The sequence below is a fragment of the Lathyrus oleraceus genome, chromosome 1 (assembly GCF_024323335.1).
Source record: "Lathyrus oleraceus cultivar Zhongwan6 chromosome 1, CAAS_Psat_ZW6_1.0, whole genome shotgun sequence".
NCBI classification, from domain to species: domain Eukaryota; kingdom Viridiplantae; phylum Streptophyta; class Magnoliopsida; order Fabales; family Fabaceae; genus Lathyrus; species Lathyrus oleraceus.
The window spans coordinates 262,322,614-262,394,702 of record NC_066579.1 but is presented as its reverse complement, the minus strand read 5'-3'; the positions used below and the strand labels follow the sequence as shown (position 1 = coordinate 262,394,702).

At 40.2% G+C, this 72,089-nt stretch overlaps 1 pseudogene; it reads left to right on the top strand.

Moving 5' to 3' along the window:
* Nucleotides 1–21,533: 21,533 nt before the first annotated feature.
* On the top strand, nt 21,534–25,158 carry LOC127102470 (uncharacterized; annotated as a pseudogene).
* Nucleotides 25,159–72,089: the final 46,931 nt, after the last annotated feature.

Genomic DNA, 72,089 nt, shown 5'->3' with positions numbered 1-72,089 from the left:
AAGCGTTGGCATCGACCTCACTGAAGAACTGAAAATGTAAGGGTGGGAAAATTACTTTCAACGCCTCTATGGCCCTGTGCACACGAATCTGGTGAAGGAGTTCTGGCATTTCGCAGACTCAGATGATAACTACATTGTCTCCTATTTTCTAGGAGTCAAGATAGTCATCACTGACAAATCTATTGCCTCTCTTTTGAACATGGGGAAGACAGGAGGAAGAGGCATCTACAACATAAACCCTAGGGCAAAGTACTTGTCCCAGGAAATAAACCATACCTTCTTCCAATAAAGTGCTGAAGGCAAGCATTCCAAGAACAAGGAACTACATCAGAACCTCCGGGTCTGGCTGAAGATCATCTTAGGCACCATCCATCATCGTCCTGCTTCAAACTCTTCTGACTATATCAACACAGATCAGAAGTGCATCTTGTACTGCATTCATAAGGGTCTGAAACTCTGTCTACCTGCACTCCTCTTCAAGTACCTCGGAGATTCAGTTAAAGACACCAGAAACAACATGAAGGCAAGGAACTACATCCCTCTAGAAGACTGATATCTGATGTATTGATCGAGAGTGGCCTCATGGACCATCTGATTCAGCTCAGACTCATGGAAGATGTCACTATTGACACTGGAAGACGTATGAGTTCTCGGAATCTGAAGAGCATGGGTATCATTTATCAAGTCAGAGCCAAACCAACACTTGATACCTCCTGGGAAGCACTCAAAGATCAGAGGGAGATTCCCAACGGACTCTACCTGTTCTCCAAGATTGACCCTCCAGAGGTAATTTCCTACTATCTAGAGGACCTTGCCAAGCAAGGGGTGGATATCTCTGAATTCTCAGTGGACTGGCTACCTGAGCATCCACCAAACTTCATGAAGAGGATACGAGAGCCCTCTAAGAAGTCCAAGAAGGAGAAGAAAGTTAAGCTGGGAGAATCCTCTGGATTAAGACCCCCAGTTCCTCTGGTTGGCTCTCCAGGTAAGTCTATATCTCTCGCTCCCTCTGTCAAAATTAAACCAATTACTTCTTCTCTTCCCCAAACAACCCCCATATACACCTCTCCTGAAACTCTTGCCTCAACCACCAAATCTTCTAACCCACCATCTCTGAAATTCAACCTCGCCACCATAACATTACCTGTTTCAGAAGCAGAAATGTTGAATAAAACCACCTCACCATCATCATCACCGTCTCCTTAATCCCCCACCTTACTACGAACTCTCCTCTGATACTGAACCATCTGACCCTCAATCCCCCACTCTAGCTCAGCTCCAATCTCGTGCTCTGGCCTCTCAAAATCCATCACATCTTGAACCTGAAACTGAAGTCACTTCCCCACCTCCGGAACATCCAAATCCAACCACATCTGAACCACAACCATCTGAACCAACCCACTCTGAACCACATCCATCTGAACCAACCCACTATGCATCACAACCATCTGAACCATCCCACTCTGACATACCACCACCCATCACTTTCGCTGACCCAACAACTCCCACACTTAATCTAAATGCCCTCATCTCACCCTCCTCACCCTCCCCAGCCTCTGCCACTGAACCATAAACTACCCTTTCTACCCTTGAAGAAGCAATCAAGTCTTTTGCAGAGTCTTAAGTTGAGAAGGTCAAGTCTCTGACCATCAACTCTGGTATCAGTGATGATCCCTCTACTGTAAGGATCCACTGGAACAAAGTGATAAGTTGGATGACCTCTGAAGCCTTCAAGCTGAAAGGCCTCTCTGAACAAGTCCACGACGACTTCATCAGAGACGTTGGGATTAGACTCCAAGAGCGCCTAGCCAGAGAAACTGAGGAACGGGTAAGGAAGGAAGCTGAAGAGATAGCGCGTCAAAAAAAACTTCAGAGAATCAGAGAAGCTAAAGCAAAGGTTATTGATGATGTTGCTGCTGCTGAGGCTGAGACAATAGTTAAAGCCGACGCTGAAGAAGCTGTTACCAAAGCCAAAGTTGATGAACTGACTCAGGGGGAGCACTCCAACTCTGGGTTCGTCCCTCTGGTCTTGAAGACTCTCGAAGAACTGTAGAAAGAACAACAGATAGTTTGACCCAGAGTAGATCAACAGGACTCTATCAATGTTAACATTCAGAACATGTTGTCCGAGTGTAAGACCCCAATTTTAACCCTAAGATCCCTCATGCAATTTCATCATAAACATGAGCATTGGGATCATACCTTGGCATCCTCCTTACCCCTCTTCATTGGGTCTGTTTTGGGGGAGATCACCAAGCACTTTGTGATTATATCATACTTGTATTTTGTCATTTTACTAACTAAAATACCAAAAATATGTCTTTGTATTTGCCTAACTCTTTTGTAGGAAGGGCATGATCTCATTGATTCATCAAGATCACATATAGGGTTTGAGACCCTCACGAACAAAGAGTACAACCAAGAATTGATTCAAGAATGGTTAGGAGCATCATATATGAGTCCTAATGATCTCTACATGATATATTGATCAAGTTTGCTTCAAGAGTTTGAAGGTCATTTGCCTTGGAAACCCTAGTTTGACTAGATATCTTGAGTAACTTCTCCAACAAGCTATCTCAACAATTGATCAAATTTCTCAAGGGGAACTTCAAATTTCATCATCTTATGCATATATGATCTACCATGAGCCAATAAAGTCAAAATAAGTGGAAGTTAGCAAGTTGGTTGATGGTGGTTGGCCAGATGAATTCATCTGATCAAAACTGGGTCTCCCTAGACCCTATATCCTACAATTTTCACCATATGAAAATGATTCCAAGAGAAACATTACTCTAAATTACATTCCAACAACTTTTATGTTGAGACCTAGAGCTAGTTTTGCTTGAAAAATCATTTTCTATGTTGACACATTATAGGTCATTTTATCTAAACCCTAATTTGAAAATCAACTTCCCAATGCCATAACTTGCTCAATTTTTATGAGATGAAAGATTTCCAAGTTACACAATCAAATTCAATGTGTCTACTTAAACTTTGATGTTTGGAGTGGGAGCTAATTCAACTTTTTTTAGCATGTGATATGAGGCTACATTATAGGTCACTTTTGACCTATACCATTGATCAAGTGATTTTTCCAAACTTCTAAAATGCATAACTCTATCATTTCAAATCCAAATAATATGAAATTGCTGACCATTTTTTAATGTCTTTGAGAGAGATACAACTTTGATGAAGACATGTTCTAATTTGAAGCACCTATAAAAAGTTAAGCAAGGTGGAATATTGATACATATGACTTAACACTTAGAAAAATTTTGATATGTCAAAGTTTTCCAAACTTCCACCTCAAATTTCTCCAAGTTCCAAACTCCAAAAGAAAAAGTGTTCAACATAAAACTTGTTCCTCTTGACCTCACCTTTCCAAAGAGCCCAAATTCATTCATTTTGGATGAGAAATGCATAGGCTGCGCATGGCTTAAACAGGCTAATATCATTTGGCATGGATCCAACACCGAGCATCATTGTTCGATTGCCTTGCATTCCAAGCTTGCTTCAACACATCTGAACTTAAAATTTGGACTTTCAGCTATCATTTCACGGGCCTATGCGCGCCCATGCACCATGCTATCATCATTTGCCAAATTTGGAAGGTTGAAGTGAGTGTGCAAATATCACTTGATTCACCTATAAATACAACTGCATTTGCTTAGAATTAACACACACATGGCGCCAACTTTGAATCTCCATTGAAAACCCTTCACTCTCATAGGATAACCCTGATAAATTCATTTGAATTTGAGCTTGAATCTCCACTATTTTGGAATTTAATTCTCCAAGAGTCCATTGCTTCTAAACCTTTCCATTCCTCTCCTGCAAGCAATTGAAGTGAAGCCAAGCACAATTCAGATCAAGATCCATCGTGTTCAGACCTCCATTGAAGGTAATTTGCAGAAATTTTAAACTCTTCGATTCTCTTAAATTGTTGCTCAATTCCATTGATTCTTTGGTTGTCTGAAGTCCTACCAATGTAGGCAAGAAGATTGAGTTGCTTTGAGGTCAAATCGAAGCAACTCAGATCATGTACCTCATTTTTCAATTCCACGTATCTCTTAATATATTTGGAATTGGAGGAATTGAAGGTCATATTCGTGCTCAATGATGTTTTTTCTATAAGATCATGACCCTGTTTTGTATTTTGGTGATGGTTCATCTTGACCAGTCCGGTGGAGCTCACCGGGGAAGATGACCGGAGCTCTGGCTCTGGCGATGATGTGTCTTACATCTAAACCGAAGGATCCTCAAGCCACGTTTTAATCTGAAACGTTTCTTTTAATTACCAACGGTACCATGCAGTTGACTCAGGTGTACATGGAACGCGTGTTTTGGATCATCAGATCTGCCACCTCAATTAATGAGGGAGATCTGATGGTCCACATAATTTAGCATTTTCTGAATTTTATTTTAATTGCATTTTCTTCAATAATCCATATTAAATTTAATATTGATCCAAAAAATATGGGACTTTAACCAAAAATTCTCAAATATTTTTTTCTTCCATATTCTGAATTAAAATTATTTTTTGGATCATTATTAATATTTTTCATGAATTAATTGATTTTTCATTTGTTTTTAATTGTTTAAAAATATTTTTAAATGTCCAAAAATTATGAAATTTTTTCTCCAAGGTCCTTTGACCTTGTTTGACCTATGATAAATCTCATGGCTATTTCTTTGGTGTTTTGATAAGATTTTAGGAATTGGACAAAACATATTTAAATTTAATGCATTATTTTACTATTTTTAATTGAATAAATGCCATTTTAATTGTGTTGACCACTTGTATTGACTTAATTGAGTTTCTTATTTGATTATAGGGCCTTGGTCAAGGTTGATTTAATTTTGTCAAGTTAATATCATTGGATTTAGGGGATTGATGGAATGTACATTCCATCTCCCAAAATGAATGAATGATATTAATTTGGTAAAAGTCCTCCTTTGACCAATTTTTGATCTCATTCATCCCTTTCCCCTTCATCTAATTCCCCTTCTTCATTCATTCCTTTCCAATTGGCCAATGACATCTCAAAGTCCTAATGCTAGTTGATTGAAAGATTAACATGAGTATGGATGAGATTAGGCCACACCTTTTTGCATATTTTTTGTGTGAGGTGTGTTTAATAAGCATAGTTCATAATACTATGCCTCTAACATGCATTAACACCAAAAGTCTATTGCCCGGCCTCAAATAGTTGTGACTTCTACATAAGTCCAATTACGATTGCTTAACATAGCGCTAAAATTGTGACATTAAAGGCATAAGCATTCTAGTTAGTGAGATTGTAAGTCTCCCCTCTTCCATGGTATTGTGTGGAAACTTGGCCTTCTTTCCTTCCTTTGGAAGATGTTTTGGTTCAAGGATCCATGCTTGTGGCAAGTGGGTTGAGTGTTATCCAAAGAATGTCTTAAAATCAAAAGCAAAACAAAACTAACTACTAACTTACTAACCATTGACTTTTAATTTCAAGCTTTTACTTTTAATGCAATTCCTTTTTAGCACTTTATACCATTTGCCATTATACATATCATTCTAATTGTTTATGCTAATGTAATTTTCACTTTGTCCACTTGGACCATATTGTGTGATATGTTTTGTTTGTATATACTTTGCTTGTTTGTGTGGTCTTTGACCATTAATGTACATAATAATAACAAAAACCCTAAAAGACTTTTGAGTGGACTGTTGGTTTGATCTTGCCCAATTGGACTTAGAACTTAGGCAACATTCCTTTGCTAATGGACTTGGCCAATGCCAATTTGTTGAAGAACCAAGTGCTTGCAATTTGAAATTCATCTGATACATCATTCAAGATCTCTCCAGTTCATCTGCAACATTGATCATTGTTAAGTTGTTATGTTGAACCTGTGACTTATGGAATTCATCTGCTACATGGGCTATTTTGAAGAAGATCATGAAGTGGATAAGCTTGGATGAGGCCATCTTTATTTGATGCCTTTGCTCTTCAAGATAATATAATTATGTATTTGTGTGTTGTTTGATTCTAAAACGTCCAAGGGAATTCAGGGTTTCTATTGACATACTTGTCTATTGGATTGCTACCCATTTGGTCAGATCTTTTCAACTCTAAACTTTTAAACTTTTGTGCATAGTATAGTCTCTTCATCTTCTCCCCATTTCTTTAACTTCAAAATCTCTCCCTCCATTTTCAAAAACTTCTTTGTGTGAAATACTTTTGTCCTAAACTTTGACCACTTTTGCAAAAGATAGAAACTTTGGCCTTATGCCATTGCATTTTCAAACTTATTTTCTAAATCAAACTTGTAAACAAACTTAACTATACTTGACATAAACTTTCAAAAAGCCAAAAAGCACTAACTCATTCAAACCATTTTCAGGCCTTTATGCCTTTCAAACTTAAATTTTGTTAAAACCAACATACCCATTTTGAAATTTATAGCATGAACTACGAGGTTTTGATCCCTCATTTTTATTTTGGTACGTAGGCACAAGACCGAAGGCCTTGTCAAACACAAAAAATATAACTAATGAATTCTTCTCTCATCCCCTCATTCTATTTGTTTGTAAACATCACTTTGTACAAAATACATATGCACACAAAAAGGGCTCCCTAGAAGTACCTAGGACACTTTGGGTGCTAACACCTTCCCTTTGTGTAACCAACCCCCTTACCTGTGATATCTGACTTTTATTAGTTTTTATTTGAAAACTTCTTATTATTTGGGTTTTGTTCGTACTTTTTCCCTTATCCTTTGGAAACAATAAAAGCGCGGTGGCGACTCTTGTTAATTGATCTCTAGCTTGTCAATAGCTTGATGATCATGAATTTCCCGCTAGAGAAATTAAGTGGTGACTCTGCTAGGGAGTAGTCTCCAGTGGGTTTAGCCTACTTTTTGTGTGAATATATTTGTATATATGTGATTTTTGTATATATGTATGTGTGATATAATTTACTTGTTGTGCATGGTGATCTCTGAGTGGTGAGATAAGTTCTATCCCGAGCTTGAGTGCAATTAAGATAGGAGGATGGTATAGTCATGTTCGACTTGTGTGGAGTAGTCCTTAATAAGTTGGCTTGAGACCCATCTGCTCAGTGGAGACTCCTTTGGATTTGGAAATGTCACACAAGTATTTATGGTTAGGAATTACTATTTCTAATTGGGTCTGAGAAGTTGAGGACCTTAGAACACCTAACCCATCTTGGCCTATTTACGACGTAGTGTAGAAACTGTTCAAGTATAGACTTGATAACAGTTGTTACGCGATACTACACTCAGACGAGTTTCTCTTGAGAATATTATGGGTCGATGAGTCAGTCATCTTAACCTGTAATATCCGATAGATAGAATTAAGACTCTGGGAACTTTTTAGAACATGATCTACAGGTTTTTATCCTTAGTTCACTCCTTTGGGATGGTTCTTACCTAGACTCCATGCTCGTGACCTGCAACAAACCCTTGATTCTTGGTTGATCCAATCAAGTCTTGTCAATATCAATGGAACTTGGGTGTTGATAATGTGTAAACCATAATCCACCAAAATGGATGATTGATCTTGACAAAGACTTGATTCATCCCTTGACCTTTGTTTTCCTTGTGTGTGATCCCTTACAAGTGATTGTTGCATTCATGCATTTTATGCACATCATAACATTCATCACACGAAAATTTCAAGGAACTAAGGTATCATTTGCAAATATTTTCAGACCATGGATTGTGGACAAAGGAACACTAAGAAGTACAATTTCAGATGTTCCAACTTGAAAGAGTTAAGAAAGCTAGCATCTTTTATATTAGATCCCTTGGACTTCAAACAACGTCATGGGAAGCTTCTGTCCATTTTGTCTGCTGATGTGGTTGAAGGACTCTTGAGTGTATTGGTGCAGTTCTATGATCCTCTCTACCGTTGTTTCACTTTCCCAAATTTTCAGCTTGTGCCTACCTTGGGGGAGTATTCTCATCTTTTGGGGTACCTGTTTCTAGTAGAGTGCCTTTTAGTGGATTGGAGGAAATTCCCCGATCTAGTATTATTGCTGAAGCTCTTCACTTGAAGAAGTCTGAGATAGAGGCTCGTTGGGTGAAGAAAGGAGGATTGTTCGGGTTGCCATCTATTTTCCTCATCAAGGAAGCTACCACTTTTGCTCAAGCTGGTACTGTGGATGATTTTGAAGATATCTTTGTGTTGCTCATCTATGGATTAGCTTTGTTCCCTAACATTGACGGTTTTATTGATGTTAACTCCATTTGACTTTTCTTGATTAGGAATCTTGTGCCTACTTTGTCGGGTGATATGTATTTCTCTTTGCATCTAAGGAATTCTAAGGGTGGTGGAACTATTGTCTGTGGCATTCCGCTTTTGTAAAAGTGGTTTATTTCACACTTGCCTCAGACACCTGCTTTTGTGGAGAACAAACAATGTCTAAGGTGGTCTCAGAGACTTATGTGTCTCACTAATGATGATATAGTTTGGTATTATCCATCCTTAAGCAGTTTGGATATTATTGATAGTTTTGGTGAATTTTCTTATGTGCCCCTTATTGGTACACAAGGAGGAATTAACTACAACCCTGTTTTGGCTCGTCGTCAACTTGGGTTCCCCTTGAGAGATAAACCTAATAACATATTATTAGAAGGTCTTTTCTATCAAGAGGGTAAAGATCCCCAACATTTGAAGCAGAAGATTATGCATGCTTGGCATAATGTGCATAGCAGGAAGATTCGAGCTTGGTCCGCACAATTGTGTAGCTTTGGAAGCTTACACTCTTTGGCTGAAGAAGAGAGCTTTGGAATTGAAGATGCCTTATCCATTTGAAAGACCTATGTGTATGGTTATGGTTGAGCCATTAACTCTCCCTAACCAATATGTAGAGGGGTTGGAAGACGCACTCATCAAGATGAAGCAAGAGAAGGATATGTGGGAAGAGTGTTTCCATGCTTTGAGCAAGAAGCATGAAGAGTTGCAGTTGGAGTCTAAGGACAAAGATGCACTGATTGAGCTAGTTGAAGACCGAGTAACAAAGAGACAGAGAGCCAGAGGTTTCATCTTCTAGCATGCCTCAGCCTTCCGTTCTTTGGAAGAAGATTATTGACCAGCTTTTTCTCGAGAAGACTCGGATGAAGGCTTCTTTTGAGACCGAGATCCGTCGCATTCGCAGGAAGTACACGCCTACAGCCAGATCTTCTGACATTGTTGTTAGGGATCCTTAGGATGATTAGTCTCCTTTTCTCTTATATCTTTTATTTTGGTTTCTGAAAATATACTCAGTGTAATCCTTCCAATTTATTTAAATAAAAAGATATTTTTGGTCATATCAAATTGTTGCAATTTCCATTTAAATATTATACATTTGCAAATGATATAGTAAGTTACTTGGAAATAAAAATAATCAAGCATTGCATTTCATGCATCATTTGCATAAGCAGGTTTTTGTCAGGTGTCTGATTGGTGTTCTTCTGTGCTTTAGCCAAGCTGACTCACTGGTACAACATCAGAGCCAATCACTAGAGAATCATGGAACACCTTGAACAAGAGAACCGAGATTTGAAAGAGGAGATTGCCCGACTGGCTGCCATGATGGAGTCAGTTCTTGCTGCTCAAAGCCAAGCTTCTCCAGCGCCTACAACTCCTCCCGCGAGGACAGTTATTTCTGAAGTGGTCACCTCTACTGTGCCTGCTGCCACCTCCCACTTTGCACCGAACTTTCCTGCTCGATTCCCGTAGGGAATGCCTCCCAATTTTGTGCCAGAAGGTTTCACTCCTACTTTTGCTTCCATGCCGGCATCAAGCCCGGTCATGTCTATGCCACCTCCAATTGTGCACACTTTGCCTCGCGTAGAGGACACCATCTATCATTCTGAGCCATCTGAGGCCTGGACGTTTATGAGAAAATGGACGAGATGAAGAACCAATTTCTTGAGCTGCGCAAGGAATTGAAAATGCTGAGAGGCAAAGATCTGTTTGGGAAGAGTGTCGTTGAACTGTGCTTAGTGCCCAATGTGAAAATCCCAGTGAAATTCAAAGTGCCTGACTTTGAGAAGTATAAGGGGAACTCTTGTCCACTCAGTCATCTTGTGATGTATGCCCGTAATATGTCAACCCAAATAGATAATGACCAATAGTTGATTCATTATTTCTAGGATAGCCTGACAGGTGTTGTGCTCCGTTGGTATATGGGTTTAGATAGTGCAAGCATCCGCACTTTCAATGACCTAGGGGAGGCTTTTATGAAGCAGTACAAATACAATATGGATATGGCACTGGATAGGGACCAACTGAGGTCCATGTCTCAGAAAGATAAAGAGACATTCAAGGAGTATGCCCAACGTTGGAGGGAGTTGGCTGCCCTAGATCACTCCTCCTTTGGAGGAAAAGGAGATGACAAAAATCTTTCTGAAAACCCTGAGTTCATTTTACTATGAACGTATGATCACCAGTGCCCCCAGTGATTTTACCGAAATGGTAAATATGGGAATGAGACTTGAAGAGGGGTTTCGTGAAGGACGATTGTCAAAAGATGAGGCATCGACAAGCAAGAAGTATGGGAGTAGATTCAGTAAGAGGAAGGATAACGAGACCAACACAATTTCCAGTAGGAGGCAGAGGAGGCCTCAGATCAGAAGAAATGCACCACCCCGTCAACATCATCATCATCATCAAGTATCTTCCGTCATTCCGGTATTCTCTAATAAGCAAACAACACTAATTCAACAACAACAACAACCTCAGTATCAAAATCAACATCAACAACAACAACCGCAACAAAGAACAAACACCTACAACAACAACAATTCCAACAACAATCATCAACAACAACAAAACTTCGAGAGGAAGAAGGTCTCTTTTGACCCAATTCCTATGTCCTATGCAGAACTGTACCCATCCCTGGTCCTCAAAAACTTGATTCAACCAAGGAACCCACCGCAGATCCCAGAACCACTTCCTTGGTGGTATAAACCTGAGCTTCGTTGTGCTTTTCATCAGGGTGCACCTGGGCACGATATTGAGAATTGTTATCCGCTAAAGTATGAGGTGCAAAAGCTTATGAAGAGTGGCATGGTGTCTTTTGAAGACCGCGCATCTAATGTGAAAGCTAACCCCTTTCCCGGTCATGGGAATTCTTCAGTTAATATGTTTGACGGTTGTCCTGGTGAGTAGAAAGTTTTTGATGTGCGTTTTATCCGTGGATCATTGGTGCAGATACACAAGGACATCTGTATGGTGAGTTACTGTGAACATGACCATGATGGTTGTGTTGTTTGTAGCGTGAGCCCAAGGGGGTGTGTTGTTGTGAAAAGGGACATCCAGCGTCTGATGGATGAAGGCATGATTCAGATTTGTCAATCCCATCATGAAGATGATGATGTTAATGTCATAGTGTCTGTTTTTAAACAACAAGAGAGATTGGTGATTTAGTATGATAGCAGCAATAACAAGAACGTCAGCAATAGATCAGTTTCTCTGTTGGTAATATGGTTAGTGGGCCCAGTCCCATATGCATCTGACAAGGTTGTACCGTATCAATACAATGCTACAATGATGGAGAATGGTCAAGAGGTCTCGTTACCTACGACCAGTTCAGTGGTGAGCATTGCAGATGTTACAAAACTAACCCGCAGTGGTCGAGTTTTTGGACCGGTGTTCCCGGAGAATAGAGAAGAAACATTAGTTGGTAAGAAGACGGAGGTGCCTATTGTAGATCTTGTTTGTTTAACAAAGGATAAGTCTGGTGAATCCGGCAATTTGAAAGCCAATGATGATGATGAGATACTCTAACTGATCAAGAGGAGCGAATTTAATGTGGTTGAGCAGTTGCTCTAGACTCCCTCGAAGATTTCCGTGTTGTCTGTACTTTTGAATTCTGAAGCGCACAGAGAAGCACTCCAGAGAGTTCTTGAAGAGGCATATGTGGAGCAAGATGTTACTGTGGATCAGTTTGATCACATTTTGGCTAACATCACTTCATTCAATAATTTGAGTTTTTGCGATGAAGAACTCCCTAAGGAGGGAAGAAATCACAATCTGGCTTTGCATATTTCGATGAATTGCAAGGAAGATGCTATGTCAAACATGCTAGTTGACACTAAGTCGTCACTCAATGTGCTTTGGAAGTCAACATTGTCAAAGTTATCTTACCAAGGAGTTCCCATGAGGTACAGTGGGGTGATTGTCAAAGCCGTCGATGGCTCGCGCAAGACAATCATTAGTGAAGTGGACCTTCCAGTTAAGATAGGTCCGAGTGGTTTTCAGATTACTTTCCAAGTAATGGATATTCACCCAGCCTACAGTTGTTTATTGGGAAGGCCATGGATTCATGAGGCAGGGGTTGTTACCTCCACTCTGCACCAGAAGCTCAAATTTGTCAAGAATGGAAAGCTAGTGATTATGGGAGGAGAGAAAGCGATGTTGGTTAGCCATCTGTCATCTTTCTCACATGTGGAAGCTGAGGATGAGGTTGGAACTCCGTTCTAAGCTTTATCTATTGCTGCTGATAAGAGAGTTGGGGCACTTATGTCCTCTCTGAAAGATGCTCAGAAGATTGTTGGAGAAGGTTTTGTTGATCAGTGGGGGCGCGTGGTAGAGGCCTCCGATAACAAGGGAAAAACTGGTTTGGGGTTCCAGAAGGGCTCGTCAACTACTAGATCTGAAGAGATGCAACTCAGCTTCCGTAGTGGAGGGTTCATTCATGGGAATGAACAACACTTAGTTGTTGTGCTAGAGGATAATGAAGAGGAAGACTGCACCAACTTTGTGACGCATGGAAAGACATGCAACAATTGGGTTGCTGTTGATATTCCTGTTATTTTGCATCGATCTAAGTAATTGTTTTTATATTTTAAAATCCTTCTCCTATTCCTAAGGGAGAACTGAACATTGTTTGGGCATTTTAAATTGATCATCAATAAAATTAATTCTATTCATCCACATCGTTGATGTTTATTTTTACATTTTGCTTTATTTTGAAAATGGTAATCACAAAAAACATAAGTAAACAATATAATTATCCATCTGCATAATATTTGGTCATAAATTCACTTCTCTAAAATCAAAATATCAAATCATTATGCAGGTTGGTTCCTAACCCCATTGAATACAATGATCTTTCTCCTTCTGCAAATTTTGAATTCCCTGTGTTTGAGGGCGAGGAGGAAAGTGATGTAGAAGTGAGTGAGGAATTGTCTCGTCTTTATGAGCAAGATGAGAAGATTATTTAGCCGTTTGAAGAGCAGATTGAGCTAGTTAACTTGGGTTCCGAAGATGATATTAAGGAAGTCAAGATTGGGTCTCGATTGTGTCCAGATGCCAAGAAGGGGTTGATTGATCTTCTTCGAGAGTATTCAGATGTGTTTGCTTGGTCCTATCAAGACATGCCTGGGTTGGATTCTGATATTGTGGAGCATAGATTTCCGTTGAAGCCAGAATGCCCACCAGTCAAGCAGAAGTTAAGAAGAACGCATCTTGATATGGCTGTAAAGATCAAAGAGGAAGTTCAGAAGCAGATTGACGGCGATTTCCTTGTGACTGTTGAATATCCGCAATGAGTGGATAATATTGTGCCTGTGACGAAGAAAGATGGAAAAGTACGCATGTGTGTTGATTATAGAGATTTGAATAAAGCCAATCCGAAAGATGATTTCCCTCTACCACACATTGATATGTTGGTAGACAATACTGCTAAATTCAAAGTCTTTTCGTTTATGGATGGATTTTATGGATATAATTAGATTAAGATGGCACCCGAAGATATGGAGAAGACCACATTCATTACACCCTGGGGACCATTCTGTTATAGAGTGATGCCTTTCGGTCTAAAGAATGTTGGTGCAACTTACTAGAGAGCAATGAATACTCTTTTTCATGATATGATGCATAAAGAGATTGAAGTATATGTCGATGACATGATTGCTAAATCAATTGATGAAGAGGAACATGTTGAGCATTTGTTGAAGTTATTCCAGCGTTTGAGGAAGTATAAACTCCGCTTGAATCCCAATAAGTGTACTTTTGGTGTTCAGTCTGGTAAGTTGTTAGGCTTTATTGTTAGTGAGAAGTGTATTGAAGTTGATCTTGCCAAGGTCAAAGCAATACAAGAAATGCCTGCGCCCAAAATTGAGAAGCAAGTCAGAGGTTTTCTCGGCCGCTTCAATTATATTTCCAAATTAATTTCCCACATGATTGCCACATGTGCGCCTATATTCAAGCTTCTTCGGAAAGATCAATCTTGTGATTGGACTGAAGATTGCCAGAAAGCATTTGATAGTATCAAGGAGTATCTGCTTGAGCCTCTGATTTTGTCTCCACCTGTTGAAGGAAGACCGTTGATCATGTATTCGACTGTGCTAGAAGATAGTATGGGTTGTGTTCTTGGTCAGCAAGATGAGACTGAGAAGAAAGAATTTGCAATTTACTACCTCAGTAAGAAGTTCACCGACTGTGAGACTTGGTATTCTATGCTTGAGAAGACTTGTTGCGCATTGGCTTGGGCTGCTAAGCGTCTACGTCAGTATATGTTGAATCATACCACTTGGTTGATATCCAAAATAGATCCAATCAAGTATATATTTGAGAAGCCTACTTTAACTGGGAGGATTGCCTGTTGGTAGATGTTGTTGTCAGAGTACGATATTGAATACCGATCTCAGAAAGCAATCAAAGGTAGTATCTTGGCTGACCAATTAGCTCACCAACCAATTGAAGATTACCAGTCAGTACAGTATGATTTTCCAGATGAAGAGATTTTGTACTTGAAAATGAAAGATTGTGATGAACCATTTCTTGAAGAAGGGCCAGAACCTGGTTCCCATTGGGGATGGTGTTTGATGGAGTTGTTAATCAATATGGAAATGGAATTGGGGCAGTGATCGTTACTCCTCAAGGAACGCATCTACCATTTACAACTAGATTGACTTTCAAGTGTACAAACAACATGGCAGAATATGAAGCTTGCATTATGGGGCTTGAAGAAGCCATGAATCTCATAATCATGTATTTGGATGTCTTCTGTGACTCGGCTTTGGTGGTGAATCAGATCAAAGGAGAATGGGAGACAAATCAACTCGGTTTGATACCATATAGAGATTATGCGAGGAGGATTTCAACTTTCTTTACAAAGGTTGAGTTTCATCATATCCCTCGAGACGAAAATCGGGTGGCATATGCTCTTGCAACATTGGCGTCAATGATTATGGTGAAATATTAGAATGAAGTTCCCAATTTATCTGTGACGCATCTTGATAGGCCAGCTCATGTGTTTGTTGTTGAAGAGGTCAAAGACGAGAAGCCGTGGTATTACGACATCAAATGTTTCCTCCAAAGTCAGATTTACCCGCCTGGGGCATCTTTGAAAGATAAGAAGACTTTCAGAAGATTAGCCGGTAATTTCTACTTGATTGGTGGTATACTGTACAAGAGAAACTTCGACATGGTTTTGCTCAGATGCGTGGATACACCCAAAGTAGACTTGTTGATGACTGAAGTGCATGAAGGTTCCTTTGGTACTCATTCCAATGGATATGCGATGGAAAAGAAGATGTTGCGAGTAGGTTACTATTGGCTGACAATGGAATCTGACTGTTGCCGCAAGTGTCAAATTTATGCTGATAAGTTTCATGTTCCTCCGACACTATTGAATGTTATCTCTTCCCCATTGCCCTTCTCCATGTGGGGAATTGATATGATTTGGATGATTGAGCCCAAAGCTTCGAATGGACATCGTTTCATTTTAGTGGCAATTGATTACTTCACAAAATGGGTTGAAGCGGCATCGTATGCAAATGTAACCAAGCAAGTCGTTGTAAGGTTTATCAAGAATCAGATCATATGTCGTTATGTTGTGCCAAGCAAGATCATTACTGACAATGGATCAAACTTGAATAACAATATGGTGGAAGCTCTTTGCAAAGACTTCAAGATTGCACATCATAATTCTGCTCCCTATAGACCTAAGATGAATGGGGTTGTTGAAGCTGCAAACAAGAACATCAAGAAGATTATCCAGAAGATGGTTGTCACATATAAGGATTGGCATGAGATGCTCTCATTTTCTTTACATGGGTATCGTACATCCATCCGCACTTCAACAGGGGAAACCCCTTTCTCTCTTGTGTATGGTATAGAAGCAGTGCTCCCCGTAGAGGTTGAGATTCCTTCATTGCGTGTGCTCATGGAAGCCAAGTTGACTGAGGCTGAATGGTGTCAGACCAGGTTTGACCCATTGAATTTGATTGAAGAGAAGAGATTGTTGGTTCTATGTGTTAGCAGCAATTTTGGTAAAACCTAGCGTGTTCACAAGGTGTCACAAGTGTTGTCTTGACATGAGATAACATGTTCCTGCAGGGTGTTTAAAATATGGATGTGCAGGATTTTACTGAGATGTCATACCCGATGTCATGACATATGTATACAGAACATTCAGTCTGAATGTTATGTATTGTGTGATTTCACTTTTTATGCTAATCTATGTGTGATTAATGAGATGATTGAACACACCATTCAATCAGTAATTACAACCAGATTAACTTATTTTCCAACGAGATACAATCAGCTGCCATGAGAAGATATGAATGGAAAATAGTTTTAGGGTTTTATGATGTCCAAGCCCAGCCAAACGTTTCTATAAAAAGGGCATGGAATACCTGGTTTTACACACAAGAAATATTAAGAGAGAGTAAGGGTTTCAGTCTTGTGTCGTGTGTATTGTGAGCCATTCATTCATCCATAGATGATTGAATTGTACTAACTTTTGAGTTGTAATTTGTCCACTCTAAGATTTGAAGCCTGAGTGTGTGTCTACTTGGTTGAAGCTTTTAAGCAAGATCAAGTATGTGTTCTTGAAAAGTGTTTTCTTTCATTGTAATATTTGTTTTTACATCACTGTTGTGATTAAGAGGGAGTGAGTAGGATCTCATATCTAAGAGTTCTTAGATAGAAGTCACACGGGTAGAGATTAGGTGAAAAGACTGTAACTTGAAGTTGTTTACTGAGAGTCTTTGAACTAATTTTGTTTAGTGGATTTCCTTCCTGGCTTGGTAGCCCCCAGACGTATGTGAGTTTGCACCGAACTGGGTTATAAATTGCTTGTGTCACTTGCATTACTGTTCTTTATCTTTTATCCTGTTTATATTGCTCAGATATTAGTGTCGTGACATTACCTTCGACATCTCATATCTGATACCAGAATTTCAATTGGTATCAGAGCAGGCATCCTGCTCTGGTTCTGGGTGAGATCTAGGGATGCTACCTTCTGGTACTATGGATAGAGACAGAGGATCTGTTCACAGACCACCAATTCTTGATGGATCTAACTATGACTACTGGAAACCTCGAATGGTAGTCTTCCTGAAATCTATGGATAATAAGGCTTGGAAGGTTGTTTTAACCGGCTGGGAACATCCAGTTATTACTAAGGAAGGAGAAGTTACAACTGAGAAGAAGGCTGAGGAACAATGGACCAAGGAGGAGGATGAACTAGCCCTTGGAAACTCTAAAGCATTGAATGCTATATTCAATGGGGTTGATAAGAACATCTTCATACTGGTGAACAACTGTGAGGTGGCTAAAGATGCTTGGAATATTCTCAAAACCACTCATGAAGGCACCTCTAGAGTGAAGATGTCTAGATTGCAGCTCCTCACTACCAAGTTTGAAATTTTGAGGATGAAAGAAGATGAAAATATCCATGAATTTCATATGAATATCCTTGAAATTGCTAATGCCTCAGGAGCCCTAGTGAGAAGATGTCAGATGAAAAACTAGTGAGGAAAATACTCAGGCCACTTCCCAAGAGATTTGCAATGAAAATGACAACCATAGAAGAATCTCAAGACATTTGAAATATGAGAGTGGATGAGCTAATTGGATCCCTCCAAACATTTGAGTTGGGAATGTGTGATGGATCTGAAAAGAAAGTCAAAAGCATAGTCTTCATGTCAAACACTGAAGAGAAAGAGGAAGAAAGTGGTCAATAGACTGATGAAGATCTGGAAAATGATGTAGCATTACTGGGGAGATAGTTCAACAAACTTCTGAAAAAGATGGATGTAAGGTCTAAGTATAATGTCAAGACATCTCATCTGACATCAGTAGGTCCAATGATGTTGGAAGAAGAACAAGATCTAATGAAAACTCCAAACAAGGAAAAGGAGTTCAGTGCCATGAATATGATGGGTATGGACACATTAGAGCTGAATGTGGGACCTACCTCAAGAAACAGAAGAAGAGTCTTGCTTCTACTTGGTCTGATGAAAGTGAAAAAGAGGGAGAGTCTGCAAACGTTGTGACTGCCTTGACTGGAAGATGGGGTTCTGATGAAGACTCAAGTGATGATGAAGTAACATTTGATGACTTAGCCTCTACCTACAGAAAGTTGTGTCACAGAAGTGAAGAAGTGTGTCAACAAGTGGAAAGTCAGAAGAAATTGATAACACAGTTGGAGAATGAGAAGGCAGAACACTTGGAAACCATCTCTAAGTTGAAGATTGAAGCAGTGTTCTTGAACTCCAAACTGGATGAGATGACAAAGTATGTCAGAATTCTAAACAATGGATCTGACACCTTAGACAAAATTCTCCACACTGGAAAAATGGCAGGAGACAAGTTTGGCCTTGGGTTCAATGAATCCAAATCTGAGTGTAGTCACACTGGTAGCAAACCAAAGATGCCACAACACGTGTCACAACATCATAAGGAAAGACAACATAAAGGAAAACACCAAAGATGGAAGTCTGGCCTTGGGTTTAGTGAATCCAAATCTGAGTGTAGTCACACTAGTAGCAAACCAAAGATGTCACATCATGTGTCACAACATCATAAGGAAATATAACATAAAGGAAACACCAAAGATGGAGATGTCATTACTGTGGAAAATTTGGCCACATAAAACCATTCTACTTTAAGTTGTATGGCTATCCTAGTCCTTCTCATCATCAACCTAGACCCAAACACCACATCCCTGTCAACAGAAAACAATGGGCTCCTAAGATTGGTGCTACTAACCTGATAGCTCACACTTCCTTCAAAGTTTCAGCCAAAGAAGAGTGGTATTTTGACAGTGGATGCTCCAGACACATGACTGGAAGCCAAAACCTGCTAATTCACCTTCATCCTCATGCCACCAGCTATGTAACCTTTGGTGATGGAGCAAAGGGTGAAATCAAGGGGATTCGAAAGCTAAACTACCATGGAGTCCCTAACCTTGACAATGTGCTACTTGTTAAAGGACTGACTGCAAACCTAATCAGCATCAGTCAACTATGTGACCAAGGTCTAAATGTAAACTTCACAAAAACTGAATGTCTGATTACTAATAAAGAAAATGAAGTGATCATGAATGGAGTCAGGTCTAAGGACAACTGCTATATGTGGAGTTCTCAAGAAATGGGTTATTCATCAATGTGTACTCTAGCCAGAGAAGAAGAAGTGAAGTTATGGCATCAAAAACTGGGCCATCTGCATCTTAAAGGAATGAAGAGGATTATATCTGTTGAAGCTATCAGGAGAATCCCAAACTTAAAGAGTGATGAAGGAATATTCTAGGCTACTCAACAAACAGCAAAGCATTTAGAGTCTTTAATTCCAAAACTAAAGTAATGATGGAATCTATCAATGTTGTGGATGATGATCATCAGACTGATGTCACAAACGATTTTGAGACATCTCTAAATAATGCCCCAGCTGATTTCCCAGACAAAAGTAATGAGAGTGAAATCACCCAAGCTGAACCTGAAGCTGATATAATTAATAAGGGACCCTCTATCAGAATTCAGAAGGATCATCCTAAAGATCTCATTATAGGAGACCCAAATAAAGGGGTCACAATTAGATCAAGGGAAGTGATCTCACATGGCTGTTTTGTGTCCAAGATTGAGCCTAGGAATGTCAAGGAAGCCTTGACTGATGAATTCTGGATCAATGCCATGCAGGAAGAGTTAGGCCAATTCAAGAGAAATGAAGTATGGGAACTGGTTCAAAGACTTGAAGGAATAAATGTTATTGGAACAAAGTGGGTTTACAAGAATAAATTTTATGAAAAAGGGGTGGTTACTAAAAATAAAGCAAGATTAGTAGCACAAGGATACACTCAAATTGAAGGAGTTGACTTTGATGAAACATTTGCCCTTGTAGCTCGCCTTGAGTCCATTAGACTATTGCTTGGAGTGGCATGTATTCTGAAGTTTAAACTGTTCCAAATGGATGTAAAAAGTGCCTTCTTGAATAGTTACTTAAATGAGGAAGTGTATGTTGAACAACCTAAAGGGTTTACAAATCCAAATCTTCCAAAGCATATGTATAAGTTGAGGAAAGCCCTCTATGGTTTGAAACAAGCTCCTAGGGCTTGGTATGATAGACTCATAGTGTTTCTCATTAACAATGGATACAGGAAGGGAGGCATTGACAAGACCTTATTTGTTAAGAATGAAGGAGGAAAACTCATGGTGGCTCATATATATGTGTATGATATTGTGTTTGGTGGGATGTCAGATCAGATGGTTGAACATTTTGTTAAACAAATGCAGTTTGAATTTGAAATTAGCCTTGTTGGAAAGCTGACCTATTTTCTTGTGCTACAAGTCAAGCAGATGGAAGATTATATCTTTCTATCTCAAAGCAAATATGCCAAAAACATTGTTAAGAAGTTTGGCATGGTGTTAGTGTAGATCAAAGTCTCTACAGAAGCATGATAGGGAGTCTGCTATATCTCATAGCAAGCAGACCTGACATTGCTTTTGCTGTAGGTGTTTGTGCTAGATATCAAGCTGAACCAAAGGTCACTCACATAAACCAAGTGAAAAGGATACTGAAATATGTCAATGGCACCAATGACTATGGGATGTTGTACACTCATGGATCTGGATCTATGCTGATTGGATATTGTGATACTGATTGGGCTAGAAGTGCTGATGATAGGAAAAGCACATTAGGAGGATGCTTCTTCTAGGGGAACAACATAATATCATGGTTTAGTAAGAAACAAAATTGTGGTACTTTGTCCACTGCTGAAGCTAAATACATAGCAGCTGGAAGTAGTTGTTCTCAACTGGGTTGGATGAAACAGATGCTGACTGAATACAATGTCACGCAAGATGTCATGACATTGTACTGTGACAACATGAGTGCTATAAATATTTCTAAGAATCCTATTCAACACAACAGGACAAAACATATTGACATTCGTCATTATTTCATTAGAGAACTAGTGGAAGATAAAATCATAGCCCTGGAGCATGTTGCTACTAAAATGCAGTTAGCTGATATATTTACAAAGGCTTTGGATGCTAATCAATTTGAATGTCTAAGAGGGAAATTAGGGATTTGTATCTATGAGAATTTGTAGGAATTAATTTGGAGTGGAAAAGATAATAATAATATTGTCTGCCCACTTAAAATAAAGTGCCCAATTTATGGTAAATCATCACCTAGTATTGGAACTTCCATATATAGCCTTTTCAAATGCAACCTCTACTCAAACATTTCCATCTTCCTTCAACTTCATCAACCTTCTCTGCTAGGGCAACAGAAACCTTTCCACAAGAACAAAAAGATGTCACAACATCCTTCACCATCTGGTTCTAAAACTACCAAACCTGCGCCCAAAGATAGAACGCCCTCTACAGATTTTCTTAATGAAGATATTTTGGACGTGATTCCCCTGTCTGTCATTCCAAGCGAAGCTCCTGGTTCATCCTCCACTGCATGCCCTACTCAAGGTAACAGTTCCAATATCCCCTCCAGCTCTACTTATACTCCTAGTTCTAAGGACGACATGCATCACACTGATCGTGTTATAAGGAACCTTGTCACGAGAATCCTCAATGAAGGACACTTTGTAAAGGGAGTTTCTACTCCTCTATCAAGAAGGGACCCCTCTCCTGAGGTTGGACCTCACAATGAGAAGGAGGATGATTCCTCTAGGTCTGAAAAAGATATAGCTGTTGAAGGATTATGCTCTTTAGTGCAAACTTTGTCTAGTAAGAAATATGGGGCATCACCTACTGCCAATGCTTCACAGTCTAAGAAGCATGATTCTACAAAGAAGGTGATTGACCTAGAAGTTGAGAGTTCGGATGATGAAGATGATAGCTTGCTTCATCACTTGAAGCCTAGTGTGGCTAAGAGGATGAAGACCAGAAAGGGTAGGTCTGTGGCTGAAATGATGACAACCAAAACTGCTAAGAAGGCTACTGCTATAGGCCCCTCAAAGTCTTAGAGCAAAGTGGAGGTGAAGAGGATAAAAGTAGGAGAAAGTTCTGACTCAGATGAAGATGTTGAAGAAGATGTCCCTGACATCTCTCTTGTCAAGAGGACAACTGTTAGGAAATCCCCTGTAAAAGTTGCTGCTGTACACTTGGATAATATTTCCATCTTGAAGATGGAGCAGCAAAATGGAAGTTTGTAATCTAAAGAAGGGTGGCGGTGGAAAGAGAATTGGGCAAAGATGTTGTGGAGGTCAAAGAGGTCATGGACCTTATTAAAAATGCTAGATTAATGAAAACTGTTGTTGGTTAACTCAGTGTTATGAAGGACTGGTGAAAGAATTTATGGTGAACATCCTTGAGGACATTGCAGATAAAAACAGCAAAGAGTTTTGTAAAGTGTTTGTAAGAGGGAAGTGTATCACTTTTTCTCCAACTGTGATTAATAAGTTTCTAGGAAGAGGAACAAAAGGTGCTTGTGAACTAGAAGCCACAGATAATGAGGTCTGTAGGGAAATAACAGTAAGACAGGTCAAGGAGTGGCCTAGGAAGAAGCATCTCCCTGCTGGAGAGCTATCGGTGAAATATGCTATTCTGCACAAGATAGGATCAGCAAATTGGGTATCAACCAATCACATCTCTAAAATCTCAAATGCTCTTGGAAGGTTCATCTTTGTTGTTGGAACCAAGCTAAAGTTTGATTATGGTAGATTCATGTTTAAACAAATTGTCAAACATGCTTCTACAAATGCAGTGAGGCTGCCCATAGCCTTTCCCTCAACAATTTCACTACAACATTTTTATCCTATGACAACGCCTAATTTTTAAGAGGTAAAAATATTGTTCTCTTAGAGAGTAATAGGCAATAACTTTTATATTTCGTTGTGATAGAGTATATAATTTTAGCATTTTTTTGGCAACGGCTCAAAACCGTTCTAATATATAACAAAGAGAACGATTTTGATTAACAACTATTTAAAACTGTTCTAACATAGTTTTAATTATTTTAATAAAAATGTAATTATACAAGACCGTTCTTGTTTATTTGGTTAAAATAATGTTTTTGGTAAAATAAGTTCCATGTTAGAATCGAATTGAGGTCTTTTGATTAAAACAATAAAAGTGAAAATTCCTTAAGCGCTAAAAGTAAAATTTATTCCCTCCCTATAACGAAAAAAAAGTTATTCCCTCCCAAATCCTAAAAATCCTACATTCTTCTCCCAAACCCTCAATCAGAGCTTGCTTCTCTTTCTCCCAAATCCAGTCCCCCTTCTTCCAACCCTCAATCAAAGCTTGTTTATCCTATGTGAAAGATTCTTCCCCTAAACCGTAACCCTTTCCCCCATTATACGTATGATTCTTATCCTGTGTGGTTTTTCACTACTGATTGGATCCGTGCAGGCTCGCTTCATAAAGATGCTTCCTTCTATTACGAGCTCTCCTTCCCCGGACGAGCTTCCTTCAACTTGTAAAAACTCTCCTTCAACTTTATTTTTTCTCTCTGTATGAATCTAACCCTTTCTTTTTCGTAGGTCTTAAACCCTAACTATTAAAGACTTTGTTTGTTCGAAATTTCTCAAACCTCAAAGAATTTTTGAACCTTTCATTACTAGTAAGTTATTTTTTTCCATTCGTTAATGTTATTCCTAACAAAAAATGGTTATTTCTACTCTAGTTTCTTATTTAATAAATTTTTCTTCTTCAATTTTAAATTTTGCTCTACCTTGCTAATTGGTACTACTTTCCCTATTCTTTCCATGATACTTTCGTTTCGAATGCAGGGGATGAAACATAAAATGAGTGTTAAATTGGTTTTAAATTTGGGTGGTTAGAGGTTTTCATTATATAGAATGCCAAGATGAGAAGATTTTGGTATTTCTTATGACATGATACTTCTTCCTTGGTGGTTGAGGTTGTTCACTATTCTGGATATACAGAAACAGTAAAGGATGTGGGTAATGTCGATAAACTAATCTCTAAAGAAACCTTTTCGCATCTCAAAGAGTCTGGATTTGGTCTTCATTTTAACCTTTGTTATATTATCTGTAGATTGTGATACTTTCTGTTTGTGTACTTTCTTGTGACTATGCTAATTTTTTAATTTATTTTACACTGTAGTTTTACTATGTTCTATTTTCTTATGGTGAAGCCTAGTCATGATAACAAACGATTTTTCCTAATCTACTAAGTTACAAGGTAAAATAGGAAGAAATGGTAAAAGGAAAAATATGTTGCAGAGATGGTGTTCTTATATATGACAATTAATCAATAGTTTTAAGTAGTGTCTTGAGAAAGTGCTACCTAGTTGTATGTGGATGGTGGATCAGTGTTGTCAATCGCATACTGCAGAAAATAGTGGTCTGTAAAACTTTTATATGATGTAGAGCTATACCACTACTATAGCGGCTAGTTGATACAAACAACAGATTTGGGGATTTGGATAATTGAAATTATTCATGAAGAAGTTAATTACAGAAGTGGAAAGAGCACGAGTACCAAGCACAATCTTGATTACATTTTGTGTATGTCATTTAAACTGTATACCAGAAAATAGTTGCAATTGCATCTCACATTTGTCTGCAGTTCATCAATCCTGTTTGTGTCGCGACTGTTGGCCTTAAAGGTACATCGCACATACCATTCTCTTCTCCTATTTCCTCTTTGCAGGACGTGATAAATGAGGTTGATGCTGATGGAAATGGTAACATTGATTTCCCTAAAAACCTCAACCCAATAGCCTGTAAGAGTAGGGATACTAATTCCGAGGAAGAGCGTAAGACAGCGTTCTGTGTGTTCGACAAGGATCAAAATGGTTTCATCATTGCAGCTGAGCTCTGTCATGTTATGACAAATCTCAACTAAAAGTTGAAATATGAAGAGGTTGACGAGATGATTCGCGAAGTTGATGTTGACGGTGATGGTCAGATCAACTATGAGGAGTTCGTTAGAGTCATGATGGCTTATTTGTTTTAAAAATAATGTGTTTCAAATATTGTGTATAATTAACTTTTGATTTTTAATGTCAATAACGGCTGAATGCTTGCCCTTGGTCTTATAGGAATAAATAAATTTGGGACTGCTCTAGTTTTATTGTGTAAGTGTCATGCTACTATCACTTCCCTCAACGTGGTTGATACCCATAAGAGGTCTTTGGTACTAAGTACATGGTAGTTCATTTTTTAGATTCTATTTTTTGATCACATGTTCTTGGGTTTACTATTCTATTCTAATTCTGTGTATTTTTATTGTGTTAGTCGGAAGAGTTTAGTTTTGAGTACATGGCAGTGCATGTCCCCAAGAGCAACACTGCAACTTTTCATTTCTTCACAAAGAAATTATGGTACAACAATGATGCTGAGAAGGAGCATGCTTATGTCATAAGGAAGCAACTTAAGGTATATGATCCTATAATCCAATTCACTATTTACTTGATGGTTGGTCACTAGTCTGTAGGGAATGATAATTTGCTTTTCAACTAGCTAAATGCCTTTTGATGCAATGTGTTACTCTTATATGGATGAATGTTCTTAGTATGTATTTGGTAACCGCTATGCCTGTTGTATTGGAAGACATATTCAACTTCAACTCTAGTATATTATTCTACTAGAAAGCTCAAAAGAACTAAGTAAGAAATATCCTATGGTGCTAGTTCTCATATAGATATGTTATAATTTCGTAGGACTTTGTCAAAAAGGCATTTTCATACCTATTAACTTGGTCCACAATTACGTAAGCAGAACTTGAAAAATAATGTTCCACAATTCTCTTTTTATATTTATTTAGTTTCACTTTTGTGAAAAAATTTATTTAACTATGGTTAGTTCATATCATGAAAAGACAGTGAAAAAAGGTGAGAAGAACTAAGACGAGATGGTGGCCTAACAATACTATTTCCAATTACTTTTGTCGAAATATTTCTCTACTTTGTCATTTCTTCTACAAGCTTTGAAGCCTGAGTGTGTGTCTACTTGGTTGAAGAATCTAAGCAAGATCGAGTATGTGTTCTTGAAGAGTGTCTTCTTTCATTGTAATATTTGTTTTTACATCACTGTTGTGATTGAGGGGGAGTGAGTAGGATCTCATATGTAAGAGTTCTTAGATAGAAGTCACATGGGTAGAGATTAGGTGAAAAGACTGTAACTTGAAGTTGTTTACTGAGAGTCTTTGAACTAATTTTGTTTAGTGGATTTCCTTCCTGGCTTGGTAGCCCCCAGACGTAGGTGAGTTTGCACCGAACTGGGTTAACAATTGCTTGTGTCACTTGCATTACAGTTCTTTATCTTTTATCCTGTTTATATTTTTCAGATATTAGTGTCGTGACATTACCTTCGACATCTCATATCTGATACTAGAATTTCAGAGATTAACTACCATGTGTCATGGTCAGTTATATCAGCAGAGAATGAAGAAAGCTTTTGATAAGAAGGTTAAACCTCATGTGTTCATAGAAGGTGAACTTGTGCTCAAGAAGATTTTATCGTCCAAACCAGATTCCAGAGGAAAATGAACTCCCAATTATGAAGGCTATAGGTTGTTAAGAGAGCCTTTTCAGGTGGTGCATTGATTCTTACAACTATGGATGGTGAAGAGTTCACTAGTCATGTGAACGCAGATGTAGTCAAGAAATACTTTGCCTAAAAAAAGAAAAGAAAAACTCGCTAAGTTGAAAACCCGAAAGGGCGGCTTAGGCAAAAATGAGCGTCTCGGTGGATTGAAAACCCGAAAGGGCGATCCAGGGAAAAATTAGAGACATTAAAACAGAAAGAATTTCCCGATAAGTTGAGTACCACACCTTGGGGCAACTTATGCAAAAATTAGGGATTATGGCAAGTAACTACATTCTGCTGATCTTCAGTGAGTTTTGAAGACTTGTAAGAGCACAAGGGTTGACATTAGTTCATCTCCGGCAGCGGTCAAGAGCACAGTGGATATCAAGAGTCGGTAGAAGGATTAAGGATCATTTGTATTCAATGTAACCCTTTTCCATGTAAATAAGCATTTTCAACTTTGTAAAATCTATGGAGTCTTGTCATTTACAGACTACCATTCCAATAAATAAAGTTGAGCTTTTATCCAATTGTTTCTACTCTTATTTACTTCAGCCAATAGTTTTAAATTTTATTGTGATAATTTTGAAATTAAAATTTTAAATCAAAATCAAGTTTTCTTTAAAATATAAAAGCAAGAATTTTTCCAAAGCAAATAATAGCAATATCCACAACATTTAAGTGAAAAGCAAGTCCTTAAGTGTGAAGCATCGGTGGTTCCCCAAGCAGTTAACTCTCCGGGTATCCCTAGACTTTTATGTTGATTCAGTTCCTCGGCGGAGTATTTGATCCCCGATAGAGCTTCTTTCTTTTTCCCCAGCGGAGTTCGTGTTTCCTCAGTAGATAGATCGTCATTAGAAGATGTTTGATCTTCCCTAGAAGATCGTTGTGGTGTCCCCACCAATCGCCATCTATCTTTGCTCCCTAGTCAGAGTTTCCTCCTGGTTTTCGAGCAGTATTTTGTTGATTGCTTCCTAGTAGGATTGTCTCCCATTTTATGGTGTTGACCTAAAATTCCCCACGGATTGGATGTTTCGTCCTCAGCAGATCTCCTCCGTCTTTCCCCAACCAGGGTTGAGCACTTGGATGTTAATCTCTTTGTTCTCTAGCAGTTGTCTCCATATTTTGTGGATTGACCGAGGATTATACTGGTGGTTCAATTTCTGTGTGACACCTCTGTATCCTTCGTGACCGTTTTGTCAGCATAATCACCATACATATATATACATATACATTCATATAAATTCATGATTTGCATATACTGCATCTTCATATTTGATTTATTTGAGATTCTCATCCTCTGTTATGGTGGTACCTTATCCCCATACCAAATCTGGTGTTTGTCCTCTTTCAAATTTAGAGTGTCAGCCCCTTAAGCAGAAAAGACGTTAACATTTCTCTGTTTCCCCACTGAGTTTGTTTCCTCGTGGATGATTATTATTTCAGTTTCCTCTCCGGTAAATTTCTAGAGAGAATTTCTCCCCTTGAGTTATGTCCTCAATGGGTTGAGTCTCGATTGATTGTTTCTTTCTAGCTCTTACCTAGATAGATATTTTGGTCCTCTAAGAGTCTATTACCCAGTAACTGGTAATATTCTTCTTAGTTTGTGGTTTGTCACTTCTTGCCCAATACCCGGCAAAAGTACCCCTTTTTCTCCTCAGCAGAATCCCCGGTGGATCTATTCCTTGCAGAGTCTATCCTTGATATGTTCACTTTAATCAGTGATGGATATTCTTTTTTTTTTGGTATTCTACCCAGTAAAAAGGTAGTTGTAATTCCTATGTTGGTTCCTCAGAGAGTTAATCCTTGATATGTTCACCTTAACCGATGACAAATTTTCTTCTCCTTGTTGGTTTTCTACCCAGTAACAGGTAGTTGTAAATCCCACTTTGTCCCCTTTTCAGAGTCTATCCTTGATATGTTCATCTTAACCGGTGACGGAATTTCTCTTTGATTGGTTTTCTACCCAGTAACCGGTAGTTGTAAATCCTACTTTGTCCCCTCGTAGAGTTAATCCTTGATATGTTCATCCTAACCGGTGACAGATTTTCTCTCCGATGGTTTTCTATCCAGCTTTTGATAGATGTAATTCCTACACTTTTTGTTCAGTTGGTATATCCTTGATATGTTCATCCAAACCGATGACAGGTATCCTCCTTGGCATTTCCAGGAAAGTTTATCCTTGATATGTTCATCTTAACCGGTGACAGATTTTCTTCCCTGTTGAGTTTATCCTTGATATGTTCATCCTAACCGATGACAGATACTCTCACCCTTGGTCTTCTACCCAGTAACTGGTAGTTGTAAATCCTGTTTCCTGCAGTTTTCGCTAGCAAGGCTATTCTTACCCAGTAACCGGTAATGAATATTCCCTCATGGCTTTTCCTCAGCGAGTCATCCTTGATATGTTCATCTTAACAGATGACGGATGTTCTCTCTGTCAGAATTTTATTATCTCCTTACCCAATAACAGGTAGTAGATAATAGATTTCTACTCCTCCTGTGTTGAGGTTTTTCTCCCCAATTGAGTTGAGTGCGCATTTCCGTAGTGAAATCGTTGTTCCCCTGCACGAGTCGAGTATTTCAATTTTACCCTGACTTATTTGTATCCCCTGCAGACGTTGTTTTTGTTTCCCCGACTGAGTCTTTCCATTGTTGTATGGAATCCCTCTAGTCCCCCAATAGTTTTAAGTCGTAGCCTGGCCTACGCATAACTCGTTTTATTCCCCCCAGAGTATCTGTCTCCCCAGTGAGTTTTCCTTATGGAATGCATTATGCTCTTGCGGACTTTCGGTCTCTCTGATTTCTTTTTCTTTGTGGCAACATTTCCCCAGAGAGCATTTGCTTTTGCATTCATATCATTTGCATCATGAGGTCTCTTAGGGACCAAAATTTGTGTTTGTGTTGTTATTTAAGCCCATTCTACTGAGTCGAGCCGAAGATTTTAACCTTCACCTCCTTAGTTAGAAAGTCCTTAAATAGGGGCAACTGTAAGACCCCAATTTTGACCCTAAGATCCTTCATGCAATTTCATCATAAGAATGAGCATTGGGATCATACCTTGGCATCCTCCTTATCCCTCTTCATTGGGTTTGTTTTGGGAGAGATCACCAAGAAGTTTGTGATTATATCATACTTGTATTTTGTCATTTTACTAACTAAAATACCAAAAATATGTCTTTGTATTTGCCTAACTCTTTTGTAGGAAAGGCATGATCTCATTGATTCATCAAGATCACATCTAGGGTTTGAGACCCTCGTGAACAAAGAGTACAACCAAGAATTGATTCAAGAATGGTTAGGAAAATCATATATGAGTCCCAATGATCTCTACATGATATATTGATCAAGTTTGCTTCAAGAGTTTGAAGGTGATTTGCCTTGGAAACCCTAGTTTGACTGGGTATCTTGAGTAACTTCTCCAACAAACTATCTCAACAATTGATCAAATTTCTTAAGGGGCACTTCAAATTTCATCATCTTATGCCTATATGATCTACCATGAGCCAAGAAAGTCAAGAGATGTTGAAGTTAGCAAGTTGGTTGACCAGATGAATTCATCTGATCAAATCTGGGTCTCCCTAGACCTTATTTCCTACAATTTTCACCATATGAAAATTATTCCAAGATCAAACATACTCTAAATGACATTCCAAACAACTTTCATGTTGAGACCTAGAGCTATTTTGGCTTTAAAAATCATTTTCTATGTTGAAACATTATAGGTAATTTTGTCTAAACCCTAATTTGAAAGTCAACTTCCCAAGCCCATAACTTGCTCAATTTTTATGAGATGAAATATTTCCAAGTTTCACAATTAAACTCAATGTGTCTAATTTAACATTGATGTTTTGAGTGGGAGCTAATTCAACTTTTTGAGCATGTGATATGAGGCTACATTATAGGTCACTTTTGACCTATACCATTGATCAAGTGATTTTTCCTAACTTCAAAAATTCATAACTCTATCATTTAAAATCCAAATGACATGAAATTGGTGACCATTTTGAAGGTCTTTAAGAGAGCTAAAACTTTGATGAATACATGTTTCTCATTTGAAGCACCTATAAAAAGTTAAGCAAGGTGGAATATTGATACATATGGCTTGACACTTAGAAAATTTTTGATATGTCAAATTTTTCCAAACTTGCACTTCAAATTTTTCCAAGTTCCAAGCTCCAAATGAAAAAGTGTTCAACATCAAACTTGTTCCTCTTGATCTCACCTTTCCAAAGAGATAAAAGCCATTCATTTTGGACGAGAAATGCATAGGTTGCGCATGGCTTAAACAGGCTGATATCATTTGACATGGATCCAACTTCAAGCATCAATGTTCAATTGCCTTGCATTCCAAGCTTGCTTCAACACATCTGAACTTCAAATTTGGACTTTCAGCTATCATTTCATGGGCCTATGCGCGCCCATGCACGATGCTATCATCATTTGCCAAATTTGGAAGGTTGAAGTGAGTTTGCAAATATCACTTGATTCACCTATAAATACAGTTGCATTTGCTCAGAATTAACACACACATGTGTAGCGGTGTATTCGTCACTTTATGATTTATTGACTAAATCAAAAGCAAAGCATACAAAGAATCGAGTCGCCACCGCACTTTTATTTATCCAAAGGAATGGCTAAAAAGCGAACAAAAGCCTAAGAAGTTTTACACATAGAAAACTAATGAAAAGATCAGAGATCTGGGTAAGGGGTTAATTACACAATGGGAAGGTGTTAGGCACCCAAAACGTCCTAGGTACTCCTAGGGAGCCCTTTTCACAACTTGTTGTATGAAATGTTATTTGTTTATGAAATATTTATTGTGCAAACATGATTGAAGGGATGAGAGAAAGAATATACAAGTTATTATTTTTGTGTTTGAACGGATGAACCCGTTGCCTACGTACCTTTCCATGGAAGGTAAGGATCAAAACGCCGTAGTTCGGCTAAAAGATTTCCAAAATATGAGTGGATTCATTTTAAAACAAAAGCCCTAAGGTCTTTCGTTATCCACGGGAGAAAACTCAACCTTATACAAACAACAAGTCCACCATGTGAGAAAAGCTTCAACTTGCTAGTGAGGGGTTAACCCTATAATAAGCAAGGAAGTCTTACAATTCAATCACTAAGGACAAAAGGTGAGATTAACATCAACCAACTAGGATAAATCAAACCTATGGCTAATGTATGAAAACTTATCAAGAATGGACAAAGCCACAAAACAATTGAATGAGTGAAATTAATCAATTAGGATTTATTCACAAAAGAGTGGTCAAAGTATGATTAGAATTCAATTCAAAAGAAGTATTATGAAAATGAAGTTTGAAAAATCAAAGGCCTAAAGCCTAGGTTTCTAATTTGAAAAGAGATGAGAATGTTTGCACAATAATTTTCCAGTTTGGATTAACATGCAAATGGAGGTTTAAAGAAACAAAAATGGGAGGGTAAGGAAGTAAAACTTCTTAGATATTCACCTCTTGAGATCATATGTAGATGATCCAAGTGGTTCCTTTGGAATAGGCAACAATGCAAATAAGCAAATGAGCAAAGCAAAGGGATACCGGATGCCAATCAATGGACTTACACCAATCTCACAAACAAACATGGATACCGGATACCAATCAATGGATTTACACCAATCTCCTAAAACAAAACAATGATACCAGATGCCAATCAATGGACTTACACTAATCTCACAAAACAAAATGGATATCGGATGCCAATCAATGGACTTATACCAATCTCCTAAAACAAAACAATGATACCAGATGCCAATCAATGGACTTACACTAATCTCACAAAACAAAATGGATACCGGATGCCAATCAATGGACTTATACCAATCTCCCAAAACACAAACAAACATGGATACCAGATGCCAATCAATGGACTTATACTAGTCTCCCACCATATCATAGGAACAACTGCCAAGTAATGGACTTATGCTTGTCTCCTCCATGGACAAAGCAAAATGCTACAAAGCCAAGCTTATGAAATGATATACAAATGATGATGATAAATGCACAAAGGCACACTCAAGCAAATATGCACAAATGAATCAAGTAAGCAGACAATCAAGTCAGTTAGCACACACTATATACAATCAATTAGGCTCAAGCAAGGTTAGGCTTTACAACCAACTGGAATGGGGTATTTTGTGCTCTTAACCCTAACATTGAGAGTTAGGGTGAAGGAGATGAAATAGAGATGAGGGGTGTGCCTCATAGCTCTTATCCCTGGTCAGGGAGAGCTTTAAACAATAGAAAGTATGGGAGTTCAGAAAGTTGGAACTCTTCTCCACAGATAGACTCTATAAGATATTGGGTTAGTATTCACAATGCATCAACACATTGTGGGAGCAAAGTGGATGACACACTGAGTAGCAGGAGATGGATTACACATCTCTTTTATCTGCCAATTGCCTCATAAGAGGACTTTTCCTGCTTGGCACAAAAGATAAACAAACACAAGCATTGCCTCTTAAGGAGGACTTCATACAGGTGCCTACCCATAATAGTAGGTCTTCCAGACTACATGAAGAAGAGAGGTTATACCTAAGTGGTTAAGCAACCAAGCAAAAGCAAGTTCAAAGTGAACTTAAAGCAACTTATGTACTTGTGGAAACATCAAACAAATCAGTACAAAGATCAGACAATCAAACAACAGTCAATAAGCAACCAACAATCCCAATGTACAAAATGTGTAAGCCAAAAGTCAAACTCAAATGAGTTAACATCAACCTACAAAACACACAAAGATTAGTAATCAAAGGCAAACATCAATGCTCAAGTGATGAAGCATCAACAACTATGGAACTTGGATGTTCAACCTGAAATCAAAGCTTCAAATGTGAGAGGCAAACCACTAGGTCAAAGCCTAGGGTCAAAGATGGAGAAAAAATTCAAAACAGAAGCTGAAATTTAACATGAATTAACTTCAAACACATCTTGAAACATTCCAAAAGGTCTCACATCAATATCATGTACCAAAAGTATTTCATGATCAAATGAAGTTCAAAGCAATTTTAAAGCTCAAATGTGATCAACCAGAATGAAAAATATCAATTAAATCAGAAATGATTCAAATAAATCCGAGAAAATTCATGCTCATTCACAACATTCATAACATGCATCACACAAAAAATCAGGAGAATTGGAGATCATTTGGCAAGGCAAACACATCATTCAAGTTGAACATCAAAAGGTGTGACACAAATTGTCACATCAACTTAACATGATCATAAAACAGAAATGACTATTGATAAAAATACCAAATCAACACCAAAATGTCAAGCAATGAGTCTAATTTCATCATGCAAATTTTCAGAATCATTGGATCAAAGACCAGTGTTTCACAAATGAATAAGCATGGTAAGGTATCAATAGGACACATGATCAAATACCCTAGCACAAAATGAAATCCAGCCAAGCACAATTTTGGAAAAAATGATCAAAAAATAATAGACAAGATAAGGATCACAATGCAAATAATTGGGATGAATTTGGATGGATTTTCAATTAGATATGATTTTTGCAAGATGAGGAAAAAATAAAAACACATATGAAGCCATGGCATGGAATATATGAGAAAAATGAATGAAGCATATGAATATATAGCACGGCTGGGAATCGAATTAGGTAACAATTCAAATATGCGCGCCTTGGACAAAACGACAGCGTTTGACCATACAAATCCTAAGCGCGCGCTGCATGGCTTTAAAAAAAATCCGCAGGTAATCACATGAACTCATGGCAAAATTCGCAGGAAAACATATGCGTTTCATGGCAAAATTCGCAGGAAATCTGGAAACGGTATGAACATGATGAAGATCATGAAGATCTTCATCCAAAATTTTCCAGAAAAATTCAAATGCTCCAGAAGTGAAAATCAAGCATAGCATCGTGTAGTGCCTTCAACATACATCAATAATCCACAAACATTTCATCGAGAAACAATCAAACATGCACGGATCGAAGCAAATAAGATTCATCATCAAAAACTTTAATCAATCGTATCTCACTCAAAACAGCATGGAATTTCATGATTCGAAGCTCAAAATGCTCAGTATACTTAGATCTATAATATCATGGCAAGAAAAATAAAAAATAAGAGAGTTGATTTGTAACCTCTTGAAGAGCAGATCTGGAATTGGATGGATTCAAGGCTTGTGATAGCTTCAATGTTCCTCTAGGATGCTTGTATAAGTGATTGGAAGAGAAAATGGAGCTTAATTGTGCACGAATCCACCAAAACTTTGAATCACCATTGTTGCTTCCATCTTCAAGAATGCTTCAATATGACTCTGTTTACTTCAATTCCACGTGCAATCTTGCTCAAGAACACCTCAAGAACAAGAATCAAGCAAGAGAAATGGCTTGGATGTGAAGAATTTGCAAGAAAATTTTGAGAGAAAAATTGATGAATTTGAGATCTTGATCTGAAATTATGAAAGCTCCTCTGAAAAACAGTTAGGGTTTTTGTTTATATATGCCATGCTAATCACTCTTTAATAATGTTTAAGCCAATTGGTAAGTGAGTTTAGCAAAAATGAGGTGTAAGTTCAAATTGCCTTTTTCACCTTATGCATAAAGTGCATGCATGAACAGTGCACAAAATCTGATTTATTTTCACTTAAAATTCCATTTTGGAGCCAATGGTGATGGGAAAAAGATCAAGCCATGCACCAATTTTGAATTTCATGTTTTCCCTCCAAAAAGCCAATGAATTATCAAATGCTCATATGATGATAATTTGTGCAATGCAATTCATGATTTGAAAATTAGAGGTCAAAAGGAGAAGAATGCAAAAGGAGCCATCCAATTTGGAGCTTTGGTTGAGAAGTTATGTCCATTTGAAGTTCCATGCATAGTTTGCCATGTTTTGATCATATCTCTTTAACCACACATGAGAAATTGATGATCTTGGACTTTTTGGAAATGGGAGAGAAAGATCTACAACTTTCATGTTCAACAAAAGTTCATTTGAAGCTTTATTGATGATGTAATATGAAGTTGAAGTTGGGTTAAAACCTTTCCATTTTTGGCAAATTCAAATTATAGGTCACTTTCTATTTTTGGAAATTTTTGACTGGACCTCAAATCCTTCAATTTGAGTGTTTGAAATGTCAAATGAGACTTGTTTGAACATGAATGAAGTATTTCTAATCACTTCCCACCTCCAAATTCACAGTTGACTTGGCAGTTGTCTTTCTAGGCCTTCAAATGACTTGACAATGTTCTGATGAAATTCAAGCCTCTACCACTTGGGATTTTGCTTCAAAATGATATCATAGCTCATATGAGCTCTTGTGAATGATTGTGGGGTCCAAATTCTCAAGAATGGCCACCACCTATTGCTCAATGACTTCCTTTGATTGCTTTGACCTGTGATTGCTTCATCTGCAAGACAAAGGTTAGATGACATATTTTTGTACTTTTGGTTAGTGATAAAAGGAAAAGCCATGATATACAAATGCAAAACATGCTTGGTGATCAAGAACCACTCTCAACAAGATAACCCACCCATAGGGAAGCAAGCAAGGTGCACAATGATCCTTGAGGCAATGTGATGATATGATATGATGCCATGAGGGATCTTAGGGACAAAATTGGGGTCTTACAGATGCCCCTATTTAAGGTCATTCTAGCCAGAGAAGTGAAGTTTAGAAATCTTCATCTCGACGCGGTAGAATGGGCTTAAATAACAGTAATGAGACAAATTTTGGTCCCTAAGAGACCTCATGATGCAGATGTATGCATGCAAAAGACAAACTCTATGGGGAATAGGCCCACAAAGGAAAGACGATCCATCGGAGTAATACACTCACCAGGAACAGAGACTCTAACAGGACTCTCATGGGGATAAGAAGAAAGAAAAGAATGCGTGAGCAAGACACGACTCTGAATTAGGGGAAACAAGAATTAGACACAGCGTGAACAGGACACGACTGGACTGGAGACCTCACTGGGGAGTAAAGGACTCAAACTGGGAAAAGAAGAATTCCAAAGGGACAAATCCAATGGAAAGACTTAAGCTGACTCAAACTATCCACGAAGGATACTTCGGATGAAAATCCGGACTCGGACTAGGGAAAGATTCACATAGAACCTCCCTGCCGGGGAAAAATGCATATATTGGGGAAAACGCCAATACAGCAAAAGCGTAAAATCACAACAAGAAACTCCACTGGGGAATGTCTAACAAAGAGACTCTCCTAGGGAAGCAACAAAGAATGAGGTGTTACCGGTATAAGGGTAACAAGCTCAGGAAGAATGAATATCTAAGACCGGTATAAGGGTGAGAGATATCAATCAACCAAACATCTGAGAAAGACCTGAAAAGGTACATCAACTCAGGAAAATCTGACTCCACAGGGGACCAAGGTCATAATAGGGAGCAGAAAGGAAGGAACACCAGGGATACCGGCTACTGGGTATATAATAGGTGACCGACCAAAGCGTGAATTGGTATATATGCCAAAACACTCATCATCCAAAAGGAGGGCTTGAAAAAGCAAATCGACTTACAGGATGGACATTCGACTCCACAACGGGAAAACGAATCTTACTCAGCTGGGGAAAAAACCCAAAGAGCGCATGAGAAATAATATCCATTACCGTCAGAACATGGATAGTATACTCGCATGAGATATATTATTTATTACCGTCAGAACATAGATAATATACTCGCATGGAAGGAAACCAGAGATACCGGCTACTGGGTATATAATAGGTGACCTACCGAAAACGTGAATTGGTATATATGCCAAAACACTCATCACCCTAAAGAGCAAAACGCAAACTTATCAAAGGATGGATATTTGATTCTACAAAGAATACGAATCTTACTCCGCTGGGGAAAATCAACAAAGGATTCCAACCAAAGAGCGAAAGAGATATATCATTCATTACCGTCAGAACGTGAATAATACACTCGAAAAAAGGAAGAGACACCAGAGATACCGGTTACTGGGTATATAATAGGTGACCAACCAAAAAGAGAGACAATCGTTACCAACAACAATAAGGTAAACGAAAGACAACTCACAGGGGATAAATTGCAAGCATCCGGCAATTATCCAAGAGACATATCAAATATTCGATTCCACAAAGGAATATGAATCTTACTCGACTGGGGAAAGACAACAGGCTTCGATTGAAGAGTGCATGAGATATATTATCCATTACCGTCAGAACATGGATAACATATTCGCATGGAAGATTATCCACAACCGGTTACTGGGTTAATAAAGGATAAATCGACCGAAAAGAAAGGCATCGGGATACCAAAACTAGGTATATAAAGATGACCGATCAAAGGGAGCAACAATCATTACCAAGCAAAAGGGTAGATGAAAGAGGACTCACCAGGGATGCATTGATAAACAAATCAATGATTCGGGGAACAAATCACTGGCAAACGATGAAAGGACCCACTGAGGATAAAATTGCTAGCATCTGGCAACTATCCAGAAGACTTGCTGGGGACACAATTGCTAGCAAACGGCAATTACCCAGGAGCAAGGAGGGAATATCAACATCGAATATTGAATGAAGATAACCACAAAGAGAAACCATCATCTATTAGGATGAACAACAAGGTTAACTCTGCAGAGGAGAGAAATTAGGGTTTACAACTACCGAATACGGGGTAGAAGACCAAAACTCTGGCTAAGGATAAAATTGCTAGCATCCGGCAATTATCCACAAGAAAGCACAGACTCCGTTGGGGATAAAAACCACAACAACATAGGATTTACAACTACCGAATACTGGGTAGAAGACCACAACATCCACCATCAACCAGAATGAACCACAAAGGTTACCTCTGCTAGGGGATAAAGAAAGAGATAGGACTTACAACTACCGAATACTGGGTAGTAGCCAACAACTCTGATGAGGATAAAAGATAGGGTTTACATCTACCGAATACGGGGTAGAAAACCAAAACGTCCGCGTAGGGGATGAAAGAATCACAATTCCGCACGGGAAACAACATAGGATTTATAACAAACCACCAACTGCTGAGGAGCAAGCAAAATTAGGATTTACAACTACCGATTACTGGGTAGAAAACCAACGACTCTTGCTGGGTATATCACCACAAATTCCGCCAAGAGGAGGGAACATAGGACTTACAACTACCTGTAAGACCCCAATTTTTGCCCTAAGATCCCTCATGGCATCATATCATATCATATCATTGCCTCAAGGATCATTGTGCACCTTTGCTTGCCTCCTAGTGGGTGGGCTATTTTGTGAGTGTGGTTCTTGATCACCAAGCATGTTTAGCATTTGTATATCATTGCTTTTCATTTGTTTACTAACCCAAAAGTACAAAAATATTGTCATCTAACCTTGTTACTTGCAGATGAAGCAAAGTAGGTCAAAACAGTCAAATCATTCATTGAGCAATGGATGGTGGCCATTCTTGAAGAATTTGGGCACCATGATCATTCATAAGAGATTCATTTGAGTTGTGACATCATTTGGAATCAAAATCTCAAGTGGAAGAGGCTTGAAATTCATCAGAACATGGCTCAATCAACCAAAACCCTAGCAAAGTCAACTGTGGTCAATTGTGCATTTAATCAGGGATTGGAAGGTGTGAGATGGTTGGAAAGGTCTCATTCATGTCCATACAAGCCTCATATAACATGTCAAACATCACCATTGAGGAATTGGCGGTCGGACAAAAATTTTCCCAAAATAGTAATGACCTGTAATTTTCACCTGCCAAAAATGGAAAGTCCTTCTCCTCAAGATTACCTGTTCAATAAAGCTTGAAATCAAATTTTGTCCAACATGAAAGTTGAAGATATTGCTCTTGCCTTTCCAAAAAGTCCAAGAACACTCATTTCTCATGTGTGGTTGGCAAGTTGTGATCAAATCATTTTCAAGAATTTGTGGATTTCAAAGTGGCATAACTTTCAAACCATTTGGCCAATTTGGGTGATTCTTTTTTGAGCAAATCCCATTTGACATGAGCTATCATAATGCATCATTACATTTCATCAAAAATCATCACATCAAAAAGGTCATTTTCAAGTGAACCAATTAAATTTTGGTGGGAAAAGGCCATTTTCAAAAGTACATGGAATTTTCATGCCAAACTAATTTGAATAGCTTCTAAACATGATTTGTGACTTGCTTCAACAGATATTTCACTGTTCCATTGGCTGCATCATCAAAAGGGCAATTTTGACAAATTACATAACAAGCTCATTTTTACTAATCCATTCCAATTGTGCTAATCATGTTTAGTAGCTGGATTAACAGGACTATAAGAGCTTAATCATAACAGAAATTCGGGATCCACAATCATTTTCTCAGATCCAAATCCAAAATTCTCTCAATTCTCTCAAAATTCTTCAACCTTTTTTTTCAATTGCTCCTTCGAATTTCATGATTCTTTTTGGTTTCTCTTGTGTTAATCATCATCAATAGGTGCTATTGAAGATCTGTTTGAGGCAAAGGCGTGGAAATTCTTGAAGAAAGCTCAACTGTTGAAGCTAGAGCATGTTCATGGCAGATGCAAATCTTGGACTCTTGAAGCACGATTAAGCTATTCTGCAGCATCCTTACACCTTCCTCTTCATCATAGATCGTCTGTTTTCACCTTCCAAGCTTTGGATCCAACCAATTCAGTTGCTGCATCTTCATAAGGTACCATAGTCGCTTTAGTTCCTTTGAGAACTTGCTATTGCTTTGCTTTGCTTAAGCATTGAGGTAGACTCTCTTGTCTCCATGTAGTCTAGAAGACCTGGCTTGTTATTTAGCCAGGCAACTGTCTAAAGTCCTCCTTAAGAGGCAATGTTTGTGATTGTTTAACTTTGTCCCCAAGCAGGTAAAGACCTCATATGAGGCAATTGGTAGACAAAAGAGATATGTAGCCTATCTCCTACTATTCTGTGAGTCTCTCACCATGCTCACACCACATGTGTTGATGCATAGTGAGTAAAAACCCAAGATCTATCGAGTCTAACTTGTGGAGAGAGTTCCATCTTTCTGAACTCCCACACCTTCTGATATTCAATGCTCTCCCTGACCAGGGATAAGAGTGATGAGGCACACCCCTCATATCCTTTCATCTGCTTCACCTTGGCTCTCAATGTCAAGGTTAAGAGCACCATTTACCCTATTCCAGTTGACTTTTTAAGTCTAACCCTTTGATTGAGCCTAATTGTTTGGTAATAGTGAGTGCTAAATGACTTTGTTTGATTGATTGCTTGTTGCATTTGTACATGTTTGCTTGCTTACCCTTGTGGACTTATCATCATTGATTGTTCATTATTGCATGATCATCATTTCATCTTTGTGATCCATGTTGGGTTTACCCATTGAGGACAACAGTAAGTCCATTCATCGGCCTTTGTTCCTAGGATTTGGAATAGATAGAGTGTAAGACCATTTCACTTGGTCACTCATGTTCATTGCTTAAATGCTTGTTTGTTTGTTGTATGTGAGGATGCAATTATAAGTCCATGGTGTTGGCATTTGTATTCCTATGATCATCCTTTGGAGGTTGGTATAAGTCCAGATAGATTGGCATCTGACATCCAAGCTTTGTTTTACCTTAGGAGATTGGTGTAAATCCATTTATTGGTATCCGATATCCGCTTTTGTTTGTGAGATTGGTATAGGACCATTGATGGCATCCGGTATCACCTTGCCTTTTATTTGCTTTATCCTAAGGGCACACTTGAATCATCTTCTATATGATTTCAAGAGGTGAACCTTTCTAAGAAGTTTTACATTCCACTATCCATACCCTCTTTGTCCTAAACCTTTTCACACTTTGCTTTCAAAACTTTGACTTGTTGTGCAAACATCTTCATGTCTTTTCAAAATTAGAAACCTGGACCTTAAGTCCTTGACTTTTCAAACTTCACTTTTTCATAACACTTCTTTGAATCAATCTTAATCATACCTTGACCATATTTTGTGAATAATCATAATCAATTAACCTCACACATTCAATTGTTTTGGCTTTGTCCATTGTTAATATGTTTTCATGCATTAGCCTTAGGTTTTAATTACCATAGTGGTTGATGTAAATCTTACCTTATCCTTAGTGAGTTGATTGTAAGTCTTCCATACTTATTATAGGGTTAACCCCTCACTAGTATGTTGAAGCCGTCCTCGCATGGTGGATTGTTGATTCGGGTTGAGTTTTCTCCCATTGGTAATGAAAAGCCTTAATGCTTGTGTTTTAAAAATGAACTCACTAATTTTTGGAAATCTTTTAGCCGAACTACGGCGTTTTGATCCTTACCTTTGATGGAAGGTACGTAGGCAACGGGTTCATCCGTTCAAACACAAAAATAACTAACTTGTACATTCTTTTCTCATCTTCCCATTCATGTTTGCACAATATGTCATAAACAAATAAACATTTTTATACAACAAGTGTGAAAAGGGCTCCCTAGGAGTACCTAGGACGTGATGGGTGCCTAACACCTTCCCATTGCGTAATTTACCCCTTACCCATACTCTCTGATCTTTTTATTGGTTTTCTATGTGTAAAACTTCTTAGGTTTTTGTTCGCTTTTTAACCAGTCCTTAGGATAAATAAAAGTGCGGTGGCGACTCGATTCATTGTATACTTTGCTTATGGTTTAATCAATAAATCATATAGCGACGAATACACTGCTACAGAAAAGTGGCGACTCTATTGGGGATTGCATTAGACCTTCCCTTGTGGTATTGCCTACTTTTCACCCTTGTTGTATGATATTTGTTTATGTGTTATTTGACATATTTTTGTATAATTTGGGATAACTGTATTGATTGTAATGTTTGAATTGCTTGATATACAATTGCTGTTTGCTTTGGTGATCTCTGTGAGATGAGTTCTATACCCGAACTCGAGTGCACTCTAGGATAGGAGAATGGCGTAGTCTTGTTGACTGGTGTAGAGTATTCCTTAGCCAGTTGACTTGCGAGTCCATTCACTTGGTGGAGGTCATGTTGGATTAATAATGTCACACAAGTTATTTGTGGTTAGGCATTATTCTTTCAATCAAGTGCCTTAGAAGCCAAGGACCTTAGTTTACCAAACCCATCCTGGCCTATTTTAGGACGTAGTGCGGAGGTCGTTCAGATGTAAGATCTGATGCGATTGTTGCGCGATACTACACTCATAAGAGTCTCTCTCGAGAATATTTTTGGAATACGAGTATTCGTTTCTCCGATAATATCCGAGAGATGGGACGATGATTATGGTAACCTCTGGTAGAACATGTCTGGCAGGTTTAAACCCTAGTACACTCCCTTTGGGTGGTTCTTAACCAAGACTCCATGCTCGTGACTCTCAGCAAACCCGTGATTCGTGGTTGAGTCGTTCAAACATCGTTAATATCAATGGAACTTGGGCGTTGATAAGGTGTAAACAATAATCCGCCAAAATGGATGATTGATATTAAGGATGTTCGAGCCGGTTCATGTACCGTTAATATCAATGGAACTTGGGTGTCGATAAGGTGAAAACCTAAATCCACCAAAATGGATGATTGATATTAGGGATACAATGAGCTTTCCCACGACCTTTGTGTGGTGTGCTTTGCTTGATCCTTGAGTGTGATTGTTGCATTCATGCATTCATGCATTCATCTGCACCTCATGTCATCAAAAAAAAAAAGAGAAAATTTTCAAGGAACTTAAAGGGTTTATTTGCAAACTTTTCAGACATGGAAAGACCAAAAAGGCATACAAAGAAGTACAGCTTTAGACAACCCGATGTGAAAGAGTTAAGGAATCTGACATCTTATGTATTAGATCCCTTGGGTTTCAAAGCTCGCTATGGGAAGCTTCTGCCTCTGTTGACTACTCAGGTTGATGAGGGATTGATGAGTACTCTGGCTCAGTTTTACGATCCTCTGTATCACTGCTTCTCCTTCCCGGATTTCCAGCTATTGCCTACCTTGGAAGAGTATTCTCACCTTATTGGGATCCCGATTCTGGATCAGATGCCGTTCAGTGGCTTGGAGAGTATTCCGACTGCTCGAGAGATTGCAGACTTGTTGCACATAGATGAAGCTTTGATTAAAGCTAACCTAACTACCAAAGGTGGAATTCAGGGTTTTCCTTCCGAGTTCCTCGTCGCTCAAGCTACCATCTATGGGAAGGCCATGAGTGAGGATGCCTTTGAGGCTTTATTTGTACTGCTCATCTATGGGTTGGTCTTATTCCCCAACTTCGACAAATTCGTGGACATGAACGCCATTAGGATCTTCTCGGTTCTTAATCCCGTTCCGACTTTGTTGGGTGATGCCTATGTCTCTTTGCATATGAGGAATGCAAAGGGTGGAGGAGTTATTGTCTGTTGTCTGCCTCTGCTGTACAAGTGGTTTATTTCGCACTTGCCGCAGACTCTTGCCTTCAAGGAGAACAAGGGATGTCTACGGTGGTCTCAGAGACTCATGTCTCTCACTAATGATGATATCTCTTGGTATGATCGCGTGTATGATACCGTCCAGATCATTGACTATTGTGGTGAATTCCCTAATGTGCCTCTTCTTGGTACATGTGGTGGGATCAGCTACAACCCCATTCTAGCACGTCGTCAGCTTGGGTTCCCCCTAAAGGATAAACCTCATAACATTCTGTTAGAAGGTGTGTTCTTTCAGGAGGGTAAAGATCCCCAAGGCCTGAAAGCCAGATTTGTCCGCGCTTGGCGCAAGATCTGCAAGAAGTGTAGGAATGAATTGGGTCCGAAGAATTGCATTGCTTTGGAGCCCCATACCTCTTGGGTCAGACAGAGAGCTGCCATGTACTTAATGCCATATGATCATCCGAGACCTACACCGTTGGATGTGGCTGGGCCTTCAACCCTCCCTACCCAACGTGTAGAGGAGTTGAGAGAAGAAGACCTTTCACGTGCTTGGATCCGTGAAAGAGAAGAATTGCTTCATCAGCTTAAGGAGAAGGACGCTCTAATTGAATTTCTCGAGCACCGGGTGATCGACGATCCCAATGACACGTGGACTTCTTTGCTTCCTCAGTCTTCCAAATTCTGGAAGAGGAAGTATGATTGGCTTGCTAAGGAAAAAGCAGATATGGAAGCTGCCTATGAGAGAGAGATCAAGAAGCTGTGTGTTTCTCGTCTTCCAGCATCCCGAGCTATTAGGGATCCATAGGATGTTGTTTTCCTTTTCTCTTTGTAATTGAATCAAAAACGTTGTACTCCTTTGTCTCGATTATATTGAATGAGATATTTTCCATATGAAATTAAAATGCTTAAAAGTTCAAAAATTGCAAATAATACCCTAAGGGTTCCTTGAAAATAAAACAAAGCATATGCACAAGCACTTCATGCATCATTTTGCATAAGCAGGTACCTTGTTTCTGGTCCTCTCGTTCTGACTCTGTGTTCTTCATTTATTTTGAAGACAAGCTGACTCACCAGTACTATACAAGAGCAAACTCTGCCAGAGTTATGGATCAGCTAGAGCAAGAGAACAGAGAATTGAAAGAAGAGGTCGCCAGACTTGGCGCTTTGATGGAGCAACTTCTTGCTGCTCAGAATCAACCTGCTCAACCGCCTGCTACTCCTGTTCAGAGGACTGTCATCTCTGAGATTGTAGCTCCTGCCGTGCCAGCCGCCAGTGCTCATTTTGGGTCTCACGCCATGCCAGCCGGGTTCCCTTGGGGTATGCCTCCGGGTTTCATGCCGGATATTCCTGCTCCAACTTTTGCTCACATACCGGCATCTAGCCCGGTCCCTGTTGCTGCTCCTCCTGTCGTGCATACCATGCCGAGGGTAGACGACACCATCTATCATTCCGAGCCGTCTGAGGGCCCGGATGTTAATGAGAAGATGGAAGCGATGAATGACCAATTCCTTGAGCTGAGGAAGGAATTGAAGACCCTCAGAGGTAAAGATTTGTTCGGCAAGTCTACTGCCGAGTTGTGCCTTGTTCCCGGTGTCAAGATACCGATTAAATTCAAAGTACCTGACTTTGAAAAATATAAGGGGAACACCTGTCCACTAGCTCACCTGGTCATGTACGCCAGGAAGATGTCAACCCAAACGGATAATGATCAGCTGTTGATCCATTATTTTCAGGACAGCCTGTCCGGTGCTGCGCTCAGATGGTACATGAGTTTGGACAGCGCTAATATCCGATCCTTCAACGATCTTGGCGAAGCCTTCGTCAAGCAATATAAGTATAATGTTGATATGGCGCCTGACCGTGATCAGCTCAGGGCCATGTCCCAGAAGGACAAAGAAACATTCAAGGAGTACGCCCAGAGGTGGCGAGAGCTGGCTGCTCAGATTACTCCACCGCTAGAGGAGAAAGAGATGACTAAGATCTTCTTAAAGACTCTTAGCTCATTTTATTACGAGCGGATGGTAGCAAGTGCTCCCTCTGATTTCACCGAGATGGTGAACATGGGGATGCGACTTGAGGAAGGTGTCCGTGAAGGACGATTAGCCAAGGATGAGAGCTCTTCTTCTAAACGGTATGGGGCGTTTAAGAAGAAGGATGGGGAAGCACATGCTGTGCAATCCCATGCCAAGCCCAAAAGACCCTCTTTTCAGAGGAAGCCTGCACGGCGCAACAACAATCAGCACCAGGTGGCTCATATAGCACCTGTATTCAGAGACAATGCTCAATACAAGCAAACTCAACATCAGCATCAGCAACAACAACCTCAGTATCAGCAACAACAACCTCAGTATCAGCAACAACAGCGTCCACAGCAACAGGCTTATCAGCCTCGTGGAAGTACAACCAACCAAGCTAATTTGAATTATGATAGGAAGAAGATCAGCTTCGATCCAATTCCTATGTCATATGCAGAGCTTTATCCTTCCTTGTTGGAAAGGAAGTTGGTTTCTCCTAGGGATCCTCCTGCCGTGCCTGCAAATCCCCAATGGTGGTATAAACCAGACCAGCACTGCGTTTATCATTCCGGTGCTCCGGGTCACAACATTGAGAATTGCTATCCACTCAAGACTAAGGTTCAAGACCTTATGAGATGTGGGATTCTGAGCTTTGAAGATTCAGGCCCAAATGTTACCAAGAACCCATTGCCCGCGCATGGGAAATCTGTCAATATGGTCCAGGGGTGCCCTGGGAAGTACAAGGTCAAATATGTAAGCCATATTAGACAGTCGCTGATCGAATTACATCGGTTGCTGTGTCAATACAGCCACATGAAGCATGACCACGACAAGTGTCGTATTTGTTCAGTTAACCGTTTGGGGTGCAATCAGGTATGAAGAGAGCTTCAAGAATTGCTGGATGAAGGTACCATTGAGATCCTCCAGAATCGCAATGTTGACGAAGACGAACCGGAGGTGAACGTTATTTCACCAGTGTTCAAGCTACCCGAGCCTGTTGTTATTCGCTATGATAGCAGCAAGCCGAAGGTTTCTCCGTCTTTGGTCATCAAGCCTGCAGGCCCTGTGCCTTATACTTCAGACAAAGCAGTGCCATTCAGATATAACCCTGTTGCTGTGCAGGATGGGGTAGAAGTGCCTTTGCCTTCAACGTCTGTAACCAATATCGCTGATGTGAGCGGGTTGACCCGTAGTGGTCGTGTGTTCTCTGCACCTCCCAAGGCTCCTGTTGCTTCTGATACTGCTGAGCGTCCAGTTGGGACTGCTGTTAATATTCAGAATCCGACACTTGATGTTGCCAGACAACCCTCCTCCTCTGTACAAAAGACTCCTACTTCTTCAGTTGGCCCGAGTGGCATCATGAACGAAGAATCTGATGAGATGCTGAAGCTCATCAAGAAGAGTGAGTACCATGTTGTAGACCAGCTTCTACAAACGCCATCCAAGATTTCCGTTCTATCTCTGCTGTTGAATTCAGAACCCCATAGGGAGGCTCTGCAGAAGGTTTTGGATTTGGCGTATGTTGATCACGACGTCACGATTGAGCAATTTGACAGTATTGTTGCAAACATTACCGCTTGCAACACTTTGAGTTTTTGTGACGCTGATCTCCCTGAGGAGGGAAGAGACCACAACATGGCTTTACACATCTCCCTGAATTGCAAATCTGATGCCATGCCCAACGTGTTGGTGGACACTGGATCATCCTTGAATGTATTGCCAAAAACCACACTCTCCAAGTTGTCATATCAAGGTCCTCCCATGAGGCAGAGTGGGGTTGTTGTGAAAGCATTTGATGGGTCGCGCAAGACCGTGATTGGGGAAGTTGACCTCCCAATCAAGATTGGACCAAGTGATTTCCAAGTTACCTTCCAGGTAATGGACATCCACCCATCTTATAGTTGTCTCCTAGGCAGACCATGGATTCACGAGGCTGGCGCCGTGACGTCCACCCTACACCAGAAGCTGAAATTTGTGAAGAACAAGAAACTAGTTGTGGTAGGGGTAGAAAAGGCTCTCCTGGTTAGCCACTTGTCTTCTTTCTCGTACATGGACGCTGAGGATGAAGTTGGGACTCCGTTCCAAGCTTTATCTATTGATGAACCAATTGAGAAGAAGTCTCCTTCATTCGCTTCCTACCGAGATGCGAAGCTGGCCATTGAATGTGGTGCAGTTGCTGGTTTAGGGAAGGTGATTGAGCTTGAAGGCAATAGATCCCGGGCTGGCATTGGCTATTCGTCTGGGGCATATAATGAGCAAGGTTTGTTCACGAGTGGAGGATTCATCCATGACGATCAACCTGAGGAAGAAGCTGCTGCTATCTTGGAAGAGGATGCAGAAGATCTGAACAATTTCGTCATTCCTGGTGGTGTCTGCCACAATTGGGTCGCTGTAGATGTTCCTACAGTCATCCATAGATCAGAGTAATTGTTCACTTTGTTTAAAACCCTTCTCCCATGCCAAAAGGAGAAGTGATGACATTGTTGGCAGCATTTAATACAATGATGTTTCATTCAATTAATGCATTGTTAAACATTTGTTTTTCCATTTGTTTTCACTTTTTGCTTTTTGCATGAAATCAGTGATCACAAAAAACCCATAAAAACAAGAATAAAAGCAAACATTTTTCATCTGCATAATGATTTGCTTGTTTAAATTCTAATGTTTTTCATTAACCAAAATCATTATGCAGGTTATCTTAAAACCCATTGAACATAATGATCCAACGCCATCTCCCAATTTTGAATTCCCTGTATTCGAGGCAGAGGAAGATGATGTTGAAGGAATTCCTGACGAGATTTCCCGTCTCCTTGAGCACGAGAAGAAGATCATTCAGCCGCACCTTGAAGATCTGGAAACAATCAACTTGGGGTCTGAGGATTGTATTCGTATGGTGAAGATTGGGGCACTTCTTGAAGAGTCTGTCAAGAAGGATTTGATTAACTTGCGACGAGAATATTCCGATATCTTCGCTTGGTCATATGAAGACATGCCGGGTCTAGATACAGATATTGTGCAACATTTCCTGCCTTTGAAGCCTGAGTGCGTGCCTGTGAAGCAGAAGCTCAGAAGAACTCATCCAGATATGGCAGTGAAGATCAAAGAGGAAGTTCAGAAGCAAATTGATGCGGGGTTTCTGGTGATTTCTACATATCCTCAATGGGTGGCCAATATTGTGCCTGTTCCTAAGAAGGACGGAAAAGTCCGTATGTGCGTTGATTACAGAGATTTGAATAAAGCTAGTCCGAAAGATGATTTTCCTCTACCACACATTGATATGTTGATAGACAATACAACTAAATTCAAAGTCTTTTCGTTTATGGACGGATTTTCCGGATATAATCAAATCAAAATGGCACCCGAAGATATGGAGAAGACAACATTCATCATACCTTGGGGAACATTCTGTTATCGAGTGATGCCCTTCGGTTTGAAGAACGCCGGAGCCACGTATCAACGAGCTATGACTACCTTGTTTCATGATATGATGCACAAGGAGATAGAAGTATATGTTGATGATATGATTGCTAAATCCCGAACGGAAGTTGAGCATGTTGAGCATTTGTTGAAGCTTTTTCAGCGTCTGAGGAAGTTCAGACTTCGCCTGAATCCGAACAAATGTACATTTGGAGTCCGTTCCGGCAAGTTGTTGGGTTTTGTGGTAAGTGAGAGAGGTATTGAAGTTGATCCTGCCAAGGTCAAAGCAATATAAGAGATGCCTGCACCCAAAACTGAGAAGCAAGTCCGAGGTTTTCTTGGCCGCTTGAATTACATTTCCAGATTTATATCCCACATGACTGCCACATGTGCGCCGATATTCAAGCTCCTTCAGAAAGATCAGTCTCATGATTGGACTGAGGATTTCCAGAAAGCTTTCGACAGTATCAAAGAGTATCTGTCCGAACCTCCGATCTTGTCTCCGCCTTTGGAAGGAAGACCTCTGATTATGTATTTGACTGTGCTTGAAGACTCGATGGGTTGTGTCCTCGGTCAACAAGATGAATCAGGGAAGAAGGAATCTGCTATCTACTACCTCAGTAAGAAGTTTACTGATTGTGAGTCTCGATACTCAATGCTTGAGAAGACGTGTTGTGCTTTAGCTTGGGCTGCTAAGCGTTTGCGCCAGTACATGATAAATCATACAACTTGGTTGATATCCCGAATGGATCCAATCAAGTATATTTTCGAGAAGCCTGCTTTAACTGGGAGGATTGCCCGTTGGCAGATGTTGTTGTCTGAGTATGATATCGAGTATCGAGCTTAGAAGGCTATCAAAGATAGTATCTTGGCTGACCATTTAGCGTACCAGCCGATTGAAGATCATCAGTCTGTTCAGTACGACTTCCCTGATGAGGAGATTCTGTATTTGAAAATGAAAGATTGTGATGAGCCTATACTTGAGGATGGTCCGGAACCTGGTTCCAGATGGACGATGGTGTTCGATGGCGTTGTAAATCAGTACGGAAATGGAATTGGGGCAGTGATTGTTACTCCTCATGGCACACATATTCCGCTTACAGCAAGGCTAACTTTCAAATGCACGAATAATATGACAGAGTATGAGGCATGTATTATGGGACTTGAAGAATGTATTGATTTGAGAATCAAGCATCTTGATGTATATGGTGATTCGGCCCTGGTTGTTAATCAGATCAAGGGTGAGTGGGAGACGAATCAGCCAAGTCTCATTCCTTACAGAGATTATGCAAGAAGGATTTCAACTTTCTTTACAGAAGTTGACTTTCATCATATTCCTCGAGAGGATAATCGGATGGCAGATGCTCTTGCTACGCTTGCCTCAATGATTGTTGTCAAGTATTGGAATGAAGGTCCCTAATATTGCCGTGATGCGCTTGGATAGACTAGCTCACGTATTTGCAGTCGAAGAAGTGAATGATGACAAGCCTTGGTATTTTGATATCAAGAATTTCCTCCAGAACCAGGTCTACCCGCCTGGGGCGTCTGTGAAAGACAGGAAAACTTTGAGAAGGTTGTCAGGCAGTTTCTACCTCAGTGGTGAAGTGCTGTATAAGAGAAATTTTGACATGGTTTTGCTCAGATGAGTGGATAGACACGAAGCAAACCTGTTGATGACTGAGGTCCATGAGGGTTCATTTGGTACTCATTCCAATGGACATGCCATGGCTAGAAAGATGTTGAGAGCAGGCTACTATTGGCTGACAATGGAGTCTGACTGCTGCAAATACGTGAAGAAATGCCACAAGTGTCAGATTTATGCGGATAAGATTCATATTCCTCTGACACTTCTGAATGTGATTTCATCACCATGGCCTTTCTCCATGTGGGGAATCGACATGATCGGCATGATTGAATCGAAAGCGTCCAATGGACACCGGTTTATTCTCGTAGCAATTGACTACTTCACCAAATGGGTTGAAGCCGCTTCGTATGCGAACGTGACTAGACAGGTGGTTGTGAAGTTTATCAAGAACCAGCTGATTTGCCGTTATGGTGTGCCAGATAAGATCATTACTGATAATGGATCTAATCTGAATAATAAGATGATGGATGAGTTGTGCGCTGAGTTCAAGATTGCACACCATAATTCGTCTCCTTACAGACCTAAGATGAATGGAGCTGTTGAAACTGCTAATAAGAATATCAAGAAGATCATCCAGAAGATGACAGTTACGTACAAAGATTGGCATGAGATGCTGCCATTTGCTTTGCATGGATATCGTACATTTGTCCGCACTTCAACAGGGGCAACCCCTTTCTCTCTTGTTTACGGTATGGAGGCTGTTCTCCCAGTAGAGGTGGAGATCCCATCAATGAGAGTCTTGATGGAAGCCAAGTTGACTTATGATGAATGGATTCAGAGTCGTTATGACCAACTGAATCTGATTGAAGAGAAGCGATTAACTGCCATGTGCCATGGTCAGTTATATCAGCAGAGAATGAAGAAAGCACTCGATAAGAAGGTCAAGCCTCGCGTGTTCCAAGAAGGAGACCTCGTGCTCAAGAAAGTCTTGTCTTTCGTGCCTGATTCCAGGGGCAAGTGGACTCCGAACTACGTGGGTCCATATGTTGTTAAGAGAGCCTTTTCAGGCGGAGCTTTGATGCTTACAACAATGGATGGGGAGGATTTCACTCGTCCTGTGAATTCAGATGCAGTCCAGAAATACATTGCCTAAAAAAAAAGGGTATATGCAAATGAAAAACAGAATAGCTCGCTAAGTTGAAAACCGGAAAGGGCGGCTTAGGCAAAAATGAGCGTCTCGGTGGAGAACCCGCAAGGGTAATCCAGGCAAAAATTAGAGACTTGAAAAAGAGTATATTTGCATCCCGCTAGATTGAGTACCTCACCCTGGGGCAATCTAGGCAGAAATTAGGGATTTGGCAAGTACCTGCGTCCTGACAAGGCTTTCTTTTCCACAACCATCCTTTCGTCAGAGATTCTCGATTCGTCGTCGACTGAAGCTTCGAATACCTCGAGATTCAAATTGGTAGAGAAAGGATCATTATGTTCAATGTAGCCCTCTTCCAATATATATCACTGGTTTCAAATTTGTACAGATCCATGGAGTCTTGCCATTTGCAGGCTACCATTCCATCAAATCAATTTGAGCTTTTATCCAATTATTTGCACTCTTATTTGTTTCAATTCAACAAATGTTTTGCATGTTTTAATTGATAAAATATCATTGTTTTAAACAAATCAAACTTTTTCAAAATTTATTGTTTTAAACAAAGTGAATATTCACAATGATGAAAGGATACTCAGGAATTTCTCAGCGCTCTCCCGAGGGTGGTATGATTCCCAACAGGTAAGACATTGGTTCATATTCCTGGCATTTGATTGTATCCTCTTTCTCCCGCTTTGCTGTTGGGGTTGTTCCCCAAGCAGAGGTGGTTGTTGAAGACTCAGTTTATTCTCCAGCAGTAAGCCCCCCAGCATGGGTGTTCTCCTTGTGGTAGATTCAGTGGTTGGTGGATTGATATCCCGGTACTTTACCGCTTTCTCCAGCATTGTCGCAAGCAGAGTTGTTGGTGGGGTTGTTCCCCAGTAAAGTCGCAAGCAGAGATGTTGTTGAAGACTTCGTTTTCTTCTCCAGCAGTAGTCTCTCCCCAGTGCAGTCGCCAGCGGAGTTGTTGTGTCTCTCCTCAGCATGGTTGCTTTCCGTTTTTTTCCCAGCTTAGTCTGCAGAATGGTCGGTGTGGCAGTTTCTGCATATTGAAAGCTATCTCAATCCCCAATAGGGTCGGTTGGTGGCTCTAGCATCCCAAAGATTGGAGTGATTTCCTGGTTGCTTTTGATCCTCAGTAGAGTGGCTTGTTGCAGAATCTACTTGTGTGATCCGTCGGATGTACGTTCTCCCTGAGTAGAGTGGCTTGTTGCAGAATCTACTTGTGTGGTGCTTTCTCCTTCAGTGGTTTGTGCTCTGAAAGGATAGCTGATTAGATTTTCCCCAGTAGAGTTGCTTGTGCAGTTAGATTCTACTCGGATGATTCTCCTGTAGTGGGTTGTTCCCCGGAGTTGTTTGAAGTTGCTTTTGCAGCAGTTCTTGGTTGAGCCATGAACTCTTGTTTCTCAGTTGATGCTGGGATTCCCTGCAGTACCTGCAGATCTTTGCTTTACGGCATGTGGATCTCTAGCAGATTGGCTTTCCAGTTGGTTTTTCCCCTGGAAGTATAGTACCGGGCGTTTGATTCCTGGGCCTGGTTGTGTTAGATATGTCTGTTTTGTCAGCATTCATCAAACATAAATCATGCATATTCATGCATAATCATAAAACATTCAGATATTCATGTTGCCTTCTTTTGCCATATATCTTTTGTTTGTTGTCTCCTGCTATGGGTTTTATAGATCTTTTTATAGATCTTCCCAAGCAGATGTCGGGTGTTTAAATCTCTCCATATAGAGTCAGCCCATAAGCAGAAAGTGTCTGTTTTTTCTTCTGCAGTTCCCCATTGAGATTATCCTCGTGGACGACGGTTTCTTCCGTTTCCTCCCAACACATATATTGGGATGGATTTTCCTATTGAGTTATATCCTCATAGGACGTGTTTTGATTCAGTCTGTCTTTTCGGATCAATCCCGAATCGGCATTGTGTCAGTTGTTTCTTGTGCTTCCCTGTGGAAGAAATGAATGGTTTTCCCAGTAACCGGCATCAATTCATTTATCCCCAACGGAGTTTTGTTGGGCCTCTACCCAGTAACCGGTAGTTGTAACTCCTATGTTTCTTGCTTCTTGGCGAAATTTATGGTTATATACCTTTTATTCCTCAAGCAAGAGTTGTTGGTTTTCTACCACGTAGTCGGTAGTCGTAAATCCTATTTGCCTGCTCTCCAGCAGTTTGTGGTTTGTTAAACCCTATTTTGTTCCCGTGCGGATTTGTGATTGTTTCCCATCCCCACGCAGAGTTGTTGGTCTTCTACCCAGTATTCGGTAGATGTAAACCCTAATTTGTGTTTATCCCCACCAAAGTATGGCTACTACCCCGTATTCGGTAGTCTTAAGTCCTATCTCTTTTCCCCTAGCAGAGGTAACCTTTGAGGTTCGTTCTGGTTGATGGTGGATTTTCTGTTGTTGTGGTTTTTATCCCCAACAGAGTTTGCGTTTCCCTGTGGAATAAGTTGAATAAGTGCTCAGTATTTGGCCTTCATTCACCCTATCCCCAGTGGAGTTTGTGGTCTACTACCCCGTATTCGGTAGTTATAAATCCCATGTTGTTTGTTCTCCCCATCGGAGTTTGTAACTTATGGTGCGGATGGATAATTGTCGGATGCTAGCAATTTATCCCCAACAAGTTGTCTTCTGGATCATTGTCGTATGCTCGCAATGTTACCCCTTTTGAAGTCGCCAGTGGGTCTTTTCACCGTTTGCTAGTGATTTGTTCCCCGGATCATTGGTTGTTTATCAATGTATCCCCAGCTAGTCCCTGTGAATAATTGCCGGATGCTTGCAATTCATTCCCAGCGGATCGCCTTTCATTTACCCGTTTGCTCGGTAATGATTGTTGCTCCCTTTGATTGGTCATCATTATATACCTGGTTGGTATCCCGATGCCTTTCTTTTCGGTCGATTTATCCTTTGTTGACCCAGTAACCGGTTGTGGATAATCTTCCATGCGAGTGTGTTATCCACGTTCTGACGGTAATGGATAATATATCTCATGCACTCTTCAGTCGAAGCCTTTTGTGTTTCCCTAGTCGAGTAAGATTCGTTATCCCCTTTGTGGAGTCGAATATTTGTTGTTTGGATAATTGCTGGATGCTTGCAATTTGTCCCCTTTGAGTTGTCTTTCGTTTACCCGGATGCTTGGTATCGATTGTCTCTCTTTTTGGTTAGTCACCTATTATATACTTCGGTATCTCTGGTGCCTCTTCCTTTTTGAGTATGTTATTCACGGTCTGCCGGTAATGAATAATATATCTCTTTCACTCTTTGGTTGGAATCCTTTGTTGATCTTCCCCAGTAGAGTAAGATTCGTATTCTTTGTAGAATCGAATACCCATCCTTTAACCAGTTTGTGTTTTGGATGATGAGTGTTTTGGCATATATACCAATCCACGTTTTCGGTAGATCACCTATTATATACTTCGGTATCCCTGGTGTTTCTTACCATGCGAGTGTATTATCTACGGTCTGCTGGTAATAGATAATACATCTCATGCGAGTATTCTATCCACGTTCTGACGGTAATGGATATTATATCTCATGCGCTCTTTGGGTTTGTGTCCCCATTTGAGTAAGATTCGTTTTCCTGTTGTGGATTCGAACGTCCATCCTGTAAGTCGATTTGCTTTTTTTAGCCTTCCTTTCGGATGATGAGTGTCTTGGCATATATACCAATTCACGTTTCGGTAGGTCACCTATTATATACCCCGGTATCTCTGGTGTCTCTTCCTTTTCGAGTATATTATTCACGGTCTGCCGGTAATGAATAATATGTCTCATGCACTCTTGGATCAATCTTTTGATTGTTTTCTCCGCAGAGTAAGATTCACATTCCTTGTGGAATTGAGTATCCATCCTATAAACAAGTCTGTTTTCTAGCTTTCTTCAGCATGATGAGTGTTTTGGCATATATACCAGTTCACGCTTTGGTCGGTCGCCTATTATATCTCGGTATCCTTGGTGTTCCTTCCTTTCTGCTCCCTATTATGACCTTGGTCCCCTGTGGAGTCAGATTTGCCTGAGTTGATGTACCTTTTTCAGGTCTTTCTCAGATGTTTGGATTGATTGATATCTCTCACCCTTATACCGGTCTTAGATATTCATTCTTCCTGAGTTTGTTGCCCTTATACCGGTAACATCTCATCCTTGGCTTCCCCTGGAAAGTCTTTTCTAGATTTCCCCAGCGGAGTTGTATCGCTATTTGCGTTGCTGTATTGGCGTTCTCCCCAGTACATGCATTGTGTGAGTCAGCTTGAGTCATTCCAATGGATGTGTTTCCTTTGGAATCGATTCTTATCCCCAGTTCGAGTCCTTTACTTCCCCGGTTAGGTCTCCAGTCTATTTTCTGTGTTCCCCAAATCAAAGTCGTGTCCTGCTCACGCATTCTTTTTCTTTTATCATCCCCAATAAGAGTCCTGTTAGAGTCTCTGTGCCTGGTGAGTGTATTACTCCGATGGATCGTCTTTTCTTCTGTGTGAATTATATTCCCCACAGAGTTTGTGTCTTTTACACGCATACATTTGCATCATCAGGTCTCTTAGGGACCAAAATTTGTCTCATTACTATTATTTAAGCCCATTCTACCGCGTCGAGATGAAGATTTCTAAAACTTCACTTCTCCGGCTAGAATGACCTTAAATAGGGGCATCGGTAAGACCCCAATTTTTGCCCTAAGATCCCTCATGGCATCATATCATATCATATCATTGCCTCAAGGATCACTGTGCACCTTTGCTTGCCTCCTAGTGGGTGGGCTATTTTGTGAGTGTGGTTCTTGATCACGAAGCATGTTTAGCATTTGTATATCATTGCTTTTCATTTGTTTACTAACCCAAAAGTACAAAAATATTGTCATCTAACCTTGTTACTTGCAGATGAAGCAAACTAGGTCAAAACAGTCAAATCATTCATTGAGCAATGGATGGTGGCCATTCTTGAAGAATTGGGCACCATGATCATTCATAAGAGATTCATTTGAGTTGTGACATCATTTGGAATCAAAATCTCAAGTGGAAGAGGCTTGAAATTCATCAGAACATGGCTCAGTCAACCAAAACCCTAGCAAAGTCAACTGTGGTCAACTGTGCATTTAATCAGGGATTGGAAGGTGTGAGATGGTTGGAAAGATCCCATTCATGTCCATACAAGCCTCATATAACATGTCAAACATCATCATTGAGGAATTGGAGGTCAGACAAAAAGTTTCCCAAAATAGTAATGACCTGTAATTTTCACCTGCCAAAAATGGAAAGTCCTTCTCCTCAAGATTACATGTCCAAGAAAGCTTCAAATCAAATTTTGTCCAACATGAAAGTTGAAGATCTTGCTCTTGCCTTTCCAAAATGTCCAAGAACACTCATTTCTCATGTGTGGTTGGAAAGTTGTGATCAAATCATTTTCAAGAATTTTGGGATTTCAAAGTGGCATAACTTTCAAACCATTTGGCCAATTTGGGTGATTCTTTTTTGAGAAAATCCCATTTGACATGAGCTATCATAATGCATCATTACATTTCATCAAAAATCTTCACATCAAAAGGGTCATTTTCAAGTGAACCAATTAAATTTTGGTGGGAAAAAGGCCATTTTCAAAAGTACATGGAATTTTCATGCCAAACTAATTTGAATAGCTTCTAAACATGATTTGTGACTTGCTTCAACAGATATTTCACTGTTCCATTGGCTGCATCATCAAAAGGGCAATTTTGCCAAATTACATAACAAGCTCATTTTTACTAATCCATTCCAATTGTGCTAATCATGTTTAGTAGCTGGATTAACAGGACTATAAGAGCTTAATCATAACAGAAATTCGGGATCCACAATCATTTTCTCAGATCCAAATCCAAAATTCTCTCAATTCTCTCAAAATTCTTCAACCTTTTTTTTCAATTGCTCCTTCGAATTTCATGATTCTTTTTGGTTTCTCTTGTGTTAATCATCATCAATAGGTGCTATTGAAGATCTGTTTGAGGCAAAGGCGCGGAAATTCTTGAAGAAAGCTCAACTGTTGAAGCTAGAGCATGTTCATGGCAGATGCAAATCTTGGACTCTTGAAGCACGATTAAGCTATTCTGCAGCATCCTTACACCTTCCTCTTCATCATAGATCGTCTGTTTTCACCTTCCAAGCTTTGGATCCAACCAATTCAGTTGTTGCATCTTCATAAGGTACCATAGGCGCTTTAGTTCCTTTGAGAACTTGCTATTGCTTTGCTTTGCTTAAGCATTGAGGTAGACTCTCTTGTCTCCATGTAGTCTGGAAGACCTAGCTTGTTATTTAGCCAGGCAACTGTCTAAAGTCCTCCTTAAGAGGCAATGTTTGTGATTGTTTAACTTTGTCCCCAAGCAGGTAAAGACCTCATATGAGGCAATTGGTAGACAAAAGAGATATGTAGCCTATCTCCTACTATTCTGTGAGTCTCTCACCTTGCTCACACCACATGTGTTGATGCATAGTGAGTAAAAACCCAAGATCTATCGAGTCTAACTTGTGGAGAGAGTTCCATCTTTCTGAACTCCCACACCTTCTGATATTCAATGCTCTCCCTGACCAGGGATAAGAGTGATGAGACACACCCCTCATATCCTTTCATCTGCTTCACCTTGGCTCTCAATGTCAAGGTTAAGAGCACCATTTACCCTATTCCAGTTGACTTTTTAAGTCTAACCCTTTAATTGAGCCTAATTGTTTGGTTATAGTGAGTGCTAAATGACTTGGTTTGATTGATTGCTTGTTGCATTTGTACATGTTTGCTTGCTTACCCTTGTGCACTTATCATCATTGATTGTTCATTATTGCATGATCATCATTTCATCTTTGTGATCCATGTTGGGTTTACCCATTGAGGACAACAGTAAGTCCATTCATTGGCCTTTGTTCCTAGGATTTGGAAGGGATAAAGTGTAAGACCATTTCACTTGGTCACTCATGTCCATTACTTAAATGCTTGTTTGTTTGTTGTATGTGAGGATGCAATTATAAGTCCATGGTGTTGGCATTTGTATTCCTATGATCATCCTTTGGAGGTTGGTATAAGTCCAGATAGATTGGCATCTGACATCCAAGCTTTGTTTTACCTTAGGAGATTGGTGTAAATCCATTTATTGGTATCCGATATCCAGTTTTGTTTGTGAGATTGGTATAGGACCATTGATGGCATCCGGTATCACCTTGCCTTTTATTTGCTTTATCCTAAGGACACACTTGAATCATCTTCTATATGATTTCAAGAGGTGAACCTTTCTAAGAAGTTTTACATTCCACTATCCATACACTCTTTGTCCTAAACCTTTTCACACTTTGCTTTTAAAACTTTGACTTGTTGTGCAAACATCTTCATGTCTTTTCAAAATTAGAAACCTGGACCTTAAGTCCTTGACTTTTCAAACTTCACTTTTTCATAACACTTCTTTGAATCAATGTTAATCATACCTTGACCATATTTTGTGAATAATCATAATCAATTAACCTCACACATTCAATTGTTTTGGCGTTGTCCATTGTTAATATGTTTTCATGCATTAGCCTTAGGTTTTAATTACCATAGTGGTTGATGTAAATCTTACCTTATCCTTAGTGAGTTGATTGTAAGTCTTCCATACTTATTATAGGGTTAACCCCTCACTAGTATGTTGAAGCCGTCCTCGCATGGTGGATTGTTGATTCGGGTTGAGTTTTCTCCCATTGGTAATGAAAAGCCTTAATGCTTGTGTTTTAAAAATGAACTCACTAATTTTTGGAAATCTTTTAGCCGAACTACGGCGTTTTGATCCTTACCTTTGATGGAAGGTACGTAGGCAACGGGTTCATCCGTTCAAACAGAAAAATAACTAACTTGTACATTCTTTTCTCATCTTCCCATTCATGTTTGCACAATATGTCATAAACAAATAAACATTTTTATACAACAAGTGTGAAAAGGGCTCCCTAGGAGTACCTAGGACGTGATGGGTGCCTAACACCTTCCCATTGCGTAATTTACCCCTTACCCAGACTCTCTGATCTTTTTATTGGTTTTCTATGTGTAAAACTTCTTAGGTTTTTGTTCGCTTTTTAACCAGTCCTTAGGATAAATAAAAGTGCGGTGGCGACTCGATTCATTGTATACTTTGCTTATGGTTTAATCAATAAATCATATAGCGACGAATACACCGTTACACTACCGGTATAAGGGTAGAGGCCCAAAAGATTCCGCTAGGGATAAGATGAACTATTGCCGGTTACTGGGCAATTCATTCATTTATTCCACAGGGAAGCACAAGAAACAGTTTACAAATTAGCCAATTCGGGATCGATTCGAAAAGACAGACTGAATCAAGACTCGTCCTAATGAGGATATAACTCAATAGGAAGATCCATCCCAATATATGTGTTGGGAGGAAATGGAAGAAACCGTCATCCACGAGGATATATCTCAGTGGGGAACTGCAGAAGGAAAGACAAACACTTTCTACTTATGGGGCTGACTCTATATTGAGAGATTAAACCCCGACATCTGCTTGGGGGAGATCTATTGGAGAGATCTTTATCACCCATTAGCAGGAGACAACAAACAAAAGATATATGGCAAAAAATGCAATCATGAATATCTAAATGTAGATGAGTATGCATGAATATGCGTGATTTATGTTTGATGAATGCTGACAAAACAAACATTTCTAACACAAACAGGCCCAGGAATCAAACGCCCAGTACTACACTTCCAGAGGGAAAACCAACTGGAGAGCCAATCTGCTGGAGATCTTCAAGCTAAAAAACAAAGATCTGCGGGGAGGCAAAAGATCAGAGATATCAAAGAAATCACAAAATCTCTGAGTGATGGATCAACAATCAACCCAACTGGAGAACAAAAGCTCACAATAGACAGAAACTGCCACAAAAGCAAATCTGTTGGGGAAATGGAGAAATCCCGAGGTATCCGCAGGGAGTCCTCAGTATCAACTGGGAAACAAAAGTTCACTGCACAAGCACGAACCGCTGAAAAGAACAGAACACACAAGTAGAATCTAGCCGCACAAGCAATTCTACTGGGAATACTGTCAGCCACTCTATTGGGGAATAAAGCCCACTGAGGAAAAAATAGATCACAAAAGTAGATTCTGCAAGAAACCACTCTACTAAGGATCAAAAGCATCAGGAAATCAACCAAATCTAAGGGTGATAGACCACCAACCGACCCAACCGGGGAAACAGAGATTCACAACAGGCAGAAACCGGCCATAAAGACAACTCTGTTGAGGATACCAACTCCGTTGGGGAATACCAACTCTGGCGAGGATTCTGTAAGGAAACATCACAAATACAATCCATCATACCACCAATCTACTGGTGGATCCACTGGGAATGAGGAGGAGAGCTGGGGATCAACCACCAAATGCTGAACCTTCCAAGGGGAAACCAACCACCGCTGAGGAGGATAATAACCACTGCTATGCTGGAGGAATAAGAGGTGAAAAACCTCAACAAGCACTCTGATGGGGAGATATAGCATAGATGAAGTGTATCAAACCAATAACTCTGCCAGCGACTGTGCTATGAAAAATGATGAAGTACCGGGATGTCAATCCAACCATCACTGAATCTTCCAAAAGGAAAACACCCATGCTGGGGCGTAAATACTGTTGGAGAGGACCATAAAGTCCTAACAAACACTCTGCTTGGGGAACAACCCCAACAAAAGCTCTGCTTGGGAAACAACCCCAACAACAAAATCTGGAGAAAGAGGATGCAACCATGCCAGGAACATGAACAAACGTCTTACCCTGTTGGAAATCATGCCACCCTTGGGAGAGCACTGAGAAATTCTTGAGTATCCTTTCATCATTGTGAATGTTCACTTTGTTTAAAACAACAATTTGAAAAAATTTATTTGTTTAAAACAATGACATTTTATCAATTAAAACATGCAAAACATTTGTTGAATTGAAACAAATAAGAGTGCAAATAATTGGATAAAAGCTCAAATTGATTTGATGGAATGGTAGCCTGCAAATGGCAAGACTCCATAGATCTGTACAAATTTGAAATCAGTGATATATATTGGAAGAGGGCTACATTGAACATAATGATCCTTTCTCTACCAATTTGAATCTCGATGTATTTGAAGCTTCAGTTGACGACGAATCGAGAATCTCTGACGAAAAGACAGCTGTGGAACAGAAAGTCTTGTCAGGATGCAGTTACTTACCAAATCCCTAATTTTTGCCTAGATTGCCCCAGGGTGAGGTACTCAATCTAGCGGGATGCAAATTCATTTTTTTCATGTCTCTAACTTTTGCCTGGATCGCCCTTTCGGTTCTCCACCGAGACGCTCATTTTTGCCTAAGCCGCCCTTTCGGGTTTTCAACTTAGCGAGCTATTCTGTTTTTCTTTTGCATACTCCTTTTTTTTAGGCAAACTATTTCTTGACTGCATCTGAATTCACAGGACGAGTGAAATCCTCCCCATCCATTGTTGTGAGCATCAAAGTTCCGCCTGAAAAGGCTCTCTTAACAACATATGGACCCTCATAGTTTGGAGTCCACTTGCCCCTGGAATCGGGCGCGAAAGACAAAACTTTCTTGAGCACGAGGTCACCTTCTCGGAACACACGAGGCTTGACCTTCTTATCGAATGCTTTCTTCATTCTCTGCTGATATAACTGACCATGACACATGGCAGTCAATCGCTTCTCTTCAATCAGATTCAACTGGTCATCACGACTTTGAATCCATTCAGCATCAGTCAACTTGGCTTCCATCAAGACTCTCATTGATGGGATCTCCACCTCTACTGGGAAAACAGCCTCCATGCCGTAAACAAGAGAAAAAAGGGTTGCCCCTGTTGAAGTGCGGACAGATGTACGATAACCATGCAAAGCAAATGGCAGCATCTCATGCCAATCTTTGTACGTAATTGTCATCTTCTGGATAATCTTCTTGATATTCTTGTTAGCAGCTTCAACAGCCCCATTCATCTTGGGTCTGTAAGGAGAGGAATTATGGTGTGCAATCTTGAACTCAGCGCACAACTCTTCCATCATCTTATTATTCAGATTAGATCCATTATCAGTAATGATCTTTTTTGGAACACCATAACGGCAAATCAGTTGATTCTTGATAAACTTCACAACCACCTGCCTGGTCACATTCGCATATGAAGCGGCTTCAACCCATTTGGTGAAGTAATCAATTGCTACAAGAATGAACCTGTGTCCGTTGGACGCTTTCGGTTCAATCATGCCAATCATGTCAATTCCCCACATAGAGAAAGGCCATGGTGTTGAAATCACATTCAGAAGTGTCGGAGGAATATGAATCTTATCCGTGTAAATTTGACACTTGTGGCATTTCTTCACATATTTGCAGCAGTCAGACTCCATTGTCAGCTAATAGTAGCCTGCTCTCAGCATCTTTCTAGCCATGGCATGTCCATTGGAATGAGTACCAAATGAACCCTCATGGACCTCAGTCATTAACAGGTCTGCTTCGTGTCTATCCACGCATCTGAGCAAAACCATATCAAAATTTCTCTTGTACAGCACTTCACCACTGAGGTAGAAACTGCCTGACAACCTTCTCAAAGTTTTCCTATCTTTCACAGAAGCCCCAGGTGGGTAGACCTGGTTCTGGAGGAAATTCTTGATATCAAAATACCAAGGCTTGTCATCATTCATTTCTTCAACTGCAAACACGTGAGCTGGTCTATCCAAGCGCATCACGGTGATGTTGGGGACTTCATTCCAATACTTGACCACAATCATGGAAGCAAGCGTAGCAGGGGTATCTGCCATCCGATTATCCTCTCGAGGAATATGATGAAAGTAAACTTCTGTAAAGAACGTTGAAATCCTCCTCGTATAATCTCTATACGGAATGAGACCAGGCTGATTCGTCTCCCACTCACCCTTGATCTGATTGACAACCAAGGCCGAATCACCATAAACATCAAGATGTTTGATCCTCAAATCAATGCATTCTTCCAGTCCCATAATACAGGCCTTGTACTCAGCCATATTATTCGTGCATTTGAAAGTTAGCCTTGTTGTAAACGGAATATGCGTGCCATGAGGAGTAATGATTACTGCCCCAATTCCATTTCCGTACTGATTTACATCGTCCATCTGGAACCAGGTTCCGGACCTTCATCAACTGTTGGCTCATCACAATCTTTCATTTTCAAATACAGAATCTCCTCATCTGGGAAATCATACTGAACAGACTGATGATCTTCAATCGGCTGGTGCGTTAAATGGTCAGCCAAGATACTTCCTTTGATAGCTTTCTGAGCTCGATACTCGATATCATACTCAGACAACAACATCTGCCAACGGGCAATCCTCCCAGTTAAAGCAGACTTCTCGAAAATATACTTGATTGGATCCATTCTGGATATCAACCAAGTTGTATGATTTATCACGTACTGGCGCAAACGCTTAGCAGCCCAAGCCAAAGCACAGCACGTCTTCTCAAGCATAGAGTATCGAGACTCACAATCAGTAAACTTTTTACTGAGGTAGTAGATAGCAAATTCTTTCTTCCCTGATTCATCTTGCTGACCGAGTACACAACCCATCGAGTCTTCAAGAACAGTCAAATACATGATCAGAGGTCTTCCTTCTACAGGCGGAGACAAGATCGGAGGTTCAGACAGATATTCTTTGATACTATCAAAATCTTTCTGGCAATCTTCGGTCCAATCATGAGATTGATCTTTCTGGAGGAGCTTGAATATCGGCGCACATGTGGCAGTCATGTGGGATATAAATCTGGAAATATAGTTCAAGCAACCAAGAAACCCTCGGACTTGCTTCTCAGTTTTGGGCGCAGGCATCTCTTGTATTGCTTTGACCTTTGCAGGATCAACTTCAATACCTCTCTCGCTGACAACAAAACCCAACAACTTGCCGGAACGGACTCCAAATGTACATTTGTTTGGATTCAGGCGAAGTCTGAACTTCCTCAAACGCTGAAAAAGCTTCAACAAATGCTCAACATGTTCAACTTCCGTTCGAGACTTAGCAATCATATCATCAACATAGACCTCTATCTCCTTGTGCATCATATCATGAAACAAGGTAGTCATAGCACGTTGATACGTGGCTCCGGCGTTCTTCAAACCGAAGGGCATCACTCGATAACAGAATGTTCCCCAAGGTGTGATGAATGTTGTCTTCTCCATATCTTCGGGTGCCATCTTGATCTGATTATATCCAGAAAATCCGTCCATAAACGAGAAGACTTTGAATTTAGCTGTATTGTCTACCAACATATCAATGTGTGGTAGAGGGAAATCACTTTTCGGACTAGCTTAATTCAAATCTCTGTAATCAACACAGATACGGACTTTTCTGTCTTTCTTAGGCACAGGCACAACATTGGCCACCCATTGAGGATATGTAGAAGTCACCAGAAACCCCGCATCAATTTGCTTCTGAACTTCCTCTTTGATTTTTACTGCCATATCTAGATGAGTTCTTCTGAGCTTCTGCTTCACAGGCACGCACTCAGGCTTCAAAGGCAGGAAATGTTGCACAATATCTGTATCTAGACCCGGCATGTCTTCATACGACCAAGCAAAAATATTGGAATATTCTCGTAGCAAACTGATCAACCCCTTCTTGACAGACTCTTCAAGAAGTGCCCCAATCTTCACCATACGAACACAATCCTCAGACCCCAAGTTGACTGTTTCCAGATCTTCGAGATGCGGCTGAATGATCTTCTTCTCGTGCTCAAGGAGACGGGTAATCTCATCAGGAATCCCTTCAACATCATCTTCCTCTGCCTCGAATACAGGGAATTCAAAATTGGGAGATGGCGTTGGATCATTATGTTCAATGGGTTTTAGAATCAACCTGCATAATGATTTTGGATAATAAAACTTTAGAATTTAAACAAGCAAACCATTATGCAGATGAAAAGATTGCTTTTATTCTTGTTTTTAGGGTTTTTTGTGATCACTGATTTCATGCAAAAGCAAAAAGTGAAAACAAATGGAAAAACAAATGTTTAAACATGCATTAATTGAATGAAATATCATTGTATAAATGCTGCCGATAATGTCATCACTTCTCCTTTTGGCATGGGAGAAGGGTTTTGAACAAAGTGAACAAATTACGCTGACTTATGAATGACTGTAGGAACATCCACAGCGACCCAATTATGGCAGACACCACCAGGAATAACAAAGTTGCTCAAATCCTCTGCATCCTCTTCCAGAATAGCAGTAGCTTCCTCAGCTTGATCAGCATGGATGAAACCTCCACTCTTGAACAGCCCTTGCTTGTTGAATGCCCCAGAAGAATAGCCAATGCCAGCCCAGGACTTGTTGTCTTCAAGCTCAATCATCTTCCCCAAACCAGCAACTGCACCACATTCAACGGCCAGTTTCGCATCACGATAGGAAGCAAATGAAGGAGACTTCTTCTCAATCGGCTCAGCAATAGATAAAGCTTGGAAAGGAGTTCCAACTTCATCCTCAGCATCAATATATGAGAAAGAAGACAAGTGGCTAACCAGGAGAGCCTTTTCTCCCCCTACCACAACCAGTTTCTTATTCTTGACGAATTTCAGCTTCTGGTGTAGGGTGGATGTCACGGCGCCAGCCTCGTGAATCCATGGTCTACCAAGGAGACAGCTATAAGATGGGTAGATATCCATAACCTGAAAGGTAACTTGGAAATCACTTGGTCCAATCTTGATTGGGAGATCAAATTCCCCAATCACGGTCTTGCGGGACCCATCAAAAGCTTCACAACAACGCCACTCTGCCTCATGGGAGGACCTTGATATGACAATCTCGAGAGAGTGGCCTTTGGTAATACATTCAAAGATGACCCAGTGTCCACCAACACGTTGGACATGGCGTCGTTCTTGCAATTCATGGAAATATGTGAAGCCATGTTGTGGTCTCTTCCCTCCTCAGGGAGATCAGCGTCACAGAAACTCAAAGTGTTGCAAGCAGTAATGTTTGCAACTATACTGTCAAATTGTTCAATCGTGACATTATGATCAACATAAGCCAGATCCAAAACTTTCTGCAGAGCCTCCCTATGGGGTTCTAAATTCAGCAGCAAAGATAGTACGGAGATCTTGGACGGCGTTTGTAGAAGCTGGTCTACAATGTGGTACTCACTCTTCTTGATGAGCCTCGGCATCTCATCACATTCTTCATTCACAGTGCCACTCGGGCCAACAGAAGAAACAGGAGTCTTTTGTACAGAGGAGGGTTTGGCAACAAGTGCCGGATTCGGAACATTCACCGCAGTCCCAACCGGACGCTCAGCAGAATCAGAAACAAGATGAGTCTTCGAGGGTGCAGAAAACACACAACCACTACGGGTCAACCCGCTCACATCAGCAATATTAACCACGGAGGTTGAAGGCAAAGGCACTTCTTTCCCATCTTCCACAGCAACCAGATCATATCGGAAAGGAATAGCTTTATCCGAAGAATAAGGCACAAGGCCTACAGGCTTGATTACCAGAGAAGGAGATACCTTCGGCTTGCTACCATCATAACGGATGACAACAGGCTCGGGCAATTTGAACACAGGAGAAACCGCATTTACTTCTGGTTCATCTTCATCAACATTTCTGTTCTGAAGAATCTCAATGGTACCTTCATCCAACAGCTCTTGAAGCTCTCTTCGCACTTGGCGACAACCCAATCTATTAACAGAATAGATACAGCATCTGTCATGGTCGTGCTCCATATGACTGTACTGACACAGCAGACGATGCAACTCAACCAATGACTGTCGAATATGGCTTACATATTTGACCTTATATTTTCCAGGGCAACCCTGGACCATGTTAACCAACTTCCCATGCTCGGGCAATGGGTTCTTCGTAACATTGGGGCCTGAGTCCTCAAAGCTCATAATGTCGCATCTCATAAGGTCTTGCACCTTAGTCTTCAATGGATAGCAGTTTTCGATGTTGTGTCCCGGAACACCGGAATGATAAACACAATGTTGATCTGGCTTGTACCACCACTGCAGGTTAGCAGGTACAGCCGGAGGATCCCTGGGAGTAATCAATTTCCGCTCTAATAAAGAGGGATATAACTCAGCGTATGACATAGGAATGGGATCGAAACTGATCTTCTTCCTATCATAATTCAAATTAGCTTGATTACTGGTGCTGCCACGAGGCTGGTAAGCCTGTTGCTGTGGACGATGTTGTTGTTGATACTGAGGTTGTTGCTGATTATGCTGATGTTGCTGATGCTGATAATTGTCTCGGAAGACAGGTGCTACACTAGCCACCTGGTGCTGATGACGCACTGGCTTCCTCCTATCAGAGGGTCTTCTAGGTTTAGCATGAGATTGCACAGCATGTGCCTCCCCATCTTTCTTCTTAAACGCCCCATATCGTTTAGAAGAGTCTTCATCCTTAGATAATCGTCCTTCACGGACACCTTCCTCCAATCGCATCCCCATGTTCACCATCTCGGTGAAATCAGAGGGAGCACTAGCGACCATCCGCTCATAATAAAATGAACTAAGAGTTTTCAGAAAAATCTTAGTCATCTCCTTCTCTTCCAGCGGAGGAGTAATCTGAGCTGCCAGCTCTCGCCACCTCTGGGCGTACTCTTTAAATGTCTATTTATCCTTCTGAGACATTGCCCTGAGTTGATCACGGTCAGGAGCCATATCAATATTATATTTGTACTGCTTGACGAAGGCTTCGCCAAGATCGTTGAAGGATCGGATGTTTGCACTATCAAGGCTCATATACCAACGAAGAGCTGCACCAGACAAACTATCCTGAAAATAATGAATCAGCAACTGATCATTATCAGTCTGAGTAGACATTTTCCTGTCATACATGACCAGGTGGCTGAGAGGGCAGGTGTTCCCCTTATACTTCTCAAAATCAGGGACTTTAAATTTGACGGGTATCTTCACACCGGGAACCAAACACAGTTCAGCAGCAGACTTGCCGAACAAATCTTTCCCTCGAAGGGTCTTCAATTCCTTTCGAAGCTCGAGGAATTGGTCATTCATCGCATCCATCTTCTCATTAACATCTGGACCTTCAGACGGCTCAGAATGATAGATGGTGTCGTCTACCCTGGGAGTGGTATGCACGACTGGAGGAGGCATTGCAAGGACCGGGCTAGATGTCAGCATGGAAGCAAAGGTAGGAGCTGGAATATCTGGCATGAAACCAGGAGGCATACCCCACGGAAACCCGGCTGGCATGGCATGCGGCACAAAATGGGCACTGGCAGCTGGCACAGTCGAAGAGACGATCTCTGATATAACAGTCCTCTAGGGAGGAGTTGCAGGAGGTGGAAATGGTTGATTCTGGGCAGCCAACAATTGCTCCATCAGAGCACCCAATCTAGCGACTTCTTCCTTCAATTCTCTGTTCTCTTGTTCTAACTGATCCATCACTCTTGCAGAATTGGCTCTGGTATAGTACCGATGAGTCAGCTTGTCTTCAAATTAAATGAAGAGCACAGAGTTAGGCCACAGACAAGAAGACCGGAATAACACCTGCTTATGCAAGATGATGCATGCAATGCTCGTGCATATGCTTTATTTTTATTTCAAGGAACTTTTAGGGTTCTATTTGCCATTTTTTGAATATTTAAGCATTTAATAGCATATGGAAAATATCTCATCAAATATATTCGAGACAAAGAAGTACAACATTGTTGATTATTACAAGGGAAAAGGAAAATGAACATCCTATGGATCCCTAGAAGCTCGAGATGCTGGAAGACGAGAAACACAAAGCTTCTTGATCTCTCTCTCATAGGCCGCTTCCATATCCGCTTTCTCCTTAGCAAGTCGATCATACTTCCTCTTCCAGAATTTGGAAGACTGAGGAAGCAGAGAAGTCCAAGTATCATTCGGATCATCTATCACCTGATGCTCGAGGAATTCAATCAGGGCGACCTTCTCCTTGATTTGCTGAAGCAACTCTTCTCTTTCACGGATCCAGGCACGTGAAAGGTCTTCGTTTCTTAACTCCTCTACGCCTTGGTTAGGGAGGGTTGAAGGCCCAGCCACAACCAACGGTGTAGGTCTCGGATAATCATATGGCATAAGATACTCAGATGCTCTCTGTCTGACCCAAGAAGTATAAGGCTCCAAAGCAATGCAGTTCTTCGGACCCAACTCATTTCTACCCTTCTTGTGAATCTTGCGCCAAGCGCGGACCATCCTGGCTTTCAGGTCTTGGGGATCTTTACCCTCCTGAAAGAACACACCTTCTAACAGAATGTTATGAGGTTTATCCTTTAGGGGGAACCCAAGCTGACGACGTGCTAAGATAGGATTGTAGCTGATCCCACCACATGTACCAAGAAGAGGCACATTAGGGAATTCACCACAATAATCAATAATCTGAACTGTATCATACACGCGATCATACCAAGAGATATCGTCATTAGTGAGAGACATAAGTCTCGTAGACCATCGTAGACATCCATTGTTCTCCTTGAAAGCAACCGTCTGCGGTAAGTGAGAAATAAACCACTTATACAACAGAGGCAAACAACACACAATAACTCATCCACCCTTTGCATTCCTCAGATGCAAAGAGAAATATGCATCACCCAACAGAGTAGGAACGTGATTAAGAACAGAAAAGATCCTAATGGCGTTCACATCCACGAATTTGTCGATGCTGGGGAACAATACCAAACCATAGATGAGCAGCACGAATATGGCCTCAAAGACATCCTCACTCATGGCCTTCCCATAAACGGTAGCTTGAGCGATGAGGAAATCAGAAGGAAGACCCTGAATTCCACCTTTGGTGGTCATATGAGCTTTAATAAGGGATTCATCTTTGTGCAACAAGTCTGCAATCTCTCGAGAAGTCGGAATACTCTCTAAGCCACTGAACGACACCTGATCCAGAATAGGAATACCCACAAGATGAGCATACTCCTCGAGCGTAGGCAACAGCTGAAAGTCCGGAAAAGAGAAGCAGTGATACAGAGGATCATAGAACTGCACTAAAGTACTCATCAACCCTTCATCAACCTGAGTAGTCAACAGAGGCAGAAGCTTCCCATAACGAGCTTTGAAACCCAAGGGATCTAATACATAAGATGTCAGATTCCTTAACTCTTTCAGATCGGGCTGTCTAAAGTTGTACTTCTTTGTATGCCTTTTTGGTCTTTCCATGTCTGAAAATTTTGCAAATAAACCCTTTAAGTTCCTTGAAAATTTTCTGATTTTTTCTGATGACATGAATGCGGATGAATGCATGAATGTATGAATGCAACAATCACACTCAAGGATCAAGCAAAGCACACCAAACAAAGGTCATGGGAAAGCTCATAGTATCCTTAATATCAATCATCCATTTTGGTGGATTACGGTTTACACCTTATCGACACCCAAGTTCCATTGATATTAACAATACATGGACCGGCTCAATCATCCTTAATATCAATCATCCGTTTTGGTGGATTACGGTTTTCACCTTATCAACACCCAAGTTCCATTGATATTAAGGATGTCTGAACGACTCAACCATGAATCACGGGTTTGTTGAGAGTCACGAGCATGGAGTCTCGGTTAAGAACCACCCAAAGGGAGTGTACTAGGGTTTAAACCTGCCGAGCATGTTCTACAAGAGGTTCCCATAGTCATCATCCCATCTTTCGAATATTATCGGAGGAACGAATACTCGTATTCCAAAAATATTCTCAAGAGAGACTCTTATGAGTGTAGTATCGCGTAACAATCGCATTAGATCTTACATCTGAACGACCTCCGCACTACGTCCTAAAAATAGGCCAAGATGGGCTTGGTAAACTAAGGTCCTTGGCTTCTAAGGCACATGATTGAAAGAATAATGCCTAACCACAAATAACTTATGTGACATTATTAATCCAACATGACCTCCACCAAGTGA